At 48.3% G+C, this 63612-nt stretch overlaps 3 protein-coding genes and 1 long non-coding RNA gene across 8 annotated transcripts in view; 3 read left to right on the forward strand and 1 right to left on the reverse strand.

The window, feature by feature from the left end:
• Positions 1–6537, forward strand: part of PM20D1 (peptidase M20 domain containing 1) — a 24213-nt gene extending 17676 nt beyond the window's left edge. The window contains exons 12-13 of the mRNA XM_055333845.1: positions 757–856; positions 1912–6537. Of these exons, the coding sequence (XP_055189820.1) occupies positions 757–856; positions 1912–2035 (224 nt within the window). The 3' untranslated portion in view covers positions 2036–6537. The remainder of the gene's footprint in view (positions 1–756; positions 857–1911) is intronic.
• Positions 6538–13856: 7319 nt separating this feature from the next.
• SLC41A1 (solute carrier family 41 member 1) lies at positions 13857–36528 on the forward strand. Of its 4 annotated transcripts, XM_055333847.1 has the most exons (12): positions 14360–14716; positions 14898–14974; positions 16455–17506; positions 25348–25455; positions 26511–26582; positions 27230–27374; positions 27520–27666; positions 28289–28436; positions 29313–29392; positions 30240–30374; positions 30702–30850; positions 33981–36528. In XM_055333847.1, exons 3-12 carry the CDS (start codon positions 17132–17134, stop codon positions 34164–34166), a joined length of 1545 nt encoding a protein of 514 aa, XP_055189822.1. In that variant the 5' UTR covers positions 14360–14716; positions 14898–14974; positions 16455–17131; the 3' UTR covers positions 34167–36528. The 4 variants fall into 4 exon arrangements, with proteins under 4 accessions (XP_055189823.1, XP_055189822.1, XP_055189821.1 ...); XM_055333848.1 differs by lacking the exons at positions 14360–14716; positions 14898–14974 and adding an exon at positions 13857–13878; XM_055333846.1 differs by lacking the exon at positions 14898–14974.
• Positions 30864–48140, reverse strand: LOC129515119 (uncharacterized). Its single transcript, XR_008665527.1, has 3 exons — positions 47987–48140; positions 40025–40184; positions 30864–33282 (listed from the first exon to the last, which is right to left on the reverse strand). It is a non-coding gene; the product is annotated as an uncharacterized LOC129515119 (long non-coding RNA).
• A 69-nt stretch (positions 48141–48209) lies between these two features.
• On the forward strand, positions 48210–55923 carry RAB29 (RAB29, member RAS oncogene family). Of its 2 annotated transcripts, none has more exons than XM_055333851.1 (6): positions 48210–48313; positions 48610–48851; positions 51526–51597; positions 52472–52653; positions 53596–53717; positions 54022–55923. In XM_055333851.1, the coding sequence occupies exons 2-6, from the start codon at positions 48728–48730 to the stop codon at positions 54131–54133; spliced, it is 612 nt and encodes a 203-aa protein (XP_055189826.1). In that variant the 5' UTR covers positions 48210–48313; positions 48610–48727; the 3' UTR covers positions 54134–55923. The 2 variants fall into 2 exon arrangements, with proteins under 2 accessions (XP_055189826.1, XP_055189827.1); XM_055333852.1 differs by having other exon boundaries at positions 48236–48313; positions 48615–48851.
• The last annotated feature ends 7689 nt before the right edge of the window (positions 55924–63612 follow it).

Consider the following 63612-nt stretch of genomic DNA (forward strand, 5'->3'; position numbering starts at 1 on the left):
ATATCAACTAGTAGAAACCCCCAAAGCAAGGGCGTAGTTACCCATTTGAAACCAGGAGTGGAAAATGGAACAAAACACAAATTAACATCTCAAATCATCCCACCATTCTTTAATTGGTGCTTGAGGGGGTCTTTTCTCAGAGAACACTCCCAGTGGGGACAAGTCCTAGCCCTAGCTGGCGAGTGGGGTGAGTGGCTACTACCTTCAAGAGAGCATGATACTGGAGAATATCCTGGGACTTCCTTAACCTGAAGCTTGATTTTTGGAAGACAAAGTCAGCCTTCAGAGGATGAAAATAATAGGAAATTGTGTTCTGCTTTAAGAGGACTGGATTTTATAGCAGTAAAGCTCCCTGGAAGGTGTTTATTTCTGATCTAGGGTGATGTAAAGAGAACCAAGGCAATAAAAAACTGATATCTAGATTTCTGGAGAGCTAGATTTCTGAAATAGCCCAGCTAAGGGTATAAAATGAAGGTATTGGCCTCCCTGGTCATCATGGAGAGAGGACACTTCAGTCTGGATCATTCAAGGGATAACTCACTAATATACTTGGGAGGAGGTTTCATGCTTCTGGCTGAAATGGTGTTTTATTAAGGTTTTGAGAATGGGTAGCCTGAAGGACAAAAATTCATAGCTGCAGGCTCCCAGGAGGGGCCAGGTGACGTTCTTATGATTTTCCAGTCAACCCACCTCCAATCACTACCTTGGCTTGATGGCTCACATAAAGCCCCATTCCTCTTGATTTTCCCTGTGTAGGTATTTGTATTGGCAACACAGACAGCAGACACTATACGAACCTCACCACTAGCATCTACCGGTTCAACCCCGTCTACCTGCATCCTCAGGACTTCCGTAGGTGAGTAGAACAAGTTTGAACAGGAAGGGTGAAGGAGGAGATACATCTGACCTATCCCCACCCCATTCTCCTACCAGTCCACAGAATGGGGGAAGCCAGGGTTTGCACAAACAAAAATGAAGACATTATTGAACCCACTGGCCAACTTTCATCATTGCCAGAGTCTTGCCACTCCAGAATGTATGGGAATTGGCCACTGTTTCTCTGGGATGTAAATAATCAGATGATTGGAAACAACCTGATGCAAGTAGGACCTTTGGGTATGATCCCTCCCTTTGGAAGAATACTTACCCTCTGGACTTCATTTTCTCCCCCAAAAAAGGAGACTCCAGATTTCTCAGTTACCACTCAGTGAAATGCAGACCCATATAGGTCAAAGGTGGACACATGCTTTGAATTCTCAGAAGAAAATATACTATAGGAATCTAAGACATGATCACCAATTTTAACTGCTATGTGTGAATTACTATTTTGTGGGTTCTTCAGCATATTTGATAGATCTTAATAATAGCTTTTACGGATTTTGCTTGTTTTTTTTTTAACTGAGGTAGCAGGTTGCTACTCTTCATTGCTTTTATCTTTGAGGTTACTTACATGTGTGGCGTGTGGAGGCACATTGTGAGCACAAGATCTGATGGGAAGTTTCTAGATGAAGTAGAGGCCCCACAGGGACCCTGAGCAGTCACCTCCCTTTCCTTTTATGTCCCTAGTAATGTAGGGGCCAGGGACTCTGGCCTAAGAGAAATAGAATTAAAAAGATAATTTCCCCTCTGAGGGGAAAGTATCACATAGATTTCAGAGCAGGAAACAAATGTGAACTCCCCAGGATTTTATTATTATTTTCCTGCACTTTTTCTTTGCCATGGGCCGGGACCCTGGAGAAATGACCTACATGTCATCTTCTTACAAAAGGCCTCTCCCACTTGCCCACTTCTTACCCCCTGGAGACTCAAAGGCCAGTGGCTTCAGGGGATGTGAGGTAGGGGGTACTCAGTAATAGCACTTGTTCTACAGCAATTGGCTCTCTCCTCTCTTTCCCAAAATCTCTCACTCAGCATCCATGGAATCAATGAGAAAATCTCAGTCCAAGCCTATGAGACCCAGGTGAAATTCATCTTTGAGTTTATCCAGAATGCTGACACATACCAGGAGCCAATTCCTCACCTGCACGAACTATGAGGTCGAGGAGCCAGCTGGATTAACCGTGCCTACCCGGGGCAAAGCTAATGTCGATGAAACTTTGGGTCAAAACCACATTGGGTTTCATGACCCATGAAACTTTGGGTCAAAACCATCACCCACTTGCCTTACTCACTCCTGAAATCACCAGAGAACAAGGCCAAGGGTAGAGAAGGGCTGGCAAGAACCTCTTTTCTTCCTTCCTCCAAACATCTGCATCCCTTGGCTGACCAACATGTACTGCCTTGTCAGTATCCTAGAAGTTACTGGGCTTGTTTGTCTTATACGGGTTATTTAACTGCTCCTTGTTAAGGCCTGACTTGACAAAGAATTAGAAAATCTCAACTGGTTTTTACCTTCTAGAAGTGTTTAATTTAGAGCATGCTTGCCAGGCTGCCCTCTCCATCACTTACAAATTTCTTTTGCTGTAACTTTTCCTTTCTCTTCCTCCCCCTTCCCTTGGATTATTTAGCTGGCCCTTCATCTCTCCTCTCCTGCCCCTGCATCCCTCGCCCTGCCCTCCCGTTTATTCTAATCTAGAGCAGAACTTAGTTATATTGTGATACTACTGTAATTACCACAACACCTGGCCAAACAAAGCGGGCTATGTGGCATCAAGTGGTCACTGAGAAGTGAAACTGAGGCAGGAGGCTTTGCAGGAACCCCAAACCTCCTGGTTCTGGAGGCTGGAGGCTGGAGCCGAGAGAAGAAAACTATCCTTGGGCTTCTCCCAAGGACTCCCTGGTCTTTGCTCCCTCCCCTGTCCTGTTCCTGCCACCTGCTGCTGCTGACCCACCCCTGGAGGCACTAATCTGTGGAAACATTTCCCTGGCATATCCTATGGGCTGAGCTCCCAAGAGAAGGGCACTCATGATCCTGCCTTTCAGTGAAGCCCAGGACCAGCGGGGTTCTGGCCTTCACCTCAGAGGGAAGGGAAGTGGCAGGTATGGTATGGGGGAGCAAGGAGGGAGCCTGACTTGAGGGGCTCTGTCCCAGGTGGTGAGCAGAGGAGGGGCAAGCTTTGCCTCCTTAGAGGACAGCAGAGCTCCTGTTCTTTTCCTCTGGAATCCAACCCTGAGCATATTCAAGTCTGCTTAGTAGCTGCCAGGTAGGGGGCATTGGAAGGCAGCCTTTCTTGGCTCAAGGCTGGGAGCTGCGAGCTTTGTGGGTCACAAGGGAGTTGGAGTCAGAGAGGGAGACACAGAGGGCGCTGGGACTTGAGAGACTCCCTCTTTTTTGCCTCATCAAAGACTTTTCATGCCTTCCTTGGGATATGTCAGCAATAGGCTCCTTTTCGCACCCCACAACCCCCATGCCCCCAATTCCTTACCTCCCTCCCATGCCCAGGCCCGTGGCTGTGAGCTATTCCTTGGAGCTTATGCTTAATGGAAAGTGGTAGAAACACAGTGTGGGGATTATTTGAGCCTTTTTGCTACTCCCCCTAAGATTCACATTCCTTCCCTCACCCTCCCTTTTTTGGCCAACTCAGAACTTATTCAGCCTTTGTTAGAGAGTGAGCTGAAGAACAAAAATAATCCTTCACATTCATGCAGAGCTGGACAAAGTGCTTTCCTACACCTTATTTCATAAGAGCCCCATGAAGAAAGTACTATTACCCCTTCTTACAGGGGAGAAATTGGTTCTCAGAGAGGTTATACACCTAGCTGGGAGCAGATTTAAACCATGTCACCTGGCCCCAAATGCACCATCATTCCATGGTCCTAAATTAATAATGGAATCTACTTCCCATCCATTATCTTACTTAATCCTCACAATAGCTCCCAGGGGTTATTGCTCCTGTTTTATAGATTAGGCAACTAAAATTCAGAAATTAAGTAATTTGCCCAAGGTCATGCAGGTGTTGGGAGCAAAGTCTCCCTGAGTCCAAAGCCTGTGCTAATAGTACTGAAGAGGAAGGAAACTGAGACTCAGAGAAGTCATTGGCCCAAGATCACAAAGCTCTCAAGGGGCAGCCCCGAAATGTAAATGTCAGTTAAAAATCCCCAAGTCCAGTGCTTTTTCAGTTGTACCACACTGCCCACCCCAAGAACCTGTGCTGTGTAGCTTATTCATTCCGATCCAAGGAGATCCCAGGGACAAAGGCTGTTGTACCGTTGGCTTTGGTTCTTAGCTCAAGCTCTCTCTGTTCCCCTGGCTGACCTCTCTCTAGTCACACCTCTCCCTCTGTCTGCCAGCATTCCTTATCACACCAACCCCAGCTTCTGGGTTCAGAGTTTGGGGACAGCTGGGTCTCTAATAAACCATGGGATAACTTGGGGAAGAATGAGCAGGGGACCTTGTCCCCACTGGGTCTCACCACTCTCTTGTACTGGCAGAAAAGATAGTCTTTCCAGCCTCTGGAGTGGGAAGGAAGGCCCTTGAGAGGGAACTGCTCCAAATCTCAGTTCCAAGAACACAGACCTTTCAATCCTGTGGCCCCTAAATGCTTCTGGAAAGAATGGCCAAAAGTGCTGACCAGACCAGGACAACATGAGCCCTGGGACTCTGGGCGGAAAGGGGCAATAAATCTGGAACTTCCCTCCACCCCCACCTACATCAATCTACCACTCCCCAAATCTACCTTGAAAGAGCTCTGGCAATAATCACAAGTATGCCCTATATCCCCATTGAGGACTTCGCTCAAGCTTCTTACTCACACCTTGCTCCCTGAAGACAAAGTAGTCATAAGCAAAGAGGCTGGGAAAGGAGTAAAGTCTAGCTGGAGTCCCTTGATGCTGAACCCAGGTTGCTAAAAACTTGGCCATTTTGGGTCCAATATCCTTCTCCCCGAGAGGAGATAACACAGAGACACAAAGGTGCTACTGAAGAGCTGGACTCTTCGTTCATTTTTTTTTCTTTGAAAATTGAAATATAAATAATTCTATAAAAATGAAACTATTTGCAGTTTTACTGTTCAGTGTCCATGTAGCTTGTCAATAAAAAGGTATCACACTTCATGTATATCACATTTAGACCTACAAATATAAAAATGTAATATAAAGTGTTTAATACCAAAAAATATCCCTCAGCCACCATGTGCAATGTTGTAAATACTACACTAGCTCATGATTACCTCCAGAACCAGAAATTGGAACTCAAAGAGCAGCGAGAAAATGGACACTCAGCACTACTGAGAAATAACATTTCATGCAGGAATCTATTGCAGTCATGGTATCTGAGAGGAAAGATTTGACAATTTTCTTTTCTCTTAGCTAAGCACTTTCACAGCTCAGTTCCTCCTTGCACTCCAAAGCCATGTGTGTCTCTAAAGTTTACAGTGACAAAACCTACAAATCTTCAGAGCATCACATTTAATTTTTTTTTTCTTCTTAAGACATAGGATGAGCTATGTAGAGAAGGATTTCTCTGCAGCCTGAACTGTGTTAGTCTCAGGAATATGTGTGTAGGGTGACAGATTGCTCTGTGCCAACACTGAGTCCTAAATGACAGAAACATCCCTATTGTTATTTTTTTTTTAATGTATGTATTTGAGAGAGAGCACGAGTGGGACGGCTGGACAGAGAGGGAGATAGAATCTCAAGCAGACTCCATGCAGAGCATGGAGCCCAAAGCAGGGCTCCATCTCACCACCTGAGATCACCACCTGAGCCAAAACTAAGAGTCTCATTCAACCAACTACGCCACCCAGGTACCCCAGGTTGTTTTTTTGTTTTGTTTTAACTTTATTTTTTATGGGGCTTAAACTCAAAACGCCAAGATCAAGAGTAGCATGATCTGTCAGCTGAGCCAGTCAGGAGCCCCCGACCCCTAGGTTTTTAATAGATTTCATTATTTTGTTGTTTCCTCAAAAAGTGAAATGTAGAGTCACCATATGACCCAGAAATTCCACTCTTACATACCCAAAAGAACTGAAAAGAAGTACTCAAATAAAAGTTTGTACAAAATAGGTTATAGCATCACTGTTCATAATACTCCAAAGGTAGGAACAACCCAGACGTCCATTAACAAATGAATGGATCGACAAAATATGTTATATCCATACCATGCATGAACTATTTTTCAGCAATAAAAAGGAATAAAATACTGACACATGCTATGACATGGATGAACCTTGTAAACATTATGCTACATGAAAGGAGCCAGACACAAAAGGTCACCTATGGCGTGGTTCCATTTATATGAAATGTCCACAATAGAGAAATCCATAAAGACAGCAGACTAGTAGAGCTGGGAGAGGGAAGTAAATACTTAATGAGTAGAAGGTTTCCTTTCAGGGTGCTGAAAATGTCTTGGAGCTAAATAAAGCTGATGGTTGCACAGCATTGTGAGTGTACTAAATAAATGCCAATGGATTGTATGGTTTAAAATGGTTCATTTTTGGGATCCCTGGGTGGCTCAGCGGTTTAGCACCTGCCTTTGGCCCAGGGAGTGATCCTGGAGACCCGGGATCAAGTCTTGCGTTGGGCTCCCTGCATGGAGCCTGCTTCCTCCTTTGCCTATGCCTCTGCCTCTCTGTCTCTCATGAATAAATAAATAAAAACTTTTTTAAAAATTAAAAACATAAAAATAAAATGGTTCATTTTTTAAATGTGGATTTTACCTCAATAAAAAAAAATTTTTTTGAGGTATTTAAGAGGTGGAGTCAACGGATGGCACTTGGTGATTGGTGGATACTGGGGAGGTAGGGTACAGGAAAGCATCAAGAATGACTTCCAGGTGGCTGACATGAGCAAATGGGAGGTGACTTCATTTACTGAGACAGGAAACTGAAGAAGGAGCAGATCTCTAGGAGATGACAAGCTCCATTTTGGATATGAGGAGCTGGAAGTGCTGAGACATCCAAGCCTAGAGCTCAGAAGAAAAGTCTAAGACCAGGATATTTAGGATTCATCAACCTGTCACCATAAATTGACACTACGAGAGTGGATGAGATTCACTATCTGAGGGTCCGATTGAGGAAGGAGAACTCAATTTGTAAGTTTAAATTAAAATGTCAAAAGATGGGGTAGCCCTGGTGGCTCAGCGGGTTTAGCGCTGCCGCCTTCAGCCCAGGGCCTGATCCTGGAGTCCCGGGACTGAGTCCCAAGTCGGGCTCCCACAATCCAGGATCCCACAATCTGGGATCAAGTCCCACATCGGGCTCCTTGCAAGAGGCCTGCTTCTCCCTCTGCCTGTGTCTCTCATGGATAAATAAATAAATTAAAAATTTTAAAAAGTCTTTTTTTTTTTAAATTTTTTATTTATTTATGATAGTCACACAGAGAGAGAGAGAGAGAGAGAGGCAGAGACACAGGCAGAGGGAGAAGCAGGCTCCATGCACCGGAAGCCCGAAGTGGGACTTGATCCCGGGTCTCCAGGATCGTGCCCTGGGCCAAAGGCAGGTGCCAAACCGCTGCGCCACCCAGGGATCCCTAAAAAGCCTTTTAAAAAATTAGAACATGTCTGCAAACAGCACAGAAATCTTAAAATATAAGGCATTAAAAATTAGTATAAATTTAAAAATATAAAGTATCTATGCTCAAGGACCTTGCAATCTACTTGGAAAAACAAAACCACATCAAACAAAAAGTCCATGTAAAATAAGTGTTAAGCTGTGTAACGACATCATCAGAAAGTACCACATTGTCTTTTCCCTCTGTTCTCCCCAACATGCGGCCAGCTATGTATTTAAAAACCTGTGACCGGGGGATCCCTGGGTGGCTCAGCGGTTGGGCATCTTGCCTTTGGCCCAGGGTGTGGTCCTAGAGACCTGGGATCGAGTCCCACATCAGGCTCCCTGCGTGAAGTTTGCTTCTCTCTCTGCCTGTGTCTCTGCCTCTCTCTTTCTGTGTCTCTCATGAATAAATAAAGAAAATCTTTAAAAATAAATAAATAAAAAATAAAAACCTGTGACGGGACGCCTGGGTGGCTGGGCGGCGGTTGAGTCTCCCTTCAGCCTGGGTAGTGATCCCGGGATCCTGCCCGCAGGGGGCCTGCTTCTTCCTCTGCCTGTGTTGTGTCTCCGCCTCTCCGTGTCTCTCACGAATAAATAAGTAAAATCTTTTTAAAAAATAAAAACCTGCTGTTCCCCCAAAATGCCACATTCTCCCTGGCCTGCCTGCCACTCCGCTGTTTCCCTCCAACTAGAATGCTTTCCTCTGTTCTGGATTCCTTTGGGCATTCACTTAGGAGTGGGATTTCTGGGGATGTGGTAACTCTATGCTTAACTTTTTGATGAAACAACGAACTGTTTCTACAGTGGTTGCACCCTTTTCCATTCTTACCAGCAAATGTGCAAGGGTTTCGATTTCTCCACATCCTCGCAAACCTAGGCTTATTTTCTGGGGTTTGCCTTTTTTTTTTTTTTTTTTTTTTAATGGCCAACCTAGTGAGTGTGACGTGGTGTTGCGTTGTGATTTTCATTTTCATTTCCCTAATGACTAACCTACATAGCTTTTAAATATACGTACCTTTCTCCAATCCATGGACTTGTTTTTCACCTATTGTGTTGCAACAGCCTACTTCGTCGGATAATCATTATGATTAAATGAGTTAATAAATCTACACAGGAAGATTCAACGGAAGCATCTTCATGTCTTTGAAGACTTCCAGACCCTTCCCAGACAAAGTTCAGCGTTTCCTCCTATGACAAAGGTACATTTTTGTTAAAGCTTCCCAGAAGGTTCTAATATGCAGCTGCAGTTGAAAACCACCCGGCTGGGGCATCGTTCCCCAAACTGGTCAGATCATGGGAATCATCTGGGGCACCAATTAAAAGGGTGGATTTCCTGGCCTGGCACCAGATTCTGGAAACAGAATTTCTAGAAGAGAGGCCTGGAAATCCATATTGTAAAAGAAGTGCCCACAGGTGATTCCTATGACCAGGCCCATTTAGGAAACCCTGGGCTATTGGATCATCAAAGAGCAGTAAACACGAAGGGCAGTTGATTTGCAGATTAGTATCCTCTTGAATCCTGGCTCTGGAAAGATAAAGATTATCCATATCTGGCTGATGACCTACTGTAGGGATGCTGCCCTGAGACTAGCTCCCCACTGGCATCCACGGTGCTGAAGACTGTCCATCTTTAACCCTTCACAATTAGCAGTGCCCTCACAGGCTAAAAAGGCTAGACTTGAGTATGTGTCCCAAAGAGAGCCTGACCTGCCCCTTCCATATGCCTAGTCCTTGATGGTGCCTCTTCCTTTTTGGTGGAATCATAACATTCCTAATGTGCAGGAAGTGTTCCCATTGCTATGTTATCACTAATCCTCACAGCATCTCTGAAAAAGAGAGTAGTGTCTCCATTTTCTAGATATGCCTCAGAGACATAAAGCTTATCCCGGATCACATGCCTAATATGGCTGAACATGAATTCAAACCCATGTGATTACAAAACTGGGGCACATGCCACTCTGCAACACTTCCTCTCAGATTACTACTGTATCCCCAGTTACGGTTCACCAGGCGGTTTTGCTTGCCGCTGGGGCTTCCCAGTGATATCCAGTGATTTCAGAACTGAAGCTTTGAAATAGTTGGAATCTTCCTGCCCAGAGGAATCCAGAGAGGTATCCAGGGGACTTCGGAAAAGGGGAGCTCAGTTATAGAGAAGCAAAGGCAGTGGTAAGAGCAGCTAGCCCTGAGCACAGATGGCCACACTTCCCTATCCACCCCCCCATCACTACATCCTCCTAGAACTGAATGAAGCCGGAAGGGGATATCACCTCAGCTCTGGGCAGCAGGAAAGAAGTTGACCTCTGGAAGAGAGATAGCAGGGGAGGGGTTATGGTGAGGGGAAAAATGGGAGGGGGCACACCTTCCCCAGCAGAAACAAAAGACAGAAAAGTTTCCAGCCATGTCCGGCTAGTCTTGTGACTCTACCATGCTGGTTAGAGGATCCAGGACCTACAGGGCTCTGGAATTTTATGATGTTTCAGGATAAGTACCCAGGTAGTCCATGGAGAAGCCATTGGTAGACTTCAGCTGTCCCTGAAGGAAGGCCTTAGGAAGACCTGAGGGTCTTGGAACATGGAAGACCTAAGGATTGAGGCTAAATGAACCCCATATTAGGAAAAGTCCCAAACAAGGCTGAAGCAGTCTGCCCCACAGAGATGTTTCCCTCACAGGCTCCTCCACAGTACTCTGTCAGTGAACAACACCTCCTCCTTCCCCCCCAGATCCTTCCCCCACCACCAAAAATCTCATACTCCAAGTGAAAATAACTGTGGTTGCTCTACAAACACCATTTCATGACACACCATCTAGCTCCTCTCCAGCCAGTCTTCTAACCCAAAATCATTCTATGTAGAAAATTCTGAGGCCACCACTAGCCTCATTGTCTTCTAGGAACCTAAGAAAGGGGTGCTGCAAGTGTGTTAGGGTGTTCCAAGGGAGAAATCCTCCTCCTGTAGGGACTTCTGACCTGACCTGGTGCCTGCTGTGGCTAAGGGAAGAAAGGAGAGGACACTGGGGAGAAACACAGTGACAGAAGTGCTAGAGACAGCAACAGGCCTGGGGGAAAGACTTCCTGGAGAAGGGACTGGCAGTGATGTAATCGTCTTCCATCTTCAGGATGGACATGATAAGCCATGAGGAAGTCAAGGCCAGATCTGAAAAAAAGAGTTCCCCTTGGAGAGGTGGGAATGAGACTTGGCAGCCAAAGTCCCAAGGCAGCTCCTTCAGAGAGGGAAAAGTATGTCTAAGTATAGGAGCACTGTCTAGGCTAACAAGCTCTAGAAGTGGACATGTCTCGAGGCAGTAAGAGGCCCATGTGAACTTTGGGGGTCCTTGCCTGCTGCGATGCTCACCATCTTCCTGAGTGTCTCTGAGCATGCACCCCCAACTGAGTCTCTCCTTCTGAAGCATCTGGCTGGCTTGCTACCTGCTGGTAGTTCCTGTCTTTTCATCTATGACCTCCGCTCCCTACATCCGTGGTTCTTTCTTCACAGATTGTAGCTATTTCTGCTCTTTGAGTAGGGAAGGGCTGGGTGTCTTCCCCTTCCCAAGGTCACATCTGGCTGGGCTGGAAGGAAATCTGCTCCCTCCAGCCCCTTTCCATGTCTGACCCTAGGGATCAGTACAATGCAGGGCAAACTACCTGGATGAGTCTGAATTATCTCATCCATTATTCATTCAATGTATTTTCTGAGTCGTACTAAGGCCCAGGAACTGAGAATTCACTAGTGAACAAATGGACATAGAGCTCACAGTCTTGTCCCAGCGGCCCTGGGGCTTCAGAAGACCCCAAAACCAAAGCCTTCTGTATTTATATACTCATAGAAATACCTGCAATACCTAAAACCAACAAAGGACTCATATTTGAAATATTTAAAGAACTACAAAGCAGTAAGACAGAAAGCCAAATACAAAATGGACCCCCCCAAAATGGACAAAATACTTGAACAGATATCCAAATGACAAAAGATATGAAAGGGTGCTTAACCTCATTGGTTATCAGGGAAATTAAAATTTGAACCACAATGAGATGCCACTACACATGACCTGAATGGTAAAATTTTTAAATCTTTTTAGACTGACAACACAAAGCGCTGATGAAAATGTGAAGCACCCGGAACTCTAACACACTGCTGGCAGGTATGTAATTAACATGAGCACTTCAAAAAAGTATTTAGGAGCATTTACTACCACCAAACATATGACTACTCTATGACCTAGTAATTCTGTTCCTAGGTTTATAACCAACAGAAATATGAACATGAGTGTACCAAAGGACACAAACAATATTGTTATAGCAGCATTATTCTTAATAACCACAAACTGCGAACAACTCAAATGTCCACCAGTGGAATAAGAGATGGGCATCTGAGTGGCTCAGTCGGTTGAACATCTGGCTATTGCTCTCAGCTCAGGTCTTGAACTCAGGGTCATGAGTTCAAGCCCTGCGTTGGGTTCCATGAGCATGGAGCCTACTTAAAAAGAACAAAAAACACAGAATAACAGATAAACAAATCATAGTATGTTCATTTATTTTTTTTAATTAATTTATTTATGATAGTCACAGAGAGAGAGAGGCAGAGACACAGGCAGAGGGAGAAGCAGGCTCCATGCACCGGGAGCCCGACGTGGGATTCGATCCCGGGTCTCCAGGATCGCGCCCTGGGCCAAAGGCAGGCGCCAAACCGCTGCGCCACCCAGGGATCCAGTATGTTCATTTAATACCATACAGTAAAGCAATGAAAATGAGCCGCTGCTACCACGTGTGCGTGAATTTCACAAACACAATATTGAGGGAGAAAAACCAGATACAAAATGATACCTAATGATACCTGCACAAGTGGTTTCAAAACCAGGCAAAACTATTCTGTGGTGTTAGAGGTTACCTTTGGTAAGGAGAGTGGGGTAGTGGCTGGGAGGGAAAACGGGGAGGGCTTCTGAGATGCCAGTTAGGACTTAATTCTTGATTTGGGTGTCAGTTATATGGGTATGTTCACTGCGTCATAACTTGTTGACCTGTACACTTAGGCTTTGTGCATTTTCACACATGTATGGTATACTTTGATTAAAAACAACAACCAAGCCCACAGGAGAGGCGAACTGTTTTCAGGTGGCTAAAAAATGGAAGGTGGGGAGGGACTATGGGGAGGTCAAGATTTTCTACACAGCTGGCTGAGCTGTGTGGGAAATATCAGAAAGGGAGACAGAACATAAAGACTCCTAACTCTGGGAAATGAACTAGGGGTGGTGGAGGGGGAGGAGGGCGGGGGGTGGGGGTGAATGGGTGACGGGCACGGAGGGGGACACTTGACGGGATGAGCACTGGGTGTTATTCTGTATGTTGGCAAATTGAACACCAATAAAAATTAATCTATAAAAAAATAAATAAATAAAGCGGCAGGGAAGCCTGTTGCATGGAGCAGGACAGGAATTGTCTCCCGCCCTTGACTGAAAAGTCTCCAGACACACCACCCTTAGCTTCCCACCTAATCCTACACCCCCTATTCAAAAAAGGATCCTTCCGGATGGAGCCCACTGTTTCCTAGTCTGGCAGCTACCACTGTCTCCAGGCAAAGAGACCCAGTATTTAAAGCCAGATTGGGATTCTAAGACACTGACATTTCCTCTAGAGGTCCTGTAAGACTGCAGGCCCTTGATGCAAATGTCCCAGCCCCTAAACCCGTATCATCCTAAGTACTAGAGTGGGAAGTTCCGGTGGCCAGGTTGCACAGGTTTGTCACCCCCTGTGCAAAGGAACTACCTGCTCAGGTTGCTGTGTGTGTTCGCGAGCGTCGGAAAGCGCAAAGGGCAGCCACACAGCTTCAAACCCAAGGCTGTGTTCTCCTCTCTCCAGGGACATCTCTACTCCAAACCCCCACCCAGGGGTCCGGAGTCACGCTCCAACGGCCCCTGAGCCACTTTCCCAGTGGGAAAGGGCAGGAAGGAACCACTGGTCACAGGTTCCACTGGCAAGAGGGGAAAACTTGGGGGTGGGTGGCAGTTCCTTTCTGGGGCGAGGTCACACCCCCTGCACAACAACATCCCAGAGCGAGCTGGTCCTGAGTTGGCGCTGGGAGAGGAGGAGATACCCCAGGGAGGAAGTGGCAGAGGGCGAGGTGGGAACACCCCTCTTTGATGCCACAAGGTGCGTCAGGGAAAGTTTCGCTTAGCCCGGGATGGAGACCTGGAGACCTGCCTCCCCTCTGCTGCCCCCGGGACCAGAGGGGCAGAGGAAGCCGGGCTCCCCTCCGCCCCTCCCTCGGGGGGTGCCTTGGGACCCTGGGCGCCAGTCTGACCTCTTTTCCCGCCCGCCCATCCGCACCGCTTCCAGAACTGGGACGTTATTTAGGCCGGTGCCGTCGGGGCTGGGCCATTTGCTTGCAGGAGCGCGGGATCCGGAGGCAGCGCGAGGGGCCGAGCCCACAGGAGCGGGGCCGCGTGCGAGAGCGAGGTGGGCGCGGCTCCCCCGGGCGCAGAGCGCGGGCAGGAGCGCGGGGGCGGCGGCCCGAGCCCCCGAGCCCCCGAGCCCGCGGGGTCCGAGCCCGCGGGGTCCGACCCCGCGCCGACGCGTCCGGGCCTTCCCGAAGGCCAGGCTGGAGGAACCGCGCCCAGGCGCGCTCGCCCGAAAAGGGGCCGGAGCAGGCGGGAACCGGGGGCGGCGGCCGCCCGGGAGGGGCCCGCGAGCTCGCGCCCCCGCCGCCCCCCGCAGCCCCCCGCGGCTCCCCGCAGCTCGCGCCGCTCCGCGCTCGGCGCCGCCCCCGCGCCCCGCCCCCCGGCACCGAGCGAGGGAAGGAGGCGGGGCCGAGGCTGAGCCCGCCCCCGCCCCGGCCCCGGCCCCGGATTGGCTGCTGCGCCCGTCCATCCCGGACCATTTCGGATGCGGGGGGGGGGTGCCACCCAGTCTGCCCCAGATCACGTTTGCCACCGGCAGCCAACCAGTCGGGCCCGAGTCCGCGGGCAAGAAGCGATTGGGGGCGAGTGAGTTCGGCCCCGCGGCCCCCCGCCCGGGCCCCCCCGCCCGCGTCCCCCCCGCCCGGCCGAGGCCGTATATCCTGCCCTCCGCGGCCACCCACCCCTCGCGCGGGCGGAGCGGCGGCCTCGCTGTAAGGCCGGGGCGAAATGGAGCGAGCCGGGGGTCGCGGCTGGACGCTCGCCTGGGCCGGGGGTGCGGGGGGCACGCCGGGGGCCGAGGAGGAGTGATGAGAAGAGGGGGAGCCCTGCACCCCCCGAGGCCACGGGTCCCTGCTGCCACTCGCCAGGCGCCCCCTTTGCTCCCAAGCGAGAGGCAGGTCAGTCCTGTTGGGTCCCGGGCGGTGGGTGGCGGAGGGCGGGAGCCCTGGCGCGCAGCGCATTTGCTGCGTGCGAATGCGGGAGAGGCGGGGGGAGGCGGGGGAGGCCACCCGGGTCCCCCCCCCGCCCCCACCCCGGGTCTGCAGATACTGAAACGGGTCCTTTTTGTTCCCTCCTCAGGGCATCCTGGTTCACTCTTGCTTCTTTCCTCCCAGGGCCTTAGGCCCGTGCGAAGTCTCTTTGCTGGAAGGAGTGGGGTGAGGGACTCCCTGGCTTCCCTTCCTGCGCGCCCCCCTTTCGGTGGAGCTGGCCTGCCCGGGAGGCAGGAGGAGGGACGGAGGGTCCAATTCTAGCAGACGCTGCTGGCCCGGGGGCAGTGCTCTCTCTCCTGCCCCGAGGTCTCTTTCTGGATCCCGAGGGAGGGTCTCTGAGAGAACCGCAGGACCGTGTTCAAGGAGACTGGAAAAGGGAACCTGCATGTGTGCCCTGAGCCTATAGAAAGAGAAAACAGTTCCCGTGGGTCAGTTACTGGAGTTTGAATCACCCTTTCCCAAGCTGCAGTTGACTAATTGTGTTTGGAATACCTAAGTACTTGTTCATCCCACCTAGGGAAATTCTCTTTTTAAGAAAACGTATTTTTTTTTGTTTTTTTCCTTGTAAGAACTATTTTGGTGAAATGGGATAGAGTGGGATCAGGGCCTGGGGATTCCTTTAAACAAGAGAAGTGGGGCCATTGCGGCCAGACGCTTGCATTTGGGAGCAAGTGTGTTTTGGCTTATGCTGCTTTGTGTTTTGCTTTGTTTTGGTTTTACTTTTTTTTTTTTTTTTTTTTTTTTTTTTTTTTAGTTGCTGCTTTTGTTTTTTGTTTTTGTTTTTTAGAATTCCGCCATATCCAACTCTCAGTAACCCTGGGGAACGGGGCGAACCTAGGAAACTGAAATGTGTGCATAATAACCAAAAGTTCTATCCTCTTCCCTTTCAAACTGAGATAACTCCCCTGTCCTATCTGACAAATCCACAGGGCCAAGAGCAGGGGGAGAGAAGCAGAGACAGAAGCCTGGATCCCAGTCAGCGCCTGAGCTTTTTGTAACACTGCTGACTCTCAAGGGCAGGAGTGGGTAGGCCTCTGGCTCTTGGCCTTGGTCTGGCAGCCCTGCCCCATTGCCCAGGGAGTCCTCCTAGTTTTGTTTTATTTCCCCCTCCCCCATGGGCTAGGGCATTTGGGGGTCTGGAGACTTTCACTTAATGATCAGATTCTCCCTGTTTATTTGCCTTGCACAGCTGTCTTGTGACTGTAAACAATCACTATCTACAGTGGAGTATCTCCGCGGTGTGGCAGGGAGCTTGTGACTGAATTTGTAACTGACCCCACTGGGAGACCACACTGAAATCATCCTGGGTTTTTAATGATCATTCAAGAAGGGGTCTCCCCAGGACATCCCTGTCCACACCTGGTCGCCAAGAAGACAATGTCAAGGTCTCCCAGGCTGGCCCTGTCTCGCTGCTGTTGACAACAGCGGTGATCCCTGCCAGGCAGTGGGCTGCCAGTTGGGAGGACCACAGGGCTAGTGCCTACTGGGCCTCCAGATGTCACAATGCAGGCATGGGTAGTTTTAGTGAAAAGGAGCAAGAGAAAAACAAACTCCTTATGCCTGTCTTGTGGGAAAGTTGTCTTGGTATGAGCTGTCCTTCGCCATGTCATAGCATTCTTTCTTGTCTCCTTCCTTCCCACATCAGGTGTTCCACACAGATTCTCGTAACTTGAAGGACCAGGGATTTAGGACAGGACAAGGTCTTCCCAGGAAGGAAGGAAATCTCTGGAAGAAAGTGGAAGGACAGCAGACACTGCCCTGGGACCAGCAGAGCCCGAGGAGCTGTGGGAGGCCAAAGGAGCCACAGCCCTAGGCCGGGGCTTACCTTCCAAAGGATTTGAACTCAAGCTACTTTTCATGAAAGAAGGGCCACCTCAGAGGGCACCCCAGACTTGGCTGGGCTCTTCTACTCTGGATGCCCCCTGCTCTGAGGAGCCTGCTGCTCACTCAGAACCAAAGAAGAGAAGAGGCCAAATAAGCTTCTTCCCCCAGCACAGTGTTGGCCGGCCAGAGTCAGGCATCTGGACCCCCGGTGGCTGGCTGCGGAGTCTGGTGGGGAGTTTCTTGCTTCCCTCCGGCTCGTAGCTTCAGTGCTTGATGGGGCTGCCTGTCGGTGGACCAGTTTTTGCAGCACCTGGTAGGAGCAGAGAGCCGTGGGAAGAGGTCCCGCGGCGCCCAAGCCTGGGCTCACCCCAAGACTAAGTTCTTTTCCCGACTTAGAGAGGGAGGGAGAAGGCAAAAAGAAACAAGAGAGAGAGAGAAAGAGAGAGAGAGAGAGAGAGAGAGAAAGAAAGCTCCCCCTTCCCCTCCTCCCTTCCCGTCATGTCCTCTAAGCCAGAGCCGAAGGACGCCCACCAGCTCAACGGGACTGGCCCTGCTCCCTCGCCCTGCTCTTCAGATGGCCCCGGGCGAGAGCCCTTGGCCGGGACCTCAGAGTTCCTGGGGCCTGATGGGGCCGGCGTGGAGGTGGTGGTGATCGAGTCCCGGGCCAACGCCAAGGGGGTCCGGGAGGAGGACGCCCTGCTGGAGAACGGGAGCCAGAGCAATGAGAGTGATGACGTCAGCACCGACCATGGCCCCGCACCGCCCTCTCCACTCAAGGAGACCTCCTTCTCCATCGGGCTGCAAGTGCTGTTCCCCTTCCTCCTGGCAGGCTTTGGGACTGTGGCTGCTGGCATGGTGCTGGACATCGTGCAGGTAGGACCTGGGTAGGGCGGCTCTTGACCTTGAGCCCGGGGCTACCTTTTCCTCCTGGGAAACGGACTCTGGGAGCGACTCTGGGAGCGTTCTCTCCACCTCCCTGTGAGAAGCAGCTGCTGCTTCCTAGAACCGTTTCCCTTTGGATCACGTCCTCAAATTCTGCTTGGTCTAGTTACTTTCTACAGAAGCCTCGAGGAACCCCAGTAGCCCCGAGGAGGCGGTCAGGGCAGCACTGCTGAACAGAAGCAGAATTCCAGAGCTGAGGCTTGGAAGGGGAGAGCTGGAACAAGGTTGTTGCCTGCCATCCCTCCCGGGGCACTCCTCCTAGATGGGACTCCTCTTTATGCTTTCTTTTCCCTTCACCTGGGGTTTCAAGGATGCCCACAGTAAAAAGCTCAGTTTCAAGCCTCCCCTCCATCCCCCTGCTGGGCAGGAATTTGTTTGGCTGCCAAGAGGGTCTCAAATTAAGTGGGAAGGTTCTTAAAGGCGTTTTGTTTTGTGTTGCTTATCTGCCTGTAACCTTGGCACAGTCTCCTTGGGGCCCGGGGGTGGGCACATGCTATCTGATGCATGATTTGGGCAGGAAGTGGCAGGGGGTGGGCAACCTGGTAAGACCCAGAAGTGCTAATTGTGTGGTGTAAATGGGGACAAAAGGCAACCAGGCCTGGGCAGAACTCTCTCCCCTCTCTGCTTCTTACCTGTCTTTCATGAACCTGCCCGGGGCAAAGAGGGCTCTTTGTGAGGCTCTTGAGTAGAGTTAAGGATGTGCTCACTTCGGCAGCACATATACTAAAATTGGGTAGAGTTAAGGATGGGAATTGGCAGGATCCAGAAGCTGAGAGTCTGGGGCGTGCTATGTAGCAAGCATTCTGTAGGTTTGGACTCACCCAGAACCTTCAGGTCCAAGAGATCATTCAAGTCTTGTTTCCAGGCAAAAGGTTTTGAAGTGCAGTAAGGCACGCTGAGTGGTTTTCCCGGAAGGCACTGGGTTTATCAAAGTTCATCATTGGCAGGTATCAAATTCCTACTGAGTGCTGAGCTCTGTCCTAGGTACTTGGGGGAAATACAAAGATGGGAGACGGCCTTGGCCCTTGGGACCTCCCAGTTGGTCTCTAACCAAATCTCCCAGAAGGACATGGAAGTCAGCATCTCCTCCCCTGTGCCAAGCCAACCCTACAAATGATGCATGTGGCGATGCAGAGTCCTGTTGGTGGATGGATGTCTCCATGCCGGTGTCCCGGGAACTGAGTGTGTTGCTTGTAGCTGGTTCTGTCAACGGTGTCCACCTGGACCACTTTGACTTGAGCCCTTAGAAGCCTGTTGATAATGAGGATGGTGTTTACGTGCTGCCAAAGTGCCTCATACTGCCTTCCCTTCCCCCGGCCTACTGTCTTCAGGGTTGTTCTTCATGGCAGTTGGGAAGCCAATCTGCAGCTGGGAAGGCAGACTTTGGATTCCTCCCCAGCGGCTGTTTCACTTTCTAGGGCAGTGAGTGGCGGTAGTGGCCGGAAGAGAAAAGAGACTGAAGTAGCAGTTTCTCCACCTCTTCCATCCCTTTACTGTGGCTTTGGTTCTCATTCTTAGGAGTGTTTAAGTTCTGGTTTGGTACTTACAAAGGGGTGTAGAACCAGGTTCCAGTTGTTCTGTTTTCTGGATAATAATAATGGGGTTGGGGAGCATTTGTTGGGCTCTTCTGTAGACCCATGAGGTAAGAACCATAATCTTCTCCATTTTGTAGATAGGAAACCTACAGCTTAGACGGATTAGGTAAATTGTCCATGGTCATCTTGACTCAGAGCCTTAACCTCTTGGCCTATACCATGCCCATGGGTCGCCAGTTGGTTAAAGACTCAGGGAGGAGTCTGCTCTCCATCTTCCCTCAAAGAAAAGGGTGGATCGGAATCTGGAACAATTGGAGTTATATTCTAAAGTGAACAAGAACAAAGATTCTTAGCAGGCCCCAACCCCCACCCCATTCCCATATACTCAGAGAATTCCAGAGCTGGAAAAGGCTTCTGAGTCTTGCCCCACCCTCATCGCACACCCATGAGCCTGAGACATCGGTAGGTACACTTGGAGCCTGCCCAACATGCCCACAGAAGGCCAGCAGTTGCCCTCGGTGTGGCACTTAGGCTCACCCCAGAGCTAGGGTCCATTTGATGTGAATGACAATGGTTGGTTTGTCCTGGTCCCCCTCCCCCAGCCTTCCTGCCACAGCTGGGTTGAAGCAGGCCTTGCAGATGGCTACAGTGATATCAGGGCAGGAGGAGGATGCAGAAAGACCAGGACATAGGACCACAGGGAGAGTCTGATTCCACAGCCAGGGAAGCAAAGGTTGTTGGGTGGGGGTGGCTGACAATCTGAGATTCAGGAAGAACAGGATGATTTCTAGGGATTCACACTTTCATCCCCCTTCATAAGGTGCCATGGTCTTCCGTGGGACAGAACCAGAGTGGCCTAAGACTAGGGCCATCTGGAGCAGATGGCTGTAGAGTGTCCCTGGCATCTCAGAGCAAATGAGCAGAAGTCCCGAGTTGGTGCCAATGTCTCTTTGGTCCAGGGCTCCCCATCTTTCCCTACTACTGCAGAAGACTCAGTCTCTTTCTGGAAGGTCATTTTTGTTGCCTCTTATCTGCTCTCCCTCCCTGCTCCACCCCAGTCAACGTGCACAGCCAGCATCTGCAGTGAGATAAGGGCCTGGTATACTGACTAAAATTAGAAAAAGGATACATGGACTACCATCAGCTCCAACGTCCCACCATGTCGAAGTTCCTATGACATCTAGGAAGGAAAGCAGGATTGGGCCCCACATTGGGACTGGAAGGGGTTGACTGTGGTTGGGTATGGATTTGCCACAGGTGCTCTGTGCCCTGCATCAGTGGTGTCCAAGTCTGGTCCTAGGCCATTGCAGGGCATCTCACTCCTCTTTGCTGTCAGCCTTTTTTTTTTTAAGTTTTTAAAATTGTATTTATTTATTCATAAGAGACACAGAGAAAGAGGCAGAGACATAGGCAGAGGGAGAAGCAGGCTCCCTGTGAGGAGCCCGATGCAAGACTCGATCCCAGGACCCTGGGATCACGCCCTGAACCGAAGGCAGATACTCAACCACGGAGCCACTCAGGCACCCCTGCTGTCAACTTTTTGAGGGGTAGGGTTGGCAAGAGGCGGTGGAGCAATCTTCCCTGGAATTCCCAGCTGTGTTAAGATAAGCAGGACCCATAGGTCCTTATTTTAACTCACTACTACTTGCTGAGGATCTCAAGGAAAGGAGACCCCTTCCCCCAAATACCTCCTCCTCCTGCTCTCAGCTCTGCTGTGTATATGGAAGAGTCCACCACAATGAAAGTGGAGTGGAGGGCAAAGAAGCATTCCTCCCTGGCTGGCCTGCTCCCAGGGCCGCTGGCACTCCTGGGCAGGATGCTCAGATCCCATCTCCCTTGACCACCTCCTTTCTCACACTTTGTGCAGCCCTGGATACCCAGGTACTGCCCTGAGGCCCTTGTCCTTGGACACCTGGGACACCTGCAGAGGGGGAAAGCCTCAGACAGGTGATCTGACTCAGTCCTCACCCTGAAAGATCAACTCCAGCCCAGCTTCCGGGGTCTTCCCACATCCTGGTGCTCAGGGGTTTTTTGTCTTCTTAATGTCTTGATTCCAGCTCTTCCTGGCTGTGACTCTCCTCCCTGCTTCTACCCTCCTGGAAGGGAGGAGAGCTCAGAGCAGAACACTCGGAAGCAGGAAAGAGTGAGTATATGAGGCTGGAGAAGGTAAGGGACAGAAAAGGCAGGATGGAAAGACAAGGAAGAGGTAATGGTTGAGCCACTGAGGTACACGATTTCGGGTGATCACTCTGAATCAGGATTATTTTGGAGTGTGGAGGGAGCAGTCTCACTTCTAACCCCCAGAGAGCAGGGACCAATGAGCAGCCCCACTCCCTGGGAGGGACAGAGAAAGATAGGGAAGAGGCACTGCATGTCTGAAAAGCAATGCTGTCTGTAGATGCCCTCCCCCTGCCAAGTGGGGCAGCGCTTCCTGGAACATGGCCTTTTCTGTCCCCAGCAGAGCAGGAAGGCGTGGGTGAAGGCTTGGCTGACAGGTTTGACTTCAGGGGCAGGCACTCCCGGCCAGGATGAACAGGATGGGGCTGAACTAGGCCAGAGGAAGAAAAAGAGACACTCACTGCCTGCCCCTGCCACACTCTACCCGCTCAAGGGCTGCCCGGCCCCCCAAGGTGGTTCCACAGCTGTGAGGCCACCCCCCACCCCTGCCCCAGCCTGAGCTGCCTCTTTGAGAAGGTTCTGTGGGTGAAGAAAGTATGTGTGTAGGAATCGGCTACTCTGACCCAAGTGCCAGCTCAGGGCTTTGCTAGGCTGGTGGTCAGGGGGTGTGAGATCCCAGGCTGGATTCTGTGTGGGCTGGGAAGACTCCTGCAGAGGGGCTGTTACCGTGGCTGCTCGTTTCCCTTGCCTGTCTGTCTCTCAGCTCATCACAACTGAAACCCCGTACCTTCTAGGTCCTTCTAACGTGTGTACTGGAAGGCGGAGTGCTTTGGAGTGCCAATAGGGGCAGCCAGAGGGGTTTAGCTGAGCTTCCTACATTTGCTTCTCGAATAATCACAAAGACAAACAATATCCCTTACAAACAATTTAGACAGTATTCCACGCATACACTTGAAGTATTTCTTGCCCGCCTTCTTTACCGCCAGCACATACACGTCACGTACGCCGGGCAGGAGAGCCAAGCTCCGCAGAGAACTGGCAGCTTGGATGCTGGGAGGGGTGGGTGGTTTGGAGGGAGGAGGGGATATGAGGCTGGGCTCCCAGAGAAGCTTCGAGAGCCCCCCAGTCAGCCACCTCATGAGGGGAGGGGAGCAGAGGGGCCTTCTTCCCCTCTCCGGAGATGTTTGTCCAGGTTAGGTGAGAAAGGAGAGGCAGAACCGAGCGTGGCTGGCCCCCGGGGAGCTGGAACCCCAGGGGTAGTACCAGCCATGTCCAAGAGTAGCAGTGCCTGAGTTTGAGTTCCTCCAGGGTGGCTGGGGCTCACTGGGGCTGCCTTTTTTTGGGGGACCCCGCCAGTGAGAAGGGACTCAGGCATCCCTCCGGCATCCGCAAGGGGCTGGCTCTTCCTTTGGGTACCTCAGAGCTCGGCAACTGTTGCTGGGGGAGAAGGAGCATGGAGACAGGGTTCTTTCCCATCCTTAGTCTTAGAGAGGGGCTCCCCTAAAGAGAGTCCTAGGCCCTCCCACTGTCTGGGGCCAGACCAGGAGCTAAGGTCAGGATGTGCTCTAGGCCTGGAGAGATATGCCCTCCCCTGAGATCCTGGCACTGACTTCTCCACACCACACATGCACACACCCCCACAGAGAGCACTCTGACAAGAAAAGAGAAATCCAGGGGCGCCTCGGTGGCTCAGTCGGTTAAGTGTCTGCTTCGGCTCAGCTCATGATCCTGGGGTCCTGGGATGGGGCCCCCTGTTGGGCTCCCTGCTGAGTGGGGAGCTTGCTTCTCCATCTTCTCCCACTTGTGCTATCTCAGTTGCTATCTCTGTCTCTCTGAAATAAATAAAATTTTTTAGAAAGAAAAGAAAGTGAAAGAAAAGAAAAAAGAAAAATCCTTATCTTATAGGCCTTCCTGGTGTCCAGTCTCCCCGGGTCTCTGGCCCTAGCCCCAGCCCTCTCTGATACTTCTTGCTCATCTTTATTATTATTTTTTTTATTGTGATTAAAAAAAAAAACCACACATAACAAAGTGTATCAACTTAACCATTTTTTAAACGTGCAGTTCAGTAGTTGTTAAGTATATTCACACTGTTGTGGCACAGATCTCCAGAACTTTTCATCTTGCAAAACTGAAACCCTATATCCATGAAACACTAAATTCCCTTCCAGCTCCTGGCAACTGACCATCCTCCTTTTTATTTCTATGAGTTTCACTACTTTGGATACCTTACATAAGTGGAATCCTACAGCATTTGTCTTCCTGTGGCTGGCTTGTTTCACTTGAGTGTAATGTCCTTCAGGCTTATGTATGTGGTAGCACAGGTCGGAATGTCCTTCCTGTCGAAGGATAAGTAGTATTCCATGGTACGTTTATACCACTTGTACGTGTCCATTCATCTATCAGTGGACATCTCGGTTGCCTATACCTCTTGGCCATTGTGAATCATGCTGCTATGAACATGGGTGAGCAAATATCTCTTCAAGACTCTGCTTTCACTTCTTTGGGATCTCTACCTAGCAGTGAGATTGCGGGATCATATGGCAGTTCTATTTTAATTTCGGGGGGCCCCTCCGTACTGTTTTCCATAGATGTTGCAGCATTCTCCATCCTCACCAACAGTGCCCAAGGATTTCCGTTTCTCCACACCCTTGTTGACACTTGTTATTTTCTGGGGTTTTCTCATAGTCGCCATCCCGATGGGTATAAGGTGATCTGTCTCATTGTGGGTTTGATTTGCAGCTGTGGTGCTATCCTCCTTTGACTGTGGAGTCTCAGTGCTGGAACGGCCTTCAAAGACCATCCGACTTGGCTTCTGAATCGTCCATTTTACAGTCAGGAGCTTGATGCCTGAGCAGGATGCTTGATGCCATAGTGTGTCTGAGGTCCCCACGCTGGTCCAGGTGGAGGAACATTGGGGAGGTAGCATGAGGCCCATCCCTGTGGTCTCCCTGTAGAGACCTGAGGCTCCCAGGCCAGTGTCCTCACACCTGCAGCACTCTGCCTCCTGACCACGACACCCTCGTCACCCCACACACACCCGCCCGGCCGCCTGCCCCCTCCTCCCTCTATTCCTAAAACAAATGAAGAACAAAGAAAGAAGTCCATGTGGCAGTCAGCACCAGAGAGGGAGATGCAATCCCAAGCTTCTTTGCGAGTCTTCAGTTTCACTTGCAACTAAAGTAGCTTTCAAATAGCCGACCCTGGCTCCTTTGGATTTGCCCCTCAGCACTCACTAGCATGCTGCCCTCTGAAACTCCTTTTCCTATTCACAGAATGGGGGAAAAAATATCCCTCATCTGAGTGGATTGTTGGACAAAATGAGAAAATATGTGTAGAGCACTTAACCTAGCACATGGTTGGCACTTACTAGCTCTTAGCTGAAGGAGCTGGTGGGAGAGCCAGGCCGGATGTCCCAGGACTAGAACTCATGTCACCTGACTCCTAATCCAGTGCTCATCCTGCAGGACACTCACCTCTCCTAACCGAGAGCTTGGGGGAGAAATGTGGGGTGAGAGACGGCAGAGGAGGCCTAGAAAGCCTCTTACAGGCCAGCACGCAGAGGTTTGGGGGGCCTGGTGTTAATTCAGAGCCTATTGAGGAGGAGAGTTGCTGTGGCTGAGGCCCAAAGCCCTTGGACACAGAAACCAAACAAACTCTAATCTCCTCAGCCCCAGCCCCATGGAGCCCAGCTCTCAACAGCTGAGACAACACCACCCAAGGTTGAGGCCACAGAGAAACTGGGCTGAAGGCAAAGAGGTTGGAGATTGCTATTTGAGGGGGGATCACAAAGGAGTTCTGGGGTGTAAGCCAGCCCCGGGTGGCGGCTGTGTGGGCCCTCACCTCCTGTCCCCTGGCTGCAGAAAGCAGGCAGAGGGAGTGGGGCCAGGCAGGGGGCTCCCTCCACGTCTCCCCATTTCTGGGTGGCAGAAAGGGGGAGCTTTGCTATTGGAGCACCATGGTCTTGGTTTGGGTCCAGGGTTCTTGGAGAAAAGGCGGCTTGTGTGCTCATGCCCTGCTGATTCCATTTCCTCCTCAAGCCCCTGATCCCAGACTATCTGTTCAATGTGATGCCAGCCGTTTGGGGCACTGAAATTCCTGGGTTCTGTTTTCACCTTGTAGCACTGGGAAGTCTTCCAGAAGGTGACAGAGGTCTTCATCCTGGTGCCTGCACTGCTGGGGCTTAAGGGGAACCTGGAAATGACCCTGGCATCGAGGCTGTCCACTGCAGTGAGTGTCCTGGCAGGGAAGCACGGGGCACACAGAAGTCTCGGGGCAGCACAAAACCAGACTGGGAGATCATTCTGGGCCTTTCCCAAGCGCCCAGGCCTGGAGTGTGGGGCTGGGGTGGGAAGGTGGAGGGAGATCCCAGGCTGGGTGTCCTCCTCCTGGGCCAGGGGCTCCCTGCCTAGAGTAGTTCCCAGGCTCGGTTTCTGGATGTCCCGGCCGTTCCTGGACTCTTGCCTCACCCCCTGCTCTGCAACCCGCCTCGTGACTGTTTGTGCAGCTTTGACAGGCGAGCATCACGCTGGTCCCTCCACCTGCACAGATGGGGGCCTCCTCTGATCTCCAGCCCTACTCTGCAGCTGGGCAGGAGCAGAGCCAGGCCTTCCCAGCCCCCCATCCATCCCATTCCCTCATGGCAGCTTGCTCTTCATTAAGGGAATAGACAGAGAGAGGGCTGCTTATCACTCCCCCTTCCCACAGCCATGATGGTCGAGAGACTGAATCAGATACAGGGGCCTGGGGTGGGAAGTGGGAAGCAATAAAACTTGGGAGGCCAGGGGAGCCGGGTGGCAGGGATGTCCCACGTGGCTGCAAGTCTAGAGAAGGCGACAGAGAGAGCGGCAGCCTGTCCAGCCCACCCCAGCTCGCCCTCGCACCACCTCGCTTCTCCCCACACCGTCTTGCAGGCCCAGTCCCGCACCAGCAGCCGACCTTCCCTGCCCTAGAACGGCAAGCTGGCTTCCCAGTCAGGGACCAGGTCCTTCTGACCCATGCGGGAACGGGCTTCCCAGATGAGCAGTGCACAGGGTGGAATCTGCCTCTGCTCGCAGCTGTCCTGGGAGGAGGAGGAGGGGGACAGAGGGACCTGCCCTGGGAGCCCTCTCCGGGCCCACCAGCTGGAGGAGCTCGGGCTCCTTAGCTCCTTCCTTCTCCTGGCCTCCTCGATGCCACTTCACTTTCCCTGGTGGTTATGTCCCGGTCCAGACCTCCTGATCCAGGCAGGGTCCTAACAGCCTTCTCCAGCCCGGAGCTTCAGGCCCTTGCCCTCCCTCTCTCAGGCCAACATTGGGCACATGGACACGCCCAAGGAGCTCTGGCGGATGATCACCGGGAACATGGCCCTCATCCAGGTAAGAAAGCGGAGACCAGAGAGGGTGGGCTAAGCTTCCCTCTTCGTCAGGAACCTTAAAGACTGAGTACGGCCCCAGCCGGCTTGCCTTGCCAGTGAGGCGCCAGCGTCCTGCCGAGCTGGCTTCTCCCGCAGCAGCTCTAGGAGGTAACCAAGTTTCCCAGGAAAGCAGCCAAGAAGGGGAGGGCCCCAGAAGGCCCCATGTCAGTTCTCGGCTCGCAGGGGTCCACTGGGCTCGAGTTCCCACAAATCAGACTCAGGAGTGCAGTGCTGGAGTGTCCTTGTCCACCGTTGTTCCATCTCCGTGTGAGGTTCCGCAGGTTCCAGACCGGGAGTCTTCCCCCTTGAGGCCCGGGCCTTGTCTCCTGACTGAAGGCTCGGGCTCTGCTGATTTTCACCCCAATCCCCAGAGGAACGCTCACTCAGCCAGTACCACGTCCTGGGCTCCTGCGGGGTGCACTGCCCAGTACTAGTGTCTGGTGTGAAACTAAATAAAGACATCATCCAGCCTGGGAGGACCACACAGTTCAGCCCAGCCTGCCTCCTGGGACTGCTAAGAGCCAGGAAGAGAGCTGGCTGAGTGCTCGGCGACCTGCACCAGGGAACCCTCTGCCGCCGAGGCTCTCTGAGTTCCCACTCCCACTGCAGGTGCAAGCCACGGTCGTGGGCTTCCTGGCATCCATCGCAGCCGTCGTCTTCGGCTGGATCCCTGACGGCCACTTCAGTATCCCGCACGCCTTCCTGCTCTGTGCCAGCAGCGTGGCCACGGCCTTCATTGCCTCCCTGGTCCTGGGTAAAGAAGGAAGGGAGGGGCAACGGAGTAGGGAGGGCCACCCTAGGGGGTGTCAGCTGTGCCTGGCACCTTCAGTCTCTCCTTTTGTTTGTTGATACCCCTTTATCTCTTCTCACCCTGCCCGGCCCCTCCCCTTCCTCCCCAGGTATGATCATGATTGGAGTCATCATTGGCTCGAGAAAGATTGGAATCAACCCGGACAATGTAGCCACGCCCATTGCCGCCAGCCTGGGTGACCTCATCACCTTGGCACTGCTCTCAGGCATCAGCTGGGGACTCTACCTGGAGCGGGGTGAGACTGAGGCCACCGGGGGTGTGACCAGGGTGGACTCCTGGGTGGGATTAGGAAAGATGGCAGTGGGTTTGCAAATGTGTAAGGATTTCCTCGATGTTCTCAACTATCTAGTTGGAGCAGTTTGGTTCTAACACCCCCCCCTTTACCCCCCCACCCCGAGCTTCAAGACATGAGGCTGAGGGGCAGGCAGCAGGGGCACCGGGGAAAGTATCTGAGAAATACATTCCTGCCTGGTCCTGCAGACTCCCACTTGCCTTAGAGGAGTCCAGGTGAGAGGGTGACAGAGAGGAGCTGAAGCCTGGAATCTGCTCGCAACAGGGAGAAGGGGGAGGGGAGAAAGTGATTTCTGGGGATCAGAGCAAGGAACGTGGAGGCTGGCCTCTGCGCCTACTAAGCCCGGTGCCTGGGGAGCTCGCAGGTGGGTTTCCTCATCTACACAATGGACAAGGCTGGCCGCACCTCTCTCCCGGGCTTACGGCGAGGATCAATGAGGTTATGTATTTACAGGCACCTAGTGTGGCGTTCCTGTGGATCTGCCGGCTTGTTGGCGGGCCGAGCCGGGGGAGGCCTGAGCAGGGAGCCGCAGTGCTTACCTCCCTCTGATCTCTGCCTCTCTCAGATGACTGGCAATACATCTATCCCCTGGTGTGTGCCTTCTTCGTGGCCCTGCTGCCTGTCTGGGTGGTGCTGGCCCGACGGAGCCCAGCCACAAGGGAGGTGTTGTACTCGGGCTGGGAGCCTGTCATCATTGCCATGGCCATCAGCAGGTAGGCTCGGGTCCTTGCTACACACCTTCCCTCACGCCCCTCCCTGCCACAGACTCCCCATGGAGCCCCAGGGAGAGGAAATGTGGTACAGACCCTAGAAATGCCTTCAAGAGTGTTGGCTCCATGTCCTTCTGTTACATGTGACAGAAGCCATCCGAAATGGGTCTCATTGAAAAGCAGAATGTGCCGGCTTAGATAGTTAAAAAGGCAAAGCTGGATTCAGGGACACAGATGATCCATCCCATCAGGGCTCTGGCATTCTGTATGTCTCGGCTCTGCTTTTCCCCATGATGGCCCGCGGCTCCGGGTGTATACTTATTTCCCTTACTCTTACTGACTGTGGTGAGAAGAAGTCTCTCCGCAATTCCACAAAGTCCCACTCCAGAGTTTCACTGGCTCTCAGCCAGCCACAAGGCTGTGCCTGCATCACTGCGGCCTCGGGGAGGCAATGCTGTGATTGGATGGGGCTGGGGCCTAGCCATCACCGGGGCATTGTCGCCCGAACCATAGTGACTGAATTTGAGACAGGCAGTTCCTGAGGAGGAGCCGGTGCTGTTACCACAAGGGGAAGTCAGTTCAGTCCTCATGGGGTGCTCACCCTGTGCTCCTCAAACCAGCCTGCAGGGGCAGGTACAGGAGGCAGGGGCCTGACTCCGTGCCAGCATCTTGCTCTGGGGACACCGTGCCAAGTCTGAATGTTATAAGCAACAGCTGGTCTGGAATAGGAGGCCAGGACAAGTTGTCAAGGGACCCTCCCTCCCCACCCTAGGAACACTTTGCTTCCCTTCTTCCCCACGGCCAGACGGGCCTGTCATCCCTGGAACCGAGTCACAACCCGTTAGTGATCTTTGTGTCACTTTGTTTTTGTCTGTGTAGTGTGGGAGGCCTCATCCTGGACAAGACGGTCTCAGACCCCAACTTTGCAGGGATGGCTGTCTTCACACCTGTGATTAACGGTGAGGTCTTGGCATCAGCTGCCGGGGAAGGGGAAGAGGACAGGAGAAGAGGTTATGGGGGCCTTTGTATCAGTCAGGATTCCGGCAGCAAGAGTATCCAGCTCAGGTAGTTCAAGACTTTACCCAGGGGGCTGCTCACGGAGTGGGCAATAGAGGAAGGATCCAGAAATTAGCAACAACCAGAAGCCACTGTCCTCAAAGGTCAGGGGGTGAGAAAGTAACGTTATAGGAGCCTAGAGAGAACACTCCTCTGCCCCCAACAGGGGTAAGAAAAAAAATACCTGAGCGCCCTCTCCTTCCACCCTCTCTGACTGTGTACTAGCAGCTCCTGATGAACAAACCCGATTAAAAGCAGCCAGCAAGGGAGCCTGGGTGATGCAGTCTGTAAGTCAGCCTCTCTGAGCTCAAAGAAAGGCTGAGAAGAGCAGGGAATAGGTCAGGGAGGGAGTGCAGAGAGGGCAAACAACTACAAGCACGGTTCCTAGAAGTGCCAGAGTCCAGAGTCCAGAGCCCAACCTGATACTTGAACTTGCTTCCTGGAACCAGCACAGGAGCAGGGAGGGGGTGCCCAGGTCTGCTCAGAGCTGCGGGGAGGGGCTGGGCAAGGCCAGGTCTTGTCGCCTCGGCTGTGTGGGATGGCAGGTGGCCTGAGTCGGTGCTGCTTCCTGCATTCTCAGCACCCTAGGGGCACGTGGGACTGCCACGTCTCAGTACAGGGGAGGATGGAAGCAAACCTGTGTTTGTCTTCCTTCTTAGAGTCTCACTCTTCTCTTGGGGACTGGCAGACGTGTCATGCCCTCCCCACTCCTCACTCCCTTCACGTCTGAGCGCTTATGTCTCTCTACAGGTGTTGGGGGCAATCTGGTGGCAGTGCAGGCCAGCCGCATCTCCACCTTCCTGCACATGAATGGGATGCCAGGCGAGAACTCTGAGCAAGCCCCTCGCCGCTGCCCCAGTCCTTGTACTACCTTCTTCAGTCCCGGTAATGGCAGAGTCCCAGCCTCCTAGTCCATTCCAGGCCTGGAGGGAGGGGGCCAACCATTAGGGAACTTCCCTTAAAAAACAGCTGGGACCCAGATAGGCAGCAGCGCCCTCTCTGCTGGGTACCAGCAGTCTGGAGAGCAGATCCCAGGCAGGAAGACTATCCTTCCTGGGGACGCCATGGGAGCTGGGGATCTTGGGGTGCCGAGGTACAGACTGTCCGCTGCCTGCTGTTCTGAAGTGCAGGGTGGCACCTCCTGCCCGAAAGGCCTTCTGGGGCCAGGGCTCCTCCTCCTCACTCCTCACCCCCTCTCTCTCCTGGTACCAGATGTGAATTCTCGCTCGGCCCGAGTCCTCTTCCTTCTTGTGGTTCCAGGACACCTGGTGTTCCTCTACACCATCAGCTGTATGCAGGGCGGGCACACCACTCTCACGCTCATCTTCATCATCTTCTACATGACAGCCGCACTGCTCCAGGTACAGAGTGGCAGGAGTGTGGGGAGGGCCTGCCACCGATTCCACCACCTCTTCCTCTGTGACTAGGTGTCCAGTAAACACCGGACAGGGGCTCAGGAGAACACAGGCCGTAGTTCCAGCAAAGTCACTGACACGCCGTGTGACTTTGCCCCAGTTGCTCTATTTCGCTGAGCCTCAGTGACACATTTACAAATTGAGAGGAAAGGACCCAAGGTGTTGGTTTTTAGGCAGGAGGTGTAGGGTGCTGAGCAGGTGGGCCTGGGGTGCCACCCCCACTGGCCTTGCCACAGAACTCCACTTGGCTGTTTTGCATGCTGGGCTTCCTTAGAAGATGTCTTTTAAATGAAGGGTTTCACAGCTTGAAAAAGTGTCAAAACCACCCCACTAGATAATCTGTAGGATCCTGTCCAGCCTTGCCATTCTGTAATATGATACACTCTCTCCCTTGTACCATTATCCCATTTTTTCCCACTTCTTATTTTGAAATAATGATATATTCACAAGAAGTTGCAAAAAATATATACAAAGAGATGCCATGTACTCTTCACCCAGTTTCTCCCAGTGGTAACATCTCACACAAGTCAGTACGGTAACAAAACCAGGAAATCACCATTAGAACAATCCACAGGGCTTGTCCTGATTGCACACACACCCGTGTGTTTGCATGTATGTTTCGTTCTCTGCAGTTGTCACATGTGTAGATCCGTCTGTCCACCACCACAGTCAAGATATGGAACTGTTCCACCATCATGAAAACCCCTACTTATGCTCTCCCCTTGGAGCCACACTTACCCTATGATACATTTTCAATTTCTCTAGACTTGACTTTTGAGTGGTAAGAACAGTCCCATAGTTCAAAACTTTTTAAAGGTTGACAAAGTGAAAGCTCCTCTTTCCTGCCTTCTTTCTGCCACCCAGCCGCCTCCTCCTGGCCATCCATGTGGTCCGTTTCTTGTATGTCCTTCAAGCTTATTCTATATTTATACAAGAAAACATATAATTTTTCTTACTTTCCTTCCTTTTTTTTTTTTAAAGATTTTATTTATTCATGAGACACAGAGAGAAAGGCAGAGACACAGGCAGAGGGAGAAGCAGGCTCCCCACAGGGAGCCCGATGCGGGACTCGAGCCCAGGACCCTGGATCACACTGAGCTAAATGCAGAGGCTCAACCACTGAGCCACCCAGGCGTCCCTCTTTTTTTTTACACGCATGAAGTGTACTCTACACACTGTCCACACCCTGTTTTTTCACCTAAGAGTGTATCTTAGAGATCACTCCACATCAATACATAAAGAGAAGAGCACCCTGATTTTCTTATGGCTGCATTCTTCTATCCTGTAGATATATATAATTTCATTTAACCAGTCCCCTACTGGTAACCTCCCCCAACCCCCTCCCCACAAACCTTAAAGGCTGTGTGTTGGGACATCTTAGCCAAGGCCAGACTAAGAATCAGCCAGCCATATGCTCTTTGCCCTGCAGCCACACTCCCCTGCAAGTTGGAGTGAAGTGCACTTGGTGGGAAAGCAGGGCGGGGATGCCAAGGGTCTGTGGCTGGGGCATAGCCCTTGGCCTCTGCAGAGGAGGAGAAACTTTGGCTTCACTACCCATTACAGACACGCTGGAGGTACTCTTGCCTCTGCAGTCTTCTCTAGGCCTGGGGAGGGCCAGAGCAGGGCACTTGGTCCCCTGCGGAGATCCTTCCTCATCCCTTTGCCCCCTCCTCTCAGCCATGTGTCCCTGGAATGAGGTGGAATGAGGGCACAGCTGCTGTCAGGCTCTTCCTGAAGCATGTCCTGAAGTCCTGCTGGCCACGCTCTTTATTCAGGACTCTTCTGCAGCTGCTGGGAAGGGCGCAGCGTTATGGGGGCTGGCCCTCACCCAGGGCCAGGGGCAGGCCACGGGAGCATGAGACAGCTGTGTGCAAAGCAGGGGCAGCATGAAGGATGCTAGAACCATAACCTCTGGCTGCCTTGAAGACAGGAGAATAAACAAGTTTGCTTAAAATTAGGTCTCAGTTCTGGCTTCAGGATCCCCCATGCGTCTGCTTTTCCCCTCAGAGCGGAATTTACATACCACAGTTTTTGCAAAGTACAGTTAAGAGTAAAACCTCCCTCCCAAATGACTGTGTTGGAGATTTACTGGTAGAAAGTGTCTCATTCTCGTGCAGATGCAGTCATTTAGGGAGCCCAGATGTCAGGAATGGTGCTGAGGGTAGAGAAGATGCAAGCCTGCCTACCCCACTCTCCCCTGGTATTCCAGATCAGGTGCTTTGCCAACTTCAAAGTGTATGGGAATCTTGTGAAAATGCAGATTCCGTTTGAGATCAAGAGCCAGAACTGAGATCCTGCATTTCTAACCGGCTTCCAGCTGCTGTTGATACCACTGGTCCTGGGCCACTAGCAAAGGTCTAATCGAGATCATTCTCCATCTGTAGAAATAGAAGGGAAGCAAGGGCACAGATAAATCAAAGCAGCAGATAAATCCAAAATGTCTTTTGAATTGAGATGCACTCTCTGCTTTATATTTAGCGGACTTACCCGTAATTCTATCTTGCTAGAGCTGTTAAACTAGACTTGCATTGTTTGAGCCCACAACAGGAGAATAGAAAGGGTCAGGAGGAAGCTAGCTTGGGATAACCGACTGTTACTTGGACAGCTGTGGGGACAGCAGCCTCACACACTGTCCTTGTTCTGCTCTGCTCCGAGGAGAAATCCCTATGTGAAAAGCAAGCTCCAGTCCCCAGCCCCCCTGCCAGGCTCCTGGGGAGGCCCACATAGCAGGTGCTGGAGTGACCCAAGAATAGGATGACCCAGAATCAGAGGCAAGAGGGCTGAGTTTCTGCAATAAGTAGGATTTAGATTAGGAAGTCCCTCTTTGGTCAATTTGGGAGCAGAATGTAATGTTGATGGCGGAGGTCCTGGGGAGTGATGCAGATCGTCTGCTCCAGGCATGTGATTGCGCAGCAGAGGAGCATAAAGGGGATGCTGGGGTGGGAAGATGAACTGTCCCAGCGTATGGACTGTGGCTAGCTGAGCCACGTGATGCAATGAATGTCTTCTATCGGGTGGCCTCTGGCTCCCCCTGGAGAGGGGATGGTTACAGGCCGGGCCCTTGTGTCTTCCCCAGGTGCTAATTCTCCTGTACATCGCAGACTGGATGGTGCACTGGATGTGGGGCCGGGGCCTGGACCCGGACAACTTCTCCATCCCGTACTTGACAGCTCTGGGGGACCTGCTTGGCACTGGGCTCCTAGCACTCAGCTTCCACGTCCTCTGGCTCATTGGGGACCGAGACACGGATGTTGGGGACTAGCCTGGTCACTCAACCTTTTCCACCCACCCCCCCGCCCCCTGCACTTTCTGTTTGAATTGTTTCTTTTGTTCCCCTTCCCCCACCCCACTCCACACCCCCACCTCTTTCTAGGACTTCACTTTGATACCGAATTCTCATTATTTTCAATGGGAATTTTTTTATACATTGAGCCAAGTTTGTACAGCAAAAATTCAGACAGGACAGATGGACTGAGATAAGCCGTGCAAGTAGATTTTTGAGACAATCACCAAGTGCAATTTCATGGTGGGTGCCTCCAGGTGAGGTGGATGGGGCAGGGGTTTCCATCTGGGATCTGGGGACGTTTGGTTTAGCTTTAGCAAACTCGGTCATGGCCCTAATGAGAAACTTTTTGTGAATGGGCTCTGGTGTTTGGGGTTTGTTTTTATTTCTTCTCTTTTTCTTTTCTTTTTGATTGAACAGAGAGATAAATATCATTCATTCCCCCCCCCCCACCCCGCAAAATACACATTTTTCTAGAAACGGACCAACTTCAAAGCACTGGTAAGGAGATAGCTGCTCCTGGCCCCATGTAATCCTAGCCCTATCCTCAGCCCTCCATCCCAAAAAGAGTGAGGTGGACTAACTGTTCAAATTGTATACACACTCCTTACCCAGCTGCCTGATAAACACCACCAACCCCTCCCTTTGATCTTTTTCTAATTGATTGTCACATCTGAGAAGAAATGAGCAGTAGCCTGGTCTCTCTGTTGACCCATGTCCACCAATAGATTTACCAAGATCTATATCCTCTTTGGGACCAGAGGACAAACTGTTTATCTCTGTTTAGTCTTCATGTCTAATTGTCTCTCAATACTGTCTTTCCCAGAGCTTGCCAGGTTGGGTTCTGAGGTTAGGGACAGAGAGTGAGCACGTGGAGGATCGTTGGGAGGTGGAGGGCAATCAGGTGTGTTTCATTGCTAACGAGGACCTTTCATGTGGTCACTTTAGACTCTGGCACTTCCTGAAATCACTCCTGCTGTCATGCTGTGGAGGTCAGTTTTCCTCTCTCTTGGCTTCTGCCCTCATCCATCATTGACTTGTTCACCCATTCAGCAAAAACACAGCCTCCCCAAGAGGAGCTCTTGTGCAGGCATGGTCTGAAGCATTCACTGAGCAGTAGTGATTGGGTGCCTACCGTGTGTTAGGTACAAAGCCAGTGGTCAGGGAAGCAGCTCTAAGCTCACCTCATTCCCCACATACAAAGGCCTTGTGCCCCTTCCAATCTGACAGAGAAAGTTTCCTTGCTAGAAGTGTTTGCATCCGTGTCCTCAAGCCAGGCTCTGCCTCTCAGCCTCCCCTCTGTGCAGTGCCGATCCCAGCGAGAGCCCCCAGCCCCATCGCTCAACCAGCAGCTCATTTCCTGGAACTACCCATCCTCACCTTTTCTTCCCTCCACCTCTCCCCCCCAGACACTCGAGAGAGGATTCAGACCCAGCAGGCTGGACACCACCAGCTGCTGCTACTCGTCTCTGCCTAGTACAAGATTCAGGGAGCACTGGAGCCTCTGCATCTGCCCCACCCACTGCTCTGACCAGATCAGAAGTCTGTCCACACTTGCATGTGTGCAAATCTGAGCATTCGGATGCGGGTTTTTTCCAGCCTCTCCAGCCACAGTCTCCCCATAAACCCTCCTCTTTGTAGCCGCAGGCTAGGCAGTGACCTGAAACCATGCCTCATCCCAAGAACTTGGCCTGTAGCTCCAGAGGCTATCTTTGCTTTCCCTCCATTTCCACCCACACCACCTTCTGGAATCTTCAAATTGGAAGGAATCGTAGAGGTTATCTGGTTGGGCTGCATCTGGCAGAGCTCGTTAACACCAGCCCCGGCTTGTTTCTGCTCTTCCCTTGGGCCCTCTTTCAGCTTGCCTGCCACCTCCAGACACATTTGCACACACATTCTTCTTGTACAGGCACCAAAACCAAGGCCTCTGCCCTGGAGGCTATGCCCCTGTGTTCTGTCGCCCCTGCCCCAGTCACCTCTTCCTCACCCCTGGAGTTCAGCCAGGCCACCCTGGAGACTCTGGAGCCTCCTTTGCTGAAAAAGCAGGAAAAGGTGGGCGTGCCCCAAGCCCCGAGTATGTGAGCAGAGGGAGGACCACGGGGTGGAGAGGAAAAGAAAATGAAGTGGACTTTCGTGGAAGATTCATTTCTTTTCCCCTGATTGCACAAACTGCATGTACTTTTGGCCTGGCTGCAAGGAGCAACATTGGTTTACTCTTGTATCCTTAAAAAGTTACAGAACTGTGTCTTAAGAGAATTATTTATAGTTACTATAACTGAATTGACAAATGTCAACGTAACTGATAAATTATATTTGGTAAAATAAAGAGGACGTTTATTTAGGTGGTTGCTGGTTCCTGTGTGTCTCACCCGAAAGAAAGCAGTTTGGTGGTTCTGTTTCCCCTCCTTACTCAGATGTGCAAAGGGGCCAGAGCATGACCAGAAATGAAACAGCTCTTAGATACAGAGATGTGTGATTAAACACCATACACCACACACACACACGCATCAGTCATTTATCAAGAAACAGTGAGTGGTGCTCTGGGACACATTTCAGAAGCCACTGCCGTGTCCTTCCACACAGAGCCGGCCTCAGTTAGGGTACCGTGCTAAGGGGCACAAGCATCTGTGGTTCCCTGCAGAGGCTGACAATCTGGTTGGGTGAAAATTATAACCGCTCTGATTTGTCAGGTACTTACCACACGCCTCCACTGTGCTCAACCCTGTAGCCCTTAGAAATTCATAATGGACTACAAAAGGTTTGGAGTCAGACCAGCCTGGGTCCAGATCCCAGGACTTCGCTTGCCCCTTGTGTGATGTGAGGGAATCCGGTACCCTCTCTGAGCCTCTTCCCTTATCTGTACCGATACCTCTTCCCTACGATTGCTAGGAGACTTCAGTGACATGATGCACATAAAGCACCGCGCAATGTGCCTAGCACCCACTAAACCACCAAACACCAGTCAATATTTAAAGGGTGGGGGATCGGTCAATGACAAGGGAATATCAATATGGTGACCCTAGGGGTACATGGAGGGTAGCTATGGGAGCTGGCAGATGGAAAAGACACCTAACCCAGTCTTGACAGTCAGGAAGTCTGGGAGGAAGCCAAAGAGAATAGGGTTTAGCAGAAAGTGGGAAGAGAAAGAGGCATCCTGCAGAAGGAACAATATGCTAAGGCAGGGAAGCGAGCCTGGAGCTTAGGAGAACCACAGATAGTTCCAAGTGGCTGGAGTCTGGAAGGCAGAGGGTGCTAACGTGGCCTTCTGAGACACACACAGACACACGTTCATGACAAAGCAGTGTTTCTGAGGTGGCAGACAGGGGAGAGCAGAGCCCTCATGTCTGACTCCAAAGCCTCTGCTGGGAACCCCTACCCACCCGGGGCCCCTTTTCTCCACAGGATGCATGATGGCCTTACAGAGCATATACTAAGTGCTGAGCATTAGTCATCTCAGTTGCTTTTTTTCCCTCAGGTTTATGGAGGTATAATTGACAAACTTGTAAAATATTTAGAATAGAACATGATGATTTGATATATGTATATGTTGTGAAGGGATCCCCCCCATGAGCATATCCATCACTTCACATATTTACCCTTTTTTTTTTTTTTTTGAGAGAACTTTTACGAAGTCAGTGTTTTATAACAGGCCTGGGCTCTCAGACTAACTCTTCAAAGACCAATATGTTAATAAGGTTATTAAGGATTAACAGAAAGAGGATAATCACTTGTTAATTATTATTTGTATAATGTTTTAATGCACAGTATCTTATACTATACTGTATACTTTTAAATAATGGCCTCATCTGTAACTTAAATATCATTTCTAATAACTCTGCAAAATCGATGTTATCACCATTTTACAAGAGAGAAACTGAGTCTCAGAGGAGTTAGGTGTCTTGCCCAAGGTCACATATTCACACCCAGGTTTCTCTCAGCCCAGTGCCTTTCCTCTAGGCCTGGAGCCAGGTGAAACATCTGGCCAAGGTGCCCTATATAGAGAACACAAAAGCATTGCTGAAATGATCAGAAATATGGTGCCCGTTATCTCAATTTTGCCCATGAGACACTACATTACTGTACAATGTTAATTGTCTGCTGAAATAGATAATATCTTCCAGTGGACATTTAAAAACATGCCTCCCAGGCGCCAGTCTAGCCCTGATGGTATCTTTGCAACATAATTACAGGCAACACCACCAACCCTGAGATCTGCCAGCACCAGCAGACAGTCTCCTGAAATCAGCTCTCCTTCAGCTAAAATCCAGAAACTGAATAATGGACAGTATACTGCTGTTTACTGCACTATCCTGTATTTTATTACATTATTTAGCTACAGAATCTTTTAATGTGGCTCCCGAGAAAATGAATACCTCAGGAAATTAAAAATAAACATACAAATTGAAAGAAAACAGAAATTGCAGAAAAGTGAGAACAGTTTGGCCAGCCAGAAAAGATTTTTTAAACATAATTTAAAAGACTTTATGGCAATATTCATGTTTAGTTAAGTGTGGGTGACTAATGCTGCCTGGCTATTGGTGATTGTTTTTAAAGTTAAAATAATTCCAAATAAGTTTAAATGTTATGTCATATTTGGTGCATGGCAAAAATTTCATATTTTGTATATTATAGAAATGATTTTCTCTTAGCCCCTATCAAAGGAATGTTGAACAAGTAGAAGAGAACATGGCTTTAAGGGAGCTCCAGACTGTGGTCAGCCTGGAACAACCACATGTTTTTCTGTCCTTGACTCTGCCATGGACTGTCACATGTGTGAGTTTCAAGTACATTACCTAAGTTGTTGACTACCTCAAAAATTATTCAGAAGTGAAGTGTTTGGTTTTTAGGAGTTAGAAATCTGGAAAGAAGCAAAATAAGTCCGTCAGAGAAAGACAAGTATCACATGATTTCACTTATATGTGGAATTTAAGAAACAAAACAGAGAAACTTAGGGGAAGGGAAGAAAAAATAAAATAAGATAAAAACACAGAGGGAGGGATGCCTGGGTGGCCCAGCGGTTTAGTGCCTGCCTTCGGTCCAGGGCAGGATCCTGGAGTCCCAGGATCAAGTCGCACATCAGGCTCCCTGCATGGAGCCTGCTTCTCCCTCTGCCTGTCTCTGCCTCTCTCTCTCTCTCTCTCTCTCTCTCTCTCTCTCTCTCTCTCTGACTCTCATGAATAAATAAATAAAATCTTAAAAAAAAAAACAGAGAGGGAGGCAAACCGTAAGAGACTTAACGATAGAGAACAAACTGAGGGTGGCTGTTGGGGAGGTGAGCGGGTGGAAATTGGCTAAATGGGTGATGGGCATTAAGGAGGGCACTTGTTGGGATGAGCACGAGGTATTGCATGTAAGTGATGAATCACTAAATTCTGCTCCTGAAACCAATGCTATACTATATGTTATCTCAAATTTAAATCTTAAAAAAATTATAAAATCAAAGAAAGAAAGAAAGGAAAGAAAGAAAGAAAGAAAAAAGAAAGAAAGAAAAAAGAAAGAAAGAAGAAAGAAAGAAAGGAAAGAAAGAAAGAAAGAAAGAAAGAAAGAAAGAAAGAAAGAAAGAAAGAGAAATCAGTGAAAGAGAAACTAAACCTTCAAGGGAATGAATGACATGGGGTACCCAGGTGGCTCAGTCAGTTAAGCGTCTGTCTTTGGTTCAGGTCATGATCCTGGAGTCCTGGGATCCAGCTCCTGGCTCCCTCTGTTGCTCCCCCCTCATTGCTCACTCACTCTATCTTTTAAATAAATAAATAAATAAATACATACATACATAAATACATACATACATAAAATCTTTTAAAAAAGAATAAATGACCTGTCAAATATTAAATACTTACTAAGATCTCTTGATTGCCAAGCTAAAGTCAGAGATGTCCTTCTGTCTAGGTTCAAGAAGGCTTGGGTGGAGGAATGTCCCCAGTGCCTGCGGTACTCTTCGGGGATCCCCTCCCAAGCTGGGAGCGCAGCCACTGATCCTTCTCCGTGCTAACTCCCGTGCTATGGAGGACAGAACAATGCATCATGTGCCCACCCGTGCTTCTACATTCCATGTGTCTTGCTCTGCTTAGTATCTGGGTTATCTCCTTCCTGTATCAGTCAATGATGGCAGTCAGTCCTCTGAGACACCCTAGGGCATCACTGAAATTCTGCTCCAACCAAGCACAATCGCCAGGGTGCTTCTCCAATCAAGGCAGATTCTTACTCTTTGACCTCAATAAGTAAGATTCCCCGTGTCCACTTTCAGAATGAGGAAACTTAGAAAACTCTCCTTCTGGGAAGTCCCCCTAGTCTTGTCATGTAGCTTAATTGTTATTATTTTAACAATTAACCACAAGCTTTAAAGGTAGACAGACACAGATTTGAATCCCACTTCTCTGAACTGGTGGTCATAAGCAGCCTCCTCTGATCCCCTAATTGTCCCATTTATAGAATAGGACAATAATGCCTTCTTTGTGGGGCTTTTGGGCACACAGAAGATTCAATAAACAGATGCTTTTATTATTATGATATAATGTTGATTGAATGGATGGTATAGCAAAATGAGAAGAAAAATACCCAGAATACAAAGTTTGGGATGATAGAAAGAAACTAGTGAATCAAGAAGTTAATAGACCCTAGGGGCACCTGGGTGGCTCATGGTGACGTCTGTCTTCGGCTCAGGGCATGATCCCCAGGTCCTGGGATTGAGTCCCACTTCGGGCTCCCTGCAGGGAGCCTGCTTCTCCCTCTGCCCATGTCTCTGCCTCTCTCTGTGTGTCTCTCATGAATAAATAAAATCTTTTTTAAAAAAGAAGAAGAAGTTAGCAGACCCAGACCTATCATGGATATTAGGAGCAGCTGTCTTCACAGCTTGGTCTCCACTAGAGGAACACACCATGCCCCTGGGCCTGGCTTCATCCTTAGAGGCTCAGAAACTCAGTTACATCCAGAAATCATCTCACGGAGGCCAATTTGGACCCACAAATTTGTGGAGGCCTGTGCATCAGACCAAACAGTCCCTGGATCCAACGGACATGTCAGCACACCCAGCACAATCGCTCCGTGGAGCAGGCTACATGGGAAGGCAGGTGATCAGAAGGTAGCCAGGGAGTTTAGCATCCTAATGAAGTTAGTTTTATTACCTGAAGATAAAATGACACCAGGTCTTGTTATTCAAGCTGCATGAGTCTCCACAATAGGGATATCTGACAAACAGCCAGATAGATATTCCCTTAAGACTCTGGTGTCTACCAGATACAGCCCAGAGACACCTGAGGTGTCCTCTCTCTCTACCTTTGAGGTTGACCAGCTCCCCTGCAGATCAACACCTTCCTTCTTTAGATGTGTGTATACCTTCAGCCAGTCTCCTGTCTGTGGGCTTCTCATGAATGTTCTCGTTAGAGGTTAACTCTGAGGGAGCTAGGGAGACAAGGGTATGCCAAGTCTTGGTGGAGGGGCAAGGGGTTGTTGGTGGGCAGCCTTTAGGTACGATGATCTCTGCCTTCCTCCCCTCTCATAGAGTTAAAAGGACATGGAAAATTAGAGCTGAATCTTCTGTGTTGGAAGGGAACCCTTTCATTGTACAGATTCGACTTCCGCAGAGCCACGTGGACAGTTGGGACCACGCACTCAGTTCTTTAAATCAAAATTTCCCTGTCTAGCTTCTGCCCTTTTCTGGTCCTTGTTTGGAGTGGAGGGGAGAGGACCCTTCCAAGGAGACAAACATGGCAGTGAAACTGTAAAAACTAGAGTGTGATGTGTCCCTAGATTCTTCCAGATGCAAAGTTCACCCCAGACTTGGAGCACAAGCCTGCGGAGAAGTAAGCAGCACATCGCTCTTGGAGCCTGACAGCCTCTCTCTAGAGGGTTCCCTAGGGGGCCCTGGTGTGAAGCTTTCTGGCTGAATGCTTAGCTGGGTCACAGACATCTCACCAAGCTGCTTCCTGTGCCCAAAGCAATCACCAAAAAGTGATGATTGTTTATTTATAAGATTTATTTATTTATTTGAGAAAGCACTCATGCAGGAGCAGGGGGAGGGCCAGAGGGAGAGAGAGAGGGAAAGAATCTTCAAGCCGACTCCCCGCTGAGCATGGAGCCCTACTTGGTGCTCCATCCAAGGACCAGGAGAGATCAGGACCTGAGCCAAAATCAAGGACTGGCTGCCCCAGAAGTTATGATTATTTAAATAAGCATGGAGTCTGCGGCGGAGGGACAGCCAGAGCCCCATGGCCTCACCCTTCCCTGGGTCAGTCCCTATCCTCCTTCTGTGTTGCTGGGCCGCTTTGCTGCATCACTTCAGTCTGTGTTTCAGGTCACAAAGCTGAATTTTTTTTTTTTCCTCTTGACCCTGGCATAGTGGTAGATGCTCTGGAGACCATATAAACCCTTTTCTCTTCGATCCTTAGGCAATTGCCTGGTGCTGGGTCACCTCTTTCATAAGCAGTTATTGATTCATACTGTAGGTGTCACCAGCAGGCCCCTGCAATTAGTGATGGAATACATCCTCTCTGTAGGGTTCTTGCCAAAAAAACGTTTTTCCAGATTCTCACCTTGAAAAAACAGATAACCCATATTGTGCGACTGTCTATAAGACAATGACCCAGACTCTTTAAAAAGAAAGTCAATGTTATGCAAAGCAGAAAAAGATTACCGACTGATGCTGTTGACAGAACTGTCTGTGATGGTGGACGTCACAGCTGGGCTGTTCCCTGGCCATCTGTGTCAACTTAGCACCTTGAAATGTGGCCGATATGACTGATGAGCTGATTTTTAAATTTATTTAATTTTAATTAATTAAAATGTAAATAACCACACAAGGCTACTGGGTCCTATAATGGACACAGCATAGTTCTACATTAAAAAAAAAAAAAAGGTGAAAGAAATAAAACAGCCAAACACAACACATGAACTTTGTACTCTAGATCACAGGCAGGAAAAAATGAGAAAAAAATATTTCAATGGCCACAGATAAGTGTAAATGTACACTGCGTATGACATTCTTGAGTTAAGGTGAATTTTCTTAGGTGGGACCACAGTATTTTGGTTTTGTAAGAAAATCTCATTATTAGGAGCTGCGTGCTGAAGTCCTTAGGGATGAAGTGTGTACTACTTACTTCCAAATGGTTCAATACACAGGAAGAGAGCAGATCTGACACAGCGTTGGTAATGGAAACCCAGTTGCAGGACTTACTGGTATGCACTGTATTCCTCTTTTAACGCTTCTATGCATTTGAACATTTTCAAAATAAAAAGTGAGAAGTGAAAAGTAAAGAGGAGAGAGGCACACAGCCATAGGAAGGGTGATAGTAACAAAGCAAGGCTTATCACTTTCCCCAGCTTCCAAAATCCTGCGTTCCAAATACGTCTATGCAAATCGGTTGCATGGCTCTCCGAATATGCTTTCCCTCCCTCTTAGTTATAACCACCTCTCTGGGAAACTGCACCTTACTGTCGAAGAAATACACCCCACCCCCAACAAAGGAAGTGATGCTTCTTTGACAGAAACTCTGTAATTTGGGGGATACCAGGAACTTGCTAATCTTGCCTCTTAAGTCTTTGCTTCTCACACCTGTTTTGTTTTGTTTTCAATAGGAAAGAGAGGGTGGATGGGGAGGAGAGAGAATCTTAAGCATGTTCCTTGCCCAGTGGGGAGCCCAACACAGGGCCCAATCTCACAACCCTGCAATCATGACCCGAGCAGAAATCAAGAGTCTGACGCTTAACTGCTTGAGCCACCCAGGCGCCCCACACTCCTCACACTTCTGATTTGGGAAACTTTGAGGAGTTCCTCTCCCAGACAACAGGCCCCAAAACCAAAATTTTGAATTTGAAGTCCTTGTTTACTTGGCAACACGCTGGTTGCTTATAAGTTGGATAATTATAAATCGGTCACATATGTAAGTGTCTACAGGTCAGGCTGATTGTAAATGCTACAGGAGATGCATAAGGGCTGCAGTAATAAAAAAAAAAATGTTCACGAATGAGTTGACACTTAAGTCAGGCCTTAACAGCATTTCTCAAAGTGGAATCTGATCTAGGAATCACGTTAGTACTAAATAAAAAGACAGATTCCCCTGGATCAGAATGTCCATATTGAACAGGTGCCCCAGGTGATTCTTACACACACAGAAGTTTGAGAACTTGAAGTGAGAGAAGAGTTAGGTATGTGAAGAGAAACCTGAAGAGGTTTCTTACCTCTGAGACGTAAGATACCCCAGGGAAAAGGTGCAAAGTCAGAAATGAAATAGGGCTTTTGGGGATCCCTGGGTGGCTCAGCGGTTTGGCGCCTGCCTTTGGCCCAGGACCTGATCGTGGAGTCCCGGGATCGAGTCCCATGTCGGGCTCTGGGCATGGAGCCTGCTTCTCCCTCTGCCTGTGTCTCTACCTCTCTCTCTCTCTATCATGCATAAATAAATTTTAAAAATCTTAAAAAAAAAAAAAAAGAAATAGGGCTTTTAAAGAGTGTAAGTCACCTGATCTTGTTGAAGGGGGAAATTCTCATTTGAGATCAGATGAGATGAAGGTGGTTAGGGAGGGTGGGGCCAGTGCACAGAGGATTTTGGATACTAGCTCAGGGAGGTTGCCAAGTGTTTGGATAGTTGCTAGACAGTTGAAGGAACAAACAATGATGTTTTAAGGAAATCACCCTGGCCAGCATGTAGGATGAATTGAAGATAAAAGAAACTCAAATCAGGGAGACCAATAAGCAGGTTATTGAAGATGATCCAGTTGTGAGATAATGAAAGCCTAAACCAGGAAAGGAACATTAAATATGAAGCAGAAAGTGTGGGTGAAGAAATATTTTTGAAAAAAGAATCAGAAAATGTGGTGACTGACTTTTTTAAAAGGAAGGGGCCGTAAAGTGATGTGTGTAAAAGGAAGTGTTCATAATGCTCAAGGCCTGCAATAGCAAAAAACAAAAATGACACTAATAATGTGATTTAAACATTGGCTAAGGATTTGATGGTCGATAGGTACACAAGAATGTTCAATGTCACTCACCATCAGGAAAATACAAATCAAAACCACAATGTAATATCATTTCACACCTGTCAAGATGGCTATTATCCAAAAAAGAAAAGAAAAGAAAAGAAAAAAGACAACTGTTGGATGTGGAGAAAGCGGAACCTTTGCACACTGTTAGTAGAAATGCAAAATGATGCAGCCACTCTAGAAAATAGTATGGAAGTTCCTCAAAAAACTAAAAATAGAACTATCCTATGATCCAGCAATCCCACTTCTGAGTATTTATGCAAAAGAACTGAAATCAGGATCTCGAAGAGGTATCAGCACTCCCATGCTCATTACAACTCTATTCACAAATAACCAAGATATGGAAGCAAAGTAAATGTCCACCAACAGACAGATGAAGAAACGTGGTTTATGCATTTAGTCTTTTATAAAAATGGAAATTTTGCAGTAAGCAATCACATTGAATGAACCTTAAGAACATTATGCTAGGGCAGCCCCGGGTGGCTCAGCGCCGCCTTCGGCCAGGGCCTGACCCTGAGTCCTGCGTCAGGCTCCCTGCATGGAGCCTGCTTCTGCCTCTGCCCGTGTCTCTGCCTCTGTGTCTCTCATGAATAAATAAATAATAAAATAAAATAAAATAAAATATAAAATAAAATAAAATAAAATAAAATAAAATAAAATAGAACATTATGCTTAGTGAAATGACCAAATCACAGAAAGACAACTACTGCATTGATTCCATTTATATGATATCTAAAATAGACAAATTTAGGAGCACCTGGGCATCTGACTCTTGGTTTTGGGTCATGATCTCAGGTCGTGGGATGGAGGCCCCAGTTGGTCTCAGAGAGCTCAGCAGGGAGTCTGCTTGGGGATTCTCTCTCTCCCTCTGCCCAACCACTACCCTGTGTACGTGCACATGCACTCATGCTCTCTTTATAGATAAATACATCTTAAAAAAAATAAAAATAAAATAGACAAATTTATAGAATCAAAGAGTAGAATAATGGTTGCCAAAAAATGGGGGGAGAAAGGAATTGGGAGTTACTAATCAATGGGCCTAAGTTTCAGTTACACAGGATGAGGAAGTTCTAGAGATCTGCTATACAACATGGTACCTCTACTGCACACTTAAACATTTGTACTTTTTGTATTGCATTACACATTTAAAAATTTGTTAAGAGAGGAGATCTTGGGGAGGGCCCGAGTAGCTCAGTTGGTTAAGAATCTGCCTATGATCTTGGGGTCCTGAGACCAAAACCCATGTTGGACTCCCTGCTCAACTGGGAGTCTGTTCCTCCCTCTCCCTCTTCCCCTCCCCCAACTCATGAGCTTGCTCTCTCTCTCAAAAAAATAAACAAAATCTTTTTTAAAAAAGAGAGAGTAGGCCTTACGTTCCTGCCACAGTAAAATAAAAAGTTTTTAAATCTCAAGGTTCAAAGCCTGAGTGGAAGGAAGAAACAATGAGACTAGTGACAAAAATAGGGAACCTGAGAAAAGGAGCTGTTTCTGTGATGATGCAGTAAGAGGGAAGCTGTGAAAGGACCTCCAAGTGGAAGCACCTTCATGGCAGTTGAACATAACTGATATTGGTGGTAAAAATATAATAAAGTCAAGACTAAGAAGCCAAGGGCAATTCACTAAAGAGGTTGAAGAATGAGGGGCACCTGGGTGGCTCCGTTGGTTGAGTGTCCAACTCTTGATTTCAGCTCAGGTCCTGATCTCAGGGTCGTGAGGTCAAGTCCCATATTGGGCCCCATGCTCAGCACAGAGTCTCCGTGAGATTCTCTCTCCCTTGTCCCCAGTCCCTCCCACTGGTGTGTGAGCTCATGAGCTCTTCCTCTCTCTCTCAAATAAATAAATAAGTCTTAAAAAAAAAAAGAATTTAAAGAATGATCAGCTCCGGGATCAAGAATCAAGCCTTTAAAAATAGCCCCTTTTGGGGGCGATGAGATGGAAAGATACCATAGAAGAAAAAGGTGATTATCATCAGAGATAGGAGGATGAACAAGAAAGCCATGCAAGAAATAAATGTCAAGGAGTAGTCAACTATGTCAAAGCCAATGGGAACTGAGAAGAGACCACTGGAAAGGATTCTCAGACATTTGGGACGACAGGTAGCCAGCCTGACCTCCCATACCTGGGTAACAAACATTTTGGGCTATATACCTTAGAAACCATGCTGATGTTCTTTCCTCGCAGGATATAAGTGATAGCCTCTCTATCAAGAGACCTGGCTGAGCTATGTTTTCCCATGGCCTTGCTGTTTTGTCTTCTATTCCTGGCAAAAGCCCAGAAAATGGAGGCACTTTGCTTGCCATGGAACTCATGTCCCCTTGACCCCTTTAAAGATGGGACAGGTCGGAAAAGTTGTAGGCTGAAAAAATTTAAGTCATCGCAAAACTGTAGTTTAATGATCACTTATGAGCAACAGCAGCAAAAGCTGAAGGAAGACTCCCCGTTATTCCAGTTGACTTCCAGCTCAAATAATAGACTGGGAACTGTGGAAGTGAGAATGAGGAACTATCTAGTGTTTTCCACGTTTACTGCGGTGGCCAGTTATCAAATGATAATAACTGACATTTAATGGCATGAGTTTCTCTGAGGGTCAGTCTCTTGATCAAGTGTTCCTGAACCCGACTGATCCTGGGCCCTATGGCAAATAAAAGGGCTAGCTGTCATATTCATTAAGATCCCGGGTTTGTCTACCTAATGAAGAGATAGCAAATGAGCTTCGCCTGGAGCATGAAGGATGAGGCCTGAGCTTCCATTAGTAAAATAATCTACAATCTAGGGAATAATTTTTAATCTTAGTTTCCTAAAACCTTTAAAGACAGTGAGACATCTACCTGGGAACGGATTTCGGCGGGCGAACTCGCGTGGAACAAATAGCCTCCGAAAGATCTTTCTCCGTTTCAGAACTACTTTAAGATTCAGGACCGCTGAAGGCGTCTGGGAGCCTCGAGACTCCGCGAAGACTTTTAAAAGCCCGAGTGCGTAAACTACATTTCCCAGGAGGCCTCGCGGGCGAGTTTCCGCGCTCCGCCAGGTCTCTTCGCCGCGGGGCAAGCTAGGAAATGTAGTGCGCCGAGCCGCTCCGCACGTGATGCCGTGCGGAGGACCCGGGGCCGCGCCGCCCGGGAGTCCGAGCGTGAGCCGCTGTTTCTCCGGATGTGGTTTGTGCCGGGCGGGCAAGGCCCCCATCCTCGGACCCCTGAGAACTGAGCTGGCCCGGGGTTCAGTGTCCCGCTGGCGCCGCTCCGGGGAAGTCCCAGTGGGCGAGGCACCGCCGCCGCGTCTGGTCCCGTTTCTCGGCAGCAGGGGGGGCGGGGGGCGGGGCGGGGCGGGGGAAGGTGCGAGGAGCCCAGGGGCTCGGAGCTCGCGCCGGGCGCCCCACCCTGGCTGCGGCCGCGCGCGGGGAGGAAGCGCGTAGAGCTTAAAAGCACAGTTTCCCTTTCTGCTTTCCCGTCAGAGCAGCCCCAGCCGGCGGTGGGCTGCGATGCCCGACCTGAGGTTGTAGGGGGCCCGGAGCCGAAGCGGTTAAACGGGCGGGCCCCCGCCCCCGCCCCCGCGAGTGCAGCCCGCCAGCCATGGGCGGCCGCGATCACCTGTTCAAAGTGCTGGTGGTGGGGGACGCCGCGGTGGGCAAGACGTCGCTGGTGCAGCGGTACTCCCAGGACAGCTTCAGCAAACACTACAAGTCCACGGTGGGAGGTGAGACGTCGCCGCTGGGGCGGGGGCCCGTCCGTGCCCTCGGCTTGCTCCCGGTCAGGACGTGGGGCCCGGGGTCTTGCGGGGAGCGCCCGCCGCGTGTGCGACGTGCGCGCTCCTCGGGGTGACCCCGGGCTCGCCCGGCCCAGGCTGGCCGCCTGCAGGGGGACTGGGCGAAGGTGTGAAGACGAGGAGCGGGGAAGCGGGCTGAGAAAGTGCGCGATTGTTCTTTTTCTCGGGGCAAACGTGAGCTCGGGTCTCCCCCTGCAACCTGCGCCAGCGGCCGCCGGAAAATCTCTGCGGCCAGCCCAGAACCCACCGGGGAGGCCTGGGTAGGTGCCGGCTGGGGTAGGTGCCGGGTAGGTGCCGGGTAGGTGCCGGCTGGGGTAGGTGCCGGGTAGGTGCCGGGTAGGTGCCGGCTGGGGTCCCTGGTAGCCGGTGAAGGAAGAGAAAGGTGTTTCGTCCGGCTCTAAGGACCCCACCTTTGTTTTGGGGATACCTGAGTGGGCGGGAGAGCCCCGGAGCCACACAAGTCTGATGCTCACCAAGGCTGATGAGCTTGTATTTTTGTCCACGGATTGCTTGAATAAACGCAAGCTAGAAATTATTCAGGGCATCAGACCCATCTTCCCACCCACCCCCCCCCTTTTCTCTCAAGCTGGGGAGGGGGAAAAAGGAAGGAAGCACCAAGGAGTTTTCGTTTCTTCCTAGGGATGGCCTTGGGCTCAACTTTTTTTTTTACCACCCCCCCACCACCACCACCAAAGGTAGGGATCCTTTTGTTAAGTAGAAGGGCTTTGGCTGGGAAGAGCTGATGAAAGGGGAGAGGTAACAAAGATGAAGAGAACTTAAAAAAAAAAAAAGATTCTATTTATTTATTCATGAGAGACACACAGAGAGAAGCAGAGACACAGGCAGAGGGAGAAGCAGGCTCCCTGCAGGAGCCCCATGCAGAACTCCATCTCAGGATCCTGGGATCACGACCTGAACCAAAGGCAGGCACCCAACCACTAACCACTGAGCTACCCAGACATCCCGAGGAGAACTTTTTTTAAGGAAAAAAAAGCCCTGCATTACTGTAAATTTTGAAGATGGGTGCTGGTGTTCGTTATGGAATTAAAAAAAAATAAATTAACAAGCATTAACAGGGAAGCTTGGGTGGTTCAGCAGTTGAGCATCTGCTTTGGCTCAGGGTGTGATCCTGGAGTCCCAGAATCGAGGCTGAGTCAGGTTCTCTACATGGAGCCAGCTTCTCCTCCCTCTTCCTATGTCTCCACCTCTCTCTGTGTCTCTCAGGAATAAATAAATAAAATCTAAAAAAAAGAAAAACCAAAACAAGCATTAACGATGAAAACATCCTCCTTGAGAAATATCCAGCGACATTTAGGGTTTGAAATTTCTAAGACTATTTCCCTACCATTCTGCCTCCCACTCCTAAATAATATGAGGACTCTTATTTCATGGATTGAGTTTTTAAAAGTGTTTCACTAACTAGTTTTTAGCAATTGCTCTGGTTTTCCTGTAATAAAGAATAATTGACTCTGGCTAATTTTTTTTCAGTGTTTTTTTCTAAATTACCCCTTCCTTTCATTTCTGTCACAGATATGGAAAAATGTATTTCCAGATCTGGGAAATTACTCTATTTCTGTCCCTCTCAGAAGGTTTTTTCCTCCTAGCATACTCTTTCGGACTTAACTCCTGGAGTCTCTGCATCTACAGATTTCAGCAAAACTCTCAAGCACCCTCCATGCCATGTCTTCTTCCTTGAATCCTTGGCTGTCTTCACTTTACCCTATTCCCACCCAGAATAATTCCTGCAGCCTTGTGGAGAGTAGAATTCCATCAGGGCATGTTTTTCTCATAATACATTTGGATTAGAAACCAACAGTGAGGGATCCCTGGGTGGCGCAGCGGTTTGGCGCCTGCCTTTGGCCCAGGGCGCGATCCTGGAGACCCGGGATCGAATCCCACATCGGGCTCCCGGTGCATGGAGCCTGCTTCTCCCTCTGCCTGTGTCTCTGCCTCTCTCTCTCTCATTCTATGTGACTATCATAAATAAATAAAAATTAAAAAAATTAAAAAAAAAAAAAGAAACCAACAGTGAAATTGAATGTGGAAGATGCAGAAGCCACCACACTTACCTCATTTCCCTTTTGCCCTATCATCTCTTCCTCTAGAAAGGAACCCCCCCTAGACCTTCCAGAAACTGTTTAACCTGAGATAAGGAGTTGTTTTCCTAATTGCTCCCACCCTCCTATCCCCAGCCTTAGAGATAAGTAGTATCAAATAAATTAGTGTGTGGAGAGATGAAAAGCTGAAGACCCCTTCAGGAAGTGGTTGTGAATTGTCTGTGCCAAGGGCACATAGCTGCCCCATTCAGAAGACCATGCAGTTCTTGATCTTGGGGTGGTGCCTTTGAGCTCCACGTTGGGGGTAGAGTACACTTAAAAAAGTAATAATAACTATGATAAAATTTTAAATGTTTAAAAAAGAATTGTCTATTCCACACTTAATGCGTATGCGGGGGCTCATCTCGGCCCACTGAGAGCTTAAAAATAAATAGATACGTAGGATTAGAGGTATGTGTCTCTAGGGTTATAACTGCATATTTGATCTGAGCTTATTCATGGATTTATTTTTAAAGGTAAATTTTATTCAATTGTATATGTATTTTCAGTGGATTTTGCTCTGAAGGTTCTCCAGTGGTCTGACTCAGAGATGGTGCGGCTCCAGCTGTGGGATATTGCAGGTAGGTTGAGAAGATGGGATAGGAACAAGGGGAGAAATTTTGATTTGATCAGAAAAAGTGGGGTAGCAAAACCAGAAGGTTTTGTTTTGTTTTAAGATTTTATGTATTTATTTGAGAGAGAAAGAGAGTAGGAGTGGGGAGAAGGGCAGAGGGGCAGAGAGAGGCCGACTCCCCACTGGGCTCCTTACCCAGTGGGGGCTCAGTCCTGGGATCATGACCCCAGGACTGAACCCAAGGCAGACACTTAGCTGACTGAGCCACCCAGAAGCCCCCAAACCAGGTTTGTTTCTGGAGCTGGAATGATTGAGTTGTTCGGAGGATACATAAGCTGGGATGTAGAGTATGTGTTGATATTGTCTGTAGATGCTTTACTCTGGATGAATTTAGGGCTGTTTCTCTGTGGGTGGAGTGGCTGGCAAGGTAGTAGATTGTGGAAACGATAGATGAGTGCTCTCACAGCAGAGGGAGGGTGCTTTTTTCCAGCATTTCAGTGGATCTTAGGGAAAAACAAGATCCCCAGAAAATAGAGACAATAATAGATGACTTTTACTACGTGCCAAATACTTTCCTGAGCATAGGAGACTCAATGACTCGTTAATCCTCATCACAACCTTGTGAGAAGAGCTATGGCTTTTATTCTCACCCTACAGATAAGAAGTCTGAAGCACTGGAAGCTTCACCTGCCCAAAGTCATAGAGATAATAAATGACAGAGCAGGGACTTGGACCTAGGTGGTCTGGGTGCAAAATCTGGACTCAGCCACAGTGCGTACTGCCCACCCCCACAACAAAGATAGAAAGGGCAGGGTGTTGGAGGCGATTCTGAGGCTGGTTCTCGGTATCACCTTCTCAAGGGCTCCTTCCTCTCTTCCCAGGGCAAGAGCGCTTCACCTCCATGACACGACTGTACTATCGGGATGCCTCGGCCTGCGTTATTATGTTTGATGTTACCAACGCCACAACCTTCAGCAATAGCCAGAGATGGAAACAGGACTTGGACAGCAAGCTCACACTGCCTAATGGAGAGCCTGTGCCCTGCCTGCTCTTGGCCAACAAAGTATGTGGTCAGTCTAGGAAAATGGCCCCTGGCCTCTCTTTGGGATCAGAGAGCAAGCATATATCTAAAATGCTCTCAGATTCTGGGCCTCCATGTCCCCTTCTCAGGTTGGCAGAATCATCTCTGCCTTCTTTCAAGGGATGCTAGGACTTCTTTTGTGAAGAAGGTTGGCCAGATTTTAGATGCTGGTGTTCTGAGCCATTGGTAGAAAGGGGTTTTTTTTGTTTTAATTTTTATTTTTATTTATTTTTATTTGTATTTATTCATGACAGACACTGAGAGAGAGAGGGGGGGGGGCAGAGACACAGGCAGAGGGAGAAGCAGGCCCCATGCAGGGAACCCGATGTAGGACTCGATCCCAGGCCTCCAGGATCAGGCCCTGGGCTGAAGGCGGTGCTTAACTGCTGAGCCACCCGGACTGCCCGAATTTTTATTTATTTATTTTTTAATTTTTATTTATTCATGAAAGACACACACACACACAGAGAGAGAGAGGCAGAAACACAGGAAGAGGGAGAAGCAGGCCCCATGCAGGGAGCCCGACGTGGGACTCTATCCTGGGTCTCCAGGATCAGGCCCTGGACTGAAGGCAGCACTAAACCGCTGAGCCACCCGGGCTGCCCCTAATTTTTATTTTTTAAAAATGTTATTTATTTTAGAGAGAGAGAATGCCCAGTGGGGAGGGGCAGAGAGAGAGAGAGAAGCAGACTCCCTGCTGAGCAGGAAGCCTCATGCAGGGCTCCCTCCCAGGACTGGGAGAGCATGACCTGAACTGAAGGCAGACACTTAAGGGACTGAGCGCCACCACCACCTCCCCTTACCACCCCCACCCCCACCCCGGCGCCCCCAGTGGAAAGGTTTTAAATCCACAAGTATCTGAGTAGTTGTGTTCCTATTCTCAGGAAGTTCATGGTGTTGCTTTCTATGTACTCTCTTTGCCAGTGTGACTTGTCCCCTTGGGCGGTAAGCAGAGACCAAGTTGACCGGTTTAGTAAAGAGAATGGTTTCACAGGTTGGACAGAAACATCAGTCAAGGAGAACAAAAATATTAATGAGGCCATGAGGTGAGTCATGCATATTGTTCTGGGGTTAGGCACACAGTTTACCCATCTTCTGCTGCCACCGCTCCCCACCAAATCCACCTTGGACCTTCTTTTCTTGTTTCTGAGCAAACCAGAACAGACCAAGCCACTGGAATGCCAGCTTCTGAAGGTCAGGGATGCCATCCTTTCTCCTGAGATAACGGGACGAAGGGGCATTTAAACCTCATGGCTTAACTGAATGCCATCTGGTGAAGACAGTCTGCCCTTTCTCCTTTTGTTCCATCCAGTTTATCAGGCTTTGTTTGTTTGTTTGTTTGTTTTTTAGAGTCCTCATTGAAAAGATGATGAGCAATTCCAGAGAAGATATGTCTTTGTCCACCCAAGGGGACTATATCAATCTACAGACCAAGCCCTCCTCCAACTGGGCCTGCTGCTAATAGTATCTGGCTGGTATTCCCTCCCACTTTTAGGAGGTCTTTTCATCTCTTCCCTTCAGTTGCCCACCCAGCAATCTTACTAAGTACATGTGAACTGCCTCCTTCCAGCTTTCCAGTAAGGAGGACCCATCATTACTAAGGAAGGACCTGGGACGTGTGTGCAGCTCTCACAAGTGGGCTCCTACTTGCTGCCGGCACCTGTGGCTCAGTTAGTACCTTCTTGTAAGAAAGATCACCTGATCCCTCATTTTGTGATCTGGGATTTTGTGGGAAGCATTAGGAATCAGCACCTGTGTTTTACAGAACATAATTCCTACCTATTTTTGTGTTTTTTCTTTTTTTCCCATTTGATGTTTGTGGATATCTCCATCTGATCTGAGTTCAGATTGGAGGAAAATGAGAGCAAAGGGCATCTGCCAAATTCATCATAGGTTATTGCTTTCAGATTCTTTCTGTCTTGGACTCTGAAGTTTAAACCTCTGATTCGGAGATGCACAAGGAGTAGGGCTGGATATCCCTGGGTTTTGGGTCACAGGAGGTAACCCAGAAACCACTGTCTTTTTGAAGCTTCTGAAGTCATAATTGGCTTTCTTTTGTCTCAAGAATAGTCAAGCTTTTAAACTACCTCTTGTGTGTGATAAGAGCATTTCTTTCCCCAAAGAAAAAATTGTCCTATTAGGGTTTTCTAGTATCTCCCTACCGGTGGGGTGGGAGCAGGGTTTGTGAGGTTTCTGGGTTGATGTCTTGACGCATAGTGGTGCTGGTGACATCAGTTGGCTGTGATGCCCTGAAATAGGTCTGTTCCGTGCAGCTCTGGGAGTCTGAATGGAAGAGGGAAAGGTTAACAGAACAAAATCCTGTGGGGCAACTTGCTCCTGAGCACTTTGGGTACCTAGTACTTAACAGCCATAGGAACCAAATTTTATGTACAGACCTTTGTGTGAATGGGGAGAGTAAACAGAAAATCATTAACTAATTTAAGTGCTGAACTGGGTAGGGTTTTTAGTATTAAATCACTTCTAGACAGCTTCATTTGTTAAATTCTCACAGGATGGTGATTTTTAACCAACCCGAAGTTATGAATAGTGTTTGTGAACTCAGAGACCTAGTGTTCTTTGAAAGATACTTACTTAAATAAGTGCCCCAAGTCAGTGGTTCCCAAATCTGACTTATGAAAACCACCTGGGAAGTTTGTTAATTTTTTTTTTAAATAAAATGTTTACACTTTAAGATTTCTGGGTCCCAAACACAAACCTATGAATCAAAATTTCCAGGGGTGTAGCATGAGAATGTGTTGTTGTTGTTGTTTTTCAAAGCTACCCAGGTAAAAAAAAAAAAAAAAAAAAAAAAAAAAAGCTACCCAGGTAATTTGACTAACCTGATTTGGAAAGCATTGCTAGAGAATTTGGTAATGATGTAGAGACCCAGGCATTCCCTGTGTACATGATCCCGGGCTTCCTTATGCTCTGTTTGCTCTTCCGGAGATTCTGACTTTGGAAACTGCTATCCTAAGAGAATGATCACAGGCCAAATATCAGAAAGAGAATGAGAGCCAGGCCATCAGTTGTTGGTTGGCTGGTCTTTTTTTAATATCAGTTATTAACATTTGCACAATCTTTTAAGACCTTGAACTTCTCTTTTGTATTACTCTTTTCAAATAGGTTTTTATTACAATGGTTCTGAAGATAAGAGTGGGATAGCAAATTCCCTCTATGTGAAAAGAAAATTGATTTTTATTTACTGGTTTAAACCTCTTCAAAGTCACAAATAAAGGCAAAATAAGTCTCGTACTCATGGTAGTAATTGGCTTTTTTTTATAAAGATTTTATTAAAAAAAGATTTTATTCATGAAGTTATTGGCTTTTAATGTGAGTTTATTAAAATGAAATTTTATACAGATAATCCAAGAGTATTATGGAAATGGAGACTGTATCTTTTAAATGCCTTCTTTAAAAATGAAGGTAAATGTTATTCTATCTATTAATTTACTAGTATCAATTGCCTAATACTCAGTACTTGATACGACATTCCAAATACTGCTTGGAAATGTGACTGTTGTGAAAAATTGAATATGCTTTCTTTTCCTGTGTGCTGACTCAGGATTTACCTGCCTTTTCAAGTATTGCTGAAGGCTGGCCGTTCTGAATTTTTTTTTTAAGATTTATTTATTTATTTATTTTTATTTATTTATTTATCATTCATTCATTCATTCATTCATTCATTCATTCATGAGAGACAAGAGAGAGAGGCAGAGACACAGGCAGAGGGAGAAGCAGGCTCCATCCAGGGAGCCGGACACGGGACTCGATCCCGGGACTCCAGGATCATGCCCTGGGCCGAAGGCGGCGCTAAACCGCTGAGCCACCCGGGCTGCCCCGTTCTGAATTTTCTCTCAAGTGGTGAGCATTATAGGACTAAAACTAATTAAAGAAGAAATTGAAATATAACTAATTTCTCTTTGTGTCCCTATCCGTAAAGAAAAAGGAAAACAATTGAAGATTTTTTACAAAGGGGGAAATAGTTACATGATTAGAAATATACTAAAAATAATTGTATCCTATCATTTGGATGCTATGTCCTGGTACAATTGTTTGGAACATGAATATTGTCGTAGCCCTTGCCTAGAAAACTTTTCATATTTGAGACAAGATGCCCCTCCAACCTCTCAGCTGGTCTATGGACAAGAAGAAGACATAAGCATTTTCTGAAGAGTGTTTTTAAGAGACCTGAGGAAGGGCTGAGAGCAGAGCTGTGTGATTGTGATTGCCCTGGCTTTGGACTTTTTTTTTTCTTTAACGTTTATTTACTTATCTGAGAGAGAGCATGGAAGGTGGGAGCAGGGAGAGGGGGAGAAAGGATCCTCAAACAGACTCCTTGTCCAGCATATAGCCTGGTGCGGGGGCTCAATTCCAGGACCCTGAGGTCATGACCTGAGCTGAAATCAAGAGTCAGATGTTCAACTGACTAAACCCCCCAGGCATCCCTTCCCTGGCTTTGGAGTTTGTACAGAGGAGCTGAGTGATCAAACAGGCAGAGAAAAAGAGACAGGTTAAGTAAGGCCCCTGTGCAGTAAGTGATGGTTTGCTCTTTTGTTACTACTAATGAGCCAGAATTACTACCAAGATGATTTCCCTGATTCATTTGCCCTAGCTATTGCTAAGGTATGTTTGGGTTCCTTATTTTGTCCTGTCATGTCCAGATTTACCTCTTGAAATAGTCCGTCTTCTGTCCTCAGGACATTGTCCCATCTAACATGAGGCTTTTCCTGTCTGTTGCTGTCCTTTTGTAAGCAATAGTCTGCTTTTGACATGATCTAAGGCTATGATTAGATGATGGAAAAATTTCTAGGGTATTCTATAAGATCCATTGACAGATTGCCCATGGAAACCTCAGTGCCCTTTTTCCCTCTACTCTCTTGGTTCACTATATAGGAAGAAGCTTCAGCTATGTAAGTGACTCATTTATCAAAGCCAAGTATCCACCAAGATGCAAGTTGGCATAGGTAGAAATCCACTAGAAAGTGATGTGTGTTGGAAAGCACTAGATGCATTTTTGATTCAGCCATAAATACATGCGACTCGAGATTACATATGGCCTTCGAGAATATATCTACCTGCCTTCTCTCTGGCTTTCAAGCATAAGTTGAATCCTCTTAAATTTCATTTGCAGAGTTTCTGTATATAACAGTATTGCTCTGTATTAGGGTTCTCTAGGAAAACATAACTAATGGGATATGTATATATATATATATATATATATATATATATATATATAGGAATTTATTAGAAAGAAGGAATTGTCTTGTGCGGTTATGGAAACTGGCAAGTCCAACATATTGCAGAGTTGATGTTGCAGTTCGAGTCTCAAGGACGGTAGGCTGGAAGAGCTGCTACTCCAGCTTGAAGGCCATCACACAGGAGAATTCTCTCTCACTCAGGGGAGAGTCAACCTTGTGTTCTATTTAGGCCCTCAACTGATTGGATGAGGCCCATCCACAATGCAGAGGGTGGTCTGCTTTACTCAGTCAACTGATTTAAGTATTAATCTCATCCAGGAACACCCAGAGTAATTTTTGACCAGGTATTTGGGCACTACGTTGCCTAGTCAAATTGACTATCACCTACACTTTGCAGTACTTCATTGTGTGGTAGTAGTGTTTTGTTTAAAGATTTATTTATTTGAGAGAGAAAGAGTATGGAGTGGGGGAGTGGGAGGAGCAGAGAAAGAAGTAGAGAATCTCAAACAGACCCCCAGCTGAGTGAGGAGCACCACATGGAGCTCAGTCTGACCACCCTGAGATCATGACCTGAGCCGAAATCAGGAGTCAGACGCCCAACTGGGCCACCTAGGTGCCCTGTGATGGTAGTGTTTTGGTACCTTTTCTTCATACTCAAATTTGGTATGCACTTAAAGTCTATGTGATTAGGAACTAACTACACAGTAAAGAGAATAAAGAGGAGAAAGTAGGTAGGAAGACCAAGGAGATAAGGTAGGCATTTTATGATTTATCGTGATGTGAGAAGGGCAGCTATGTAGCACTGACTACTAATATCTAATTTGATATAAACACTTTCCTCGGATCTGTGAGTTGTGTATGCTTCTTACATGATCTTTGAAATAAGAAAGCAAACAGTTCTTCACATTTATGTTTGAGGGAACAGCGTCTCAAAATGTGACTGCCTGAAAGACAGCTGGTTGAATTTGTCATAAAGTCAAGACATAACTGTAAGTCTTCAAATTTCCCATTTCCATCCTGTCATTTAAGTTTTTGGGAAACATTTGACCTGAAAAACCTATTTTAGAAAATTAGCCTAAGGGGCTCCTGGCTGGCTCATCCATAGAGTGTGCAACTCTTGATCTCAGAGTTGTGGGTTCAAACCCCATGTTGGGTGTAGAGACTACTTAAAAATTAAAAAAAATATATCTTTAAAGAAAATCAGTCCAAGCATTTATAGAAACAAAACTGACCCTCTTGGGGTTTAGAACTTCTGGTTTGTGTTAGCTTTTGAGATCATGTTCATATATATGACCTGTATGTTTCCATATTAAATTTGGGACCCCAGTAAGTGCAGTTTGAATAGCATGCAGAGCACTATATCCTAAGATGCTTAATCAACAAGTTCTACTTTCTAAGATATGTCACCCAAATTCAGTGTCAGTCATTATTTGCAAGTACAGGGATTTTAACATCCACTCCATTTTCAACTATTGCTGCCAGTAGCTAATATCCGATGCTGCTATAAGCCACGTATTCCCCTAAGCACTTCACATGGATTATTATTTTCACAATGACCCTATGGTGTGTGTGTGTGTGTGTGTGTGTGTGTGTATACACACACACAGACATATATACATATATATATATGGAAACTGAAAAAAAAAATAACTGAGGCACAAAAAACTCAGCCTTTACCTAAGGTTAGACAGCTAGCAAGTGGCAAACTGATTTTTAGCCTTAACCAGTGTGACTCCAGAACATGACTCTTTACTACAGAATACACTGCTTCTTCTCATTTCTTATGTGTGTGTTTTTGGTGGTGGCATCCTTGAATTTTTTCCATATAACAAATGTTCAGTATGATAAAAAACAACAAGTAATTTATTAAGTGAGTATACAGATTTTTTAATGCTTTTATCATGAAAATTTTTCTCATGAAGGAAAATGAAGAAGAAAAATCCAATCCACCTATAGTCCCACAACTCAAAACCTCTATTTACAGAAATTCACCTAACCTTAGTTAGCTCTTACCACTCTTTAATGTAGAGAGGAAGTCTGGAGTAGAAGACATATACACAAGAAAATGAGATTAAACGTTTTAATTGACTGTGGCCCAATCTTTTTCTGGCTGTGATCTGAGGGCAAAGATATATCCTCCTTACCTATCTCCAAAGCTACTTAGCCTCTGGGGTTGTAGAAAGATGAACCAGACATACAGCCTTTCTGTCCCCCCCTTTCTTATGAATATGGTGGGGCAGCAAGTCAGCAGATTGGAGGTAGAAGTTTTCTTTAACTTCTTGGCAGTCTTCAGAGACAGCTTTCTGTGCTCCTGTGGTCAGTAGAAGTAGTGTCTGTCTTTAGATCTGGTTGGATGACTTTCATGAGGTCACAGAACTAGAAGTGCCCAGGGCAGCCCCGGTGGCGCAGCAGTTAGGTGCCGCCTGCAGCCTGGGGTGTGATCCTGGGGACCTGGGATTGAGTCCCACATCGGGCTCCCTGCATGGAGCCTGCTTCTTCCTCTCCCTGTGTCTCTGCCTCTCTCTGTCTCTCATGAATAAATAAATAAAATCTTAAAAAAAAAAAAAAAGAACTAGAAGTGCCCAGCACAGAGTAAGTGCTCTAAATTTGTTATAAATTTCCCAGCCAATAATAATAATAATAATAATAATAAAAAAATCTCCCAGCTACTATAGCATAGCCTTGAAGGAAATAGATCTTTGTTGTTTTTGTTTTTATTTAAGATTTTATTTATTCATAAGAGGCAGAGGCAGAGGGAGCCTGATGTGGGACTCAATCCCAGGACTCCAGGATCTCACCCTGGGCCAAAGGCAGATGCTTAACCACTGAGCCACCTAGGCATCCTGGAGATAGATCTTTGTTAGGGATAGGGAAGAGTCATAAGTCTGCCAGCCAGCATTGCCCACTTCTCAGCGTCTTAAACAGGGAGAGAAGTAAAAGGCTGCTTCCCAAAATATAACTAAAATCATAGGGAAATCAAGCATTGAGTTTAAAAAGGCCCATTAAATCTCATTTTCAGGGAGAAGGAATGACTGTCCTTTCTGTCTTCTTAGCTTTTTTTGTTTTCATAGTTTTTTTTTTTAAAGATTTACTTACTTACTTACTTACTTATTTACTTATTTATTTATTTATTTATTTATTTATTTATTTATTTATTTAAGACACAGAGAGAGAGATAGAGCCAGAGACGCAGGGAGCCTGACGTGGGACTCGATCCCGGGACTCCAGGATCACACCCTGGACTGCAGGCAGCGCTAAACCGCTGCACTACCGGGGCTGCCCTGTTTTCATAGTTTTTATAATGTTATTATGTATATCGTCCTTTCAGCATTATCTGACATTGCTTCTAAAGTAGCCTATCATATGACGTCTTTCTTCGGTTTCCAATAAACTGCTTGTGGCTGAGACATGTGCCTAGGGCAGAGCCTTTGGAGATGAACAAGAAGGAATTGACTTTAAAGACTGCATTCCAGGTTCTGGTAGCCATAGAGACAGTGCTGGAGCTCCTGAAGGCAGAATTAGTACTTGTCCATTAAAAAGTAAACTAGAAGTTCAAATCTGCAGTTACTTTCTCTGTAAGAGACCGTGTTTGTTGAAATATTCAATGAATAAACAAATGGAGGGAAGATGTTAGCTGAAGCTGAGGTGAGGAGAGGGTGTGACCCGCACCCTGGAAGAGAAAGAGGCCTTAATTCAGAGGCTATCAGTTGGTCTTGAACTAAACTAGAAGGGCAAGGCCTGGAAGACCTGTCCTGAACTTTTCACCTGCCTAGACATGCAGACTATGGCCAGTTCCTTTCATTACCTAATAAGTGAGTAACAAGAATATCTCTGCCTCATCTAACAATACTGAATAAAGGTATTTCCTAAAATAACAGCAATCTGCTCTCATAAAACAACCTCCAACAAAGTCACTCATGATCACTGCACCGCCCCAGTCTCTGTCTGCACTGGCATTTTGACAATCTTTCGCTTGACAATACACTTAGTCAAAATATATTCAGACGCTGATTAAGGATGCTTACTGCCAAAAAACCCAGATTAAGGATGCTTACTACCAAAAAACCCAGATTAAGGATGCTTACCACCAAAAAACCCAGATTAAGGATGCTTACCACCAAAAAACCCAGATTAAGGATGCTTACTACCAAAAAACCCAGAAGCGTTGGCAAGGATGTAGAGTAACTGGAACCCTTGTGCACCGTTCGTGGGAATGAAAATGGTGCGGTTAATGTGGAAAATAGTATGGAGATTTCCTCAAAAAGTTAAAAACAATATGACCGTATGGGTAGCAATTCCACTTCTGGGAATATATCCCAAAGAATTCAAAGCAGGGGCTCAAAGAGATCATAGCAGCATTATTCACAATTGCAAAAATCTGGAAACCACACAAGTGTCCACTGACAGTCAAATAGGTAGACAGAAAGGGGTATATACATACATTGAAATATTATCCAGGCCCTTAAAAAGTAAAACATTTTGGTACGTGCTAAAACATGAATGAACTCGGGAGACATGCTAAGTGAAATCAGTCAACACGAAAGGATAAATACTATATGACTCTACTTATATAAGGTTCCTAGAGTAGTCAAATTCATAAAAAAAAACAAAGTAAAATGATGGATGCCAAAGTCTGGGGAGAAAGGGTGTGAGGAATTACTGTCTAATGGTACAGAGCCTAGGGGATGCCCGGGTGGTTCAGCGGGTCAGCGCCGCCTTTGGCCCAGGGTGTGATCCTGGGGTCCCGGAATGGAGTCCCATGTCGGGCTCCTGGCACGGGGCCTGCTTCTCCCTCTGCCTGTGTCTCTGCCTCTCTCGGTGTTTCTCATAAATGAATGAATAAAATCTTTAAAAAAAAAATGGTACGGAGCCTCAGGTGGGCGGATGAAAATATTCTGGAGCTGGATGGTGGTGAGAGTTGCACGACAATATAAGTGTTCTTAACGCCATTGAACTATACACACTCAAAAATAGTCAAAATGGTGAATCTAACGTTTGCACTTTACTACACAGACGCAAATTCAAGAAAGGGTAGAGTGACACAGCTAAAGGGAGGAGATAACTTGTTCAATGCTTCACTGGTGGGCTGTGCATTCTCTTCCCTTAGAGAAGGCCGATTTTTTCTTTTTCTTTTTTTTTTTTAAGGAGAGACTTTCCAGGAGGCAGACAGTGGTAGGTTTGTTTGTTTATGGAGTGCATCTTCTGTTGGTCATTAACAGGCTGCCTGTGGCAGTCACTGAAATGTATTTTACAGTGGTAAACAGTCGTTCCCATAGGGATCCTCAGCTCTGCCTCTGAGAATTTTAGGCATCCAACAAATGTTCATGGATTTAAATGGAATGGTCTGAGTTGCCCCATGCTGTTTGTCTTGAGTCTTGAGCCAACCCCATCCACTCCTACCTACCCAAGGGCCAAGTCGTTTTTCAAAAACTGAATGTCACAAATACTTACTGCTTGCTATCCGTGCCTGTACACGGGCGACCGTCCTAGGGGCTTTTCATACATCAGCTCATTTTATTTTTTTTCGTTTATTTATTTTTTATGATAGAGAGAGAGAGAGAGAGAGAGAGAGAGAGAGACAGGCAGAGGGAGAAGCAGGCTCCATGCAGGGAGCCTGACATGGGACTCGATCCTGGGTCTCTAGGATCATGTCCTGGGCTGAAGGCAGTGCTAAACTGCTGAGCCACCTGGGCTGCCTTCAACCAAGTCTTTTATATATATATATATATATATATATATATAT

This window comes from Nyctereutes procyonoides, unplaced genomic scaffold (genome assembly GCF_905146905.1).
Source record: "Nyctereutes procyonoides isolate TBG_1078 unplaced genomic scaffold, NYPRO_anot_genome, whole genome shotgun sequence".
In the NCBI taxonomy this organism is placed as follows: domain Eukaryota; kingdom Metazoa; phylum Chordata; class Mammalia; order Carnivora; family Canidae; genus Nyctereutes; species Nyctereutes procyonoides.

Excerpts from the sequence above, each read along its gene's own strand:
- SLC41A1 (XM_055333848.1), top strand. The coding sequence starts at position 17,132 with ATGTCCTCTAAGCCAGAGCCGAAGGACGCCCACCAGCTCAACGGGACT. Across the intron at positions 28,437-29,312 it reads ATTGCCATGGCCATCAGCAG|TGTGGGAGGCCTCATCCTGG; the intron begins GTAGGCTCGGGT and ends TTGTCTGTGTAG. Across the intron at positions 30,375-30,701 it reads TACTACCTTCTTCAGTCCCG|ATGTGAATTCTCGCTCGGCC; the intron begins GTAATGGCAGAG and ends TCCTGGTACCAG.
- RAB29 (XM_055333851.1), top strand. The coding sequence starts at position 48,728 with ATGGGCGGCCGCGATCACCTGTTCAAAGTGCTGGTGGTGGGGGACGCC. Across the intron at positions 48,852-51,525 it reads CTACAAGTCCACGGTGGGAG|TGGATTTTGCTCTGAAGGTT; the intron begins GTGAGACGTCGC and ends ATGTATTTTCAG. Across the intron at positions 51,598-52,471 it reads CCAGCTGTGGGATATTGCAG|GGCAAGAGCGCTTCACCTCC; the intron begins GTAGGTTGAGAA and ends CTCTCTTCCCAG.